Here is a 72,089-nt window from a genome sequence, read left to right on the forward strand (position 1 = left end):
ACCTGTTATTGATTCTTCTGAATAAAGTCGTGACTATTTTAATTACAAGCACTGATATATTTCTACATACACACTCATCGTGAGAACGATACTTTATTCTCATATATTAAAACTTGACAACCGTGCGCTTGCAAGCGAAAGATATGCAACAAGTTTTTGGCGCCGTTGTCGGGGAGTGCCAAATTTAAATTTATATCAATATTGTTACCAATTAGTTTAGATTTTAATTTAGAGTTGTTTTTATTTTATTTTATAATCACTAATTTGTTGATTTTCTCTGTTTGATCGTGGAAGATCGCAAAGTCCTGACTTGCTTATCTTTGATCCTGAGATCGAAAGAACTGTACGGAGATTAAGAAAAGCGAGAAGAGAAGAGATCCAAGCAATGGCCGAAAAAGAAGAATACGCTAGACGTAACCCGCTATACCCATCAGATATCACTTCAGACCAGTGATCAACACAAATTATTCTGGCATTGCTTGGGGGACCATAAATGCAAATAATTTCGAGTTGAAGCCTGCACTGATAAATATGGTTCAGCAGAACTAGTTTGACAAAACCACCACTGCTGATCCTCACGTTCATTAGAGGACTTTCCTGGAGATTACAGATACGGTAAAGATTAATAATGTACATGATTATATATTAGGCTGCGTTTATTTCTGTTTTCTCTCAGGGAAAAAGCAAGAGGATGGCTCCAATTGCTTCCCTGGGGAGTACACGACATGGCAGAGGTTGGCAGTGAAGGTTCTTGCTAAGTATGTAACGTCCTGAAAATCGGAAAGTCCATGTGAACCACATGCATGCAAGTTATTAAATTTCTTTGATATTTTATTAAATTGTTTTAAAGTTTTAAATGCATTTTTATTTCGCTAATTTGTGTTTAAATATTTTTATGCATTTTATGCATAATTCATTCCTGGTAGAATTTAATTCATGAAGTTTTAAAGGTTCCTTCATTAAAGATTTTTAAGTTTCATTTCGCTGTCGAACGAGGAACGGAGACCGGAGAATTTTCAGGAAAAATTATTTTATTACACAATTAATTTTTGTTAATTAATATAAGATGTTTTAAAGGTATTTTTCAAGAATTAGGATTTATTAGGTAATTTTACCCGCGTGATTTTATTTTTTTCGATACGCAAATTTTATCGAATTGGGGCTTTTTTGAGGGTTCGGTTAATATTTTCATAAACTTTCCAACACGAAATATTTTTCGGGAGTATGTTTGGATTTAATGCGTCTACTTTTAAGCTTATTGGACTTAAAATTCTTTTTAAACTCTTAATTAGCAATTTATGACCCATTATCTATTAATTAACTATTTAATTAATATATAAGGACCCATTATACCTACAATCATCAGCTCCCACAACCGACACTCACCCCTCCCGTTCAGAATTCTCTCAGTTTTCCAGCAGCAAACTCCATGGAAGCTTCGGCCAAGCTTGATCTTTCAAAGAAAATTCCTCCGGTGCCTTCCCTTCACGCGGTTCTTCTAGTTTTCAAGTATATTATCATCAAGGCACGTCTCGTACTATTATTTCTGCATCTTATACGTCATATGTATGTTGTTATGTGTGCATTTTTCTAAGGATTTCTCGATCCAAAGCATAGCTTGAAGTTTTTTCGGTTTTGGAGTTCAACATGCATCCTTTTTGTTTCAACACTCAGTACACTTTTGGTGATCTGTGTAAGGGGCCTTCTATTTTGGTTGATAAGGGTCTGTAGGTGTCGAGTGGTATGAGGTAAGGAGGCTGAATGTGCGTCGGGGCTTGTTTAGGCAGAGGAGCCGTTAGTTTGGCATTTGCGTGTTTATGTCGAATGGATCTAGAGATTTTTAGGGCAGCTATGCATGGTTCGATCCTGGCTAAGAAACTGAACCACTTGGGTCCGTGACATGTCTAGGAGGGAGCCATGAGCTGCTGGTCTTGGCTCATTAGCAGATCGAAGGGAGTAATGCAAGGAGAGGCTCGGTTGGTTGTTGAGCGGTTTAGGTGGATCAGCGCGGGGGTTGGTTGGTTGGGCAGTAGGATTAGTTAGGATGGTTCGAGGAGGGTCTCTTGGGTTCGGTCATGACTCTAGCATAGCTGGTAAGATGCTGGACACGTCGGCTTTTGGTTAGGATCGATAATCACGCGGGTAGGTGCAAGAGGGTTTGTAGGGATTTCGTATTACCGAACGTCCAGCAGCTTTCAAGGTCTGTTCGAGAGGTTAGGGGGTCTGATACAAAGGCCGATCCTAGCAATTTTTGGGCACGAGTCTAATATTTTTTAAAAAAAATTCTCATCGTGTGTTCATATTTTTTAGTTCCATAACAACATTTTTCGAATTAAATCAATAAATTAAAATTAATATAAAAAATAAACGAATATAGCAGAAGATTCGTGATTATCTAGAAAGATCGAGAAACTTCATGGTTTAGATTTTCTAGGGAATTCACTATTAATCGAATAACACCAAATGAATCTCGATTCTAGGCGCGGCTGTGCCGCTTGCTGGCGAAAAGAAGCGGTAACGAACGTTTTTTTCAATAGGTTCTCTGTAGTCAAATATTTTATACGAACTAGTAGTGTTTGCGCATGAGGATTGTGCGAGTTAAAAAATAGAGTCAAAAATATTTTGTCAACTAATTAAACATTGAGTAGGCAGAGCAATTTTTTTCTTTTATGCGGGTTAAGACTTAAGAAATACTAGTTACTCTGCATATGCGATGTGTGTGTACAGTCTTTTTTATCACTATCGATGGACTAAAGTGAAATTTGACAAATTATGGAGGGACTAAATTGATATTTGAATTGTTGAAATAAAAAAAATAAAAATAAAAGTGTGTGTTGAAATTTAAAAACAAAAAACAAAAGGGTAATATTATTATCATATAAGAGTAAAGTTGGAAGAAAAAGTTGGTGTCTTCCCTAGGTGGTTACTATCATGTCCTCAACTTTAATAAAATAGAATAGATACATGAAATATTAAATTGAAATTAACAAAAAGAATGATTGTTATTTTTGGTATAAAAATATGGATATACCAACCTACCAAAGGTAGTTATTATAATATTCATATTTTTAATGATATAATTATAAGAAATATTGAATATTGAAATGTGTGGAATAAAATTTGAGGAAGACATGACTTTGTTATGAAAAAACCCAAAATAATATATTTATATTGGAAAAACATATACTAATATATAATAAAAATTTCAAAAAATTATAGGCCCCATAAAATAAATGGGCTTGAGTCAATTGACTCTCATGCCTCTACATAGGCACGGCCCTGGACTCTGATATTAATGGTTTTAGGGCTGATAATATCGTCGCACGAAACGATAATTAAAGAATTAATTGAAACACCTAGATTTAGGCTTAATAAAATTATGAAAAATTATATTTAAGCTCAAATAATTATTAGAAGTCTAAGTTTTTAATTTGAGAATTTTATGCTAAGGTTTGGTTTAATTCGGGATTAAGACGCATTAATATGTTATATTTAAAGATTAACTTAAAAGTCATCGATTTAAGCAAAATAAAAATACGAGAAAATTCTTGTAGGCTTAAATAATTATTTGGGACATGTTAGAGTCAATGGAATTAAGATAAGGTCAAAAACGTGAAATTAAAGGTCCAGAGGTTAAACGATAATTTTTGGGTTCGAGGGGCAAAATGGTCATTTTGCACCCGGGATGAGATTTTGGTCAAGGCAGCGCCCTGAGCACATTTTATCATGTTTTAAATGTTTATGCATCATGTTTACGATTTTTACGCAATTATGATAAATACGGTGCATGCTTTGTTTAAAGAAAAAAATTACGTATATGCATGATTTTATTAAGTGATGAATATGATGACTCGTTTTGAAGTAAGTGATTTAGTTGTGACTAACACGATGATATGATTGGAGATATCGTGAGGGAAAAGGCTCTAGAGGGAGTCCGTTTACGGGAGAAGGCCGCCCAGAGGGAGCCCGACGATCGTATTTCCATTGACATGATATGATGATATGATAGGCCAAGGTCCAGTTGACGGGTGAGAGTGTCGCTGGTGTCCCCGCCTCCCAGTACTGTGGTTACACGTAGATTGATCCATCGACTGACATGATGATACGAAAGTCACAGCTAATGAACTGAATTCAATTAAAAAGAAAATGTATACGTATATGATGACATGAGATGACATGCTTTAAAACGATATGATTTTACACGACACGTTTACGTATATGATAACATGATATGACATGTTTTGACACGTATATGATGATATGAGATGACATGATTTGACACGACATGATTTTATACGACATGTTTATGTTCATGTTTTAAAGTTCATGAAAGGTATGTTGGCATTATGATTTTACACGACACGTTTACGTATATGATGACATGACATGCTTTAATACGATATAATTTTACATAACACATTTACGTTATGCTTTTAAGTTCATGAAAGATATGTTGAGTATGATATTTTTCATTGCTGTGTGCTATGTATATGTACTTGTTATTATTGGTACAGGCGTGTTGAGTCTTTAGACTCACTAGGCGTGTGTGATGCAGGTGACCTAAATGGTGAGGAGACTGGAGGTGCCGAACTCTGAGTAGGCAGACTTGGTGGGGTGACACGACCCGAGGACCACATGTTTTCCGCATTACGAGATTGAGAGGAGATGAATATTTTCATACGTTGATGAATTTAAGATTTTTAATCGTTTATGTTTACGTATGATTTTGGATGAGTTTGGTTAATTTAAACTGCACTATTTTTACGGTAAGATAATTACAATTATTTTAAATGTTATTTCGAAAATGCGAGCTTTTATTTTTTAAAAAAATGTCCAGTAGAATTTTAAAAATGAGTGAGACGTTACAAAGTATTTCCCCTACGAAGTCTCCACAGTTGAAGATCGAGATCAGCACTTTTAGACAGACTGATTTTGAGCAGTTGTATAAGGCATGGGAATGTTATAAAGATTTGCTGAGAAGGTGCCCGAATCATGGTTTTGAAGACTGGGTACAAGGTTTTGAAGACTGGGTACAAATTGAATTATTTTACAATGGTCTGAATGGGCAAACACGAGAAACCGTGGATGCAGCGTTTGGTGGCACGATCTCTGCCAAATCTCTTGATCAAGCTTATGACTTGCTTGAGCAGATGAATATTAATAGCTACCAGTGGTCGTCTGAAAGGTCAGGTGTGAAGAAGGCAGTTGGAGTTTATGCTGTGGATCCTATTACATCATTGACTGCGCAAGTATCTGCACTGACCACACAAATAGAAGCTATGAATAAAGGGAGCACATCAGACAATGAGGTACCGGTTTTGTTGAAGAATCACATCTTCCTGAAGAAGCTCAATACAACAACAACAACAACAACAACAAGAATTTTAGTGGATATGGAGGATATCGAGGTAACCCTCCCCCTAATACTTATCATGCTGGTTTGAGAAATCATGAAAAATTTTCATATGCAAATAATAAAAATGTGTTGAATCCTCCACCTGGGTTCAATACATCAAAGGGGGAAGGGAAGCCATCATTTGAGGATCTGGAAAGTACATTTGTTGCTAAATCTGGTAAGAGGATGGCTAGGAATGAATCTCATCTTGACAGTATGGAGACTCACATAAGAAATATGGGTGCCACGATGAAATCTTTGGAGACACAAATTGGACATTTGGCCAATGCATTAAAAGATCATAATAGAGGTCAATTCCCAAGTAATACTGAAGTTAATCCAAAGGAGCAGTGCAAGGCATTTACTTTGAGGAGTGGAAATGAACTGGAGGTTCAAAGACCCAAAGAAAAAATGGAAAGTGAGAAGATAGTTGAAGGTGAAGAGTGTGAGGATAGAAAGGAGAAAAAAATTGAGGAATCCAAGACTGAAGCTGAAGCTGAAGCTGAACGGACTCCTATACGGAAACCAACCCTTCCATACCCTTAGAGATTTAAGAAGAAGAATATTGGTGATCAGTTTGCAAAATTTCTAAAGATTTTTAAGAAGATTCAGATCAACATACCATTTGTTGATGCTTTGGAGCAAATGCAAAATTATGCAAATTTCATTAAAAATGTGATGTCTAAGAAGATGAAGCTACAGGAGTTTGAAATAATAAAACTGACTGAGGAGTGTAGCGTCATTCTCCAAAAGAAGCTACCACAGAAATTAAAAAATCTAGGGAGTTTTACTATTCCTTACTTTATTGGTGGTGCTCATGTTAAAGCTTTATGTGATTTGGGAGCAAGTATTAATCTTATGGCATTTTCTAGATATAGAGACTTGGAGCTTGGGGAGGTAAAACCAACCACCATAACTCTGCAACTTGCAGATAGGTCACTCACATATCCTCGTGGAATAGTTGAAGATGTCTTGGTAAAGGTGAACAAGTTTATCTTCCCTGTTGATTTTGTGATACTTGATATCGAGGAAGATCAAGATGTTCCACTGATTTTTGGGAGACCTTTCTTAGCAAATGGCAAGGAATTGATAGATGTACACAAAGGAGAACTCACCTTGAGAGTTGGTAGGAGGCTGTTATCTTCAACATATATAATGCCATCAGAGGTGATGACGAGGTGAGTACTTGTAAAAGCATTGATATAATCGACTCGTGTATTGCCGAGGTTGGTGTGGGTAACACAGTAGAAGATCCATTAGAAAGATGTATTTCTAATAATATCTATAGAGTTGATGATGATGATTGGGAAGTTAAAGAGTTGCTTTTAGCTCTTGAGGATTTGCCAAAAGTGAAAGAAGCCTTGAAGGAGAAGCTGAAAGAAGAAGAGTATACAGAGGTAATCCCTTCTTCCCCTGCCTTTAAGGAATTGCCAAGCTATCTTTTCTATGCATTCTTAAGTGATAAGTCTACATGTTCGGTAATTATCTCTTCTTCTCTTACTTTAGATGAAAAGGATAAATTGTTGAGAGTGTTGTCAAAATTTAAAACTACATTAGGATGGTCGATTTCTGATATTAAGGGAATTAGTCCCACTATATGCATGCACAAAATTCTGATGGAGGAGTCATAGACTCCTTATGTGGATCACCAGAGGAGACTGAATCCAGCCTTGAAAGAGGTAGTGAAGACTGAGGTGCTGAAATTGTTAAATGATGGTGTGGTTTATGCTATTTCTGATAGTAGTTGGATGTCTCACGTGCAAGTTGTACCTAAAAAGAGTGGAATAACTGTTGTAAGAAACGAAAATGATGAACTAATATATACTCGTACTATGACTGGCTGGCGAGTGTGTATTAAATATAGGAATTTGAATAATGCCACATGAATTTTTCATTGCCTTTTATTAATCAGATGCTTGATAGACTTGCTGGTTATTGTCATTATTGTTTTTTAGATTGATATTCAGATTACAACCAAATTGCTATAGCAGTAGAATACCAGGAGAAGTCTACTTTCACGTGTCCCTATGGCACGTTCGTTTTTAGGAGGATGATTTTTGGGCTATGCAACGCACCTGCTACTTTCCAGAGGTGCATGATGGCCATATTTGCATACATGGTGGAGGAAATCATGGAAGTCTTCATAGATGATTTCTCGGTATTAGTCTCTTCGTTTGATCAATGTTTACATAACCTATCCTGTTTTGCAGAGATGTCAAGAAAAGAACCTAGATCTTAATTGGGAGAAATTTTATTTTTTGGTCCAAGAGCGTATTTTTATTTGACATAAAGTGTATTCTAGGGGATTAGAGATAGACAGAGCCAAAATGGTTGCAATTGAAAAACTTCCTCCACCAAAGAACATCAAAAGACTAAGGAGCTTTCTAGAAAATGTGAGGTTTTATCGTAAATTTATTAAAGATTTCTCTGAGATCACTAAACCCCGATGTAATTTGCTTGAGAAAGAGTCTACTTTTATCTTTGATGATGACTGTCTGCAGACATTCGAAAAAATCAAGATGTGTGATGCGAGAGATTATGCAGTTGGTTCTACCTTGGGCCAGAGAGGAGAAAAGATGTTTAGGGCAATTTACTACGCAAGTCGCACCATGGATGCCGCACAACAAAATTACACAACTACTGAAAAAGAGATGCTTGCAGTAGTATTTGCCTCTGACAAATTCAGGCCCTATCTGATCGGCACAAAGATGTTGTTTTTACTGACCATGTAGCTATTCGCTTCTTATTCGCCAAGAAGGATGTAAAACCATGCTTGATAAGGTGGATTTTGCTGCTGCAAGAATTGGACTTCGTGGTCAAAGACAAGAAGGGGATTGAGAATCAAGTGGCGGACCACTTGTCGAGACTTGAGTTAGAGGAGAAGAAAGAAGTGGGAGCCATAAAAGAAACATTTCCAGATGAACAGCTCTTCGAGGTAAATTTTGTACTTCCTTGGTTTGCTGATATTGCGAATTTTTGGTCTTGTGGTGTTCTTCCTTCAGGGTTAAACAATTATCAAAAGAAGAAATTCTTCAATGATATTAAATTCTCTTCCTATGGGACGACCCATGTGTGTTCAAGAGGTGTGCTGACTAGTGACCAAGTTATTAGGAGATGTCTGGATGGCGTCGAAGCACATTAAATTCTGGAGCAATGTCATTCTTCACCGTATGGTGGATATTTTGGAGCATCACGAACAACAGCTAAGGTATTGCAATCTGGTTTTTATTGACCTAGTTTGTTTAATGATATCTATACCTTAGTGAAATCATGTGATAGATCCCAGAGGTTAGGAAATATCTCTAGGCATCACGAATTACCACTGAAAAATATATTGGAAGTTGAACTTTTTGACGTTTGGGTCATAGATTTCATGGGACCTTTTTACCCTTTTTTGGTCATTCTTACATTTTATTAGCTGTGAATTATATCTCGAAATGAGTGGAAGAAATTTCCACCAATACTAACGACGCTTGTGTTGTAGCTAAATTCGTGCACAATAATATTTTCACTAGGTTTGGAACACCGATGGCCATCATAAGTGAAGAAGGTACATATTTTTGAAATAAAATTTTCAACTCACTTTTGGCTAAATACAGTTTGAAGCACAAAGTGGCACTAGCATATCATCCTCAATGGAATGGACAAGCTGATATATCCAACTGAGAAATTAAAAAAAATATTGGAGAACACTGTCAACACTAACCGGGAGGATTAAGCCATTAAGTTGGATGATGCGTTGTGGGCTTATTGGACTGCATTGAAGACGCATATTGGGATGTCATATAGACTTATTTTTGTGCCACTTGCCGCTAGAGTTGGAGCATAAAGCATTTTAGATAGTAAAGAAGTTGAACTTTGATTTGAAAGCTTCTGGCGATATCCGAAAACTGCAGCTGAATTAGATGGATGGATTTCGCAATGAAGCATATGAGAATGTCGAGATCTACAAAGAGAAAATCAAGAAGTGACATGATAAAATCATTGTACAAAGAGATTTTGAACTGGGACAACAAGTGTTACTTTTTAATTTTCGTCTCAGACTGTTCCCAGGTAAGTTGAAATTGAGATGGTCAGGACCGTTTACAGTTGAGGCAGTGCACCCATATGGAGCAATCGAGCTTAAATGCAATGATGACAGAACGTTTAAAGTGAGTAGCCAGCGAGTGAAGCATTATTTTGGAAACGAGATGCGGAACATGGACAATGTCCTACTTGCCGAGTCTACTTAGCTGAAGAGCAGAACCAGGCTGACGACTATAAATTAAGCACTGAATGGGAGGCAACCCATCCTTTTTCTTCTTGTTTTTTTTAAAAGGGGGAAGTGTAAAAACAAAGGCTCGTGCGCACTAGCGCCACTACACGTGCAGTCGCGTGCACAGGATCAGCGGACAATAACAGAGGAGCACGCCCCTCAATTATTGCAGGAACACAAGAGGTGCGCGTGCGACCACGCGAGATCACGCACAGTGCCCCACCCCTCTTTAAATCCAAATCTGCAAGTCTCTTTGGCCATTATCTCCTCCACAAACACTCTCCTACCTCTCCAACACTACAAAGCACCACCGTCACCTCAGTTCAGAGCCGCCGCCATCGCCTCAGTTCTGCGCCGCCGCCATCGCCTCAGTTCTGCGCCGCCGCCTTAAGCCCTCTCCAGTCAATTTCTTCCTTCAAGGTTACAAATTCTTACATTCGTCATTGTTTGCAATAATTTCAAGTAATTAAGTGATTTGGGTGGAGTAGTGCTCTATTTTTTATTTGAAAGTGGTGTGGAATATTATTAAACATCATGCCGCCAAGAAAAAAATCGAAGGACTCAGCTTTCTCTTCTAGTCCCTATGATCCTAACAAATTTTGGAATGAGGAAGCTCTCCGCATCTACAAAAATACTCTGTCTCGGTCAATTATAAGGGAAAGAGGGCTAGATTTAATCACTCCTGACTATGTGGTAGTGGAAGAAATCGAGCAAAGATGGTGGTTGGAGCTCGCACAATCTGCTCCAACCACCGCAGACGTTGTCATCTCCATAGTCTAGGAATTTTATGCAAACTTGCGAGTTAGACACGAGGACTATAAGATATTGGCGCTAGGAAAATTGGTGGCTTTTGACTCAATCCATTAATTCAATATATAATCTATCTGGCTTCGATCACGACTAGTACACAGATACATGGCCGTCACAATAAATTATAATGCCATGATCCGGGAAATGTGCAATGATGATGCGTAATGGAGATTGAGTCAAGGCGCTCCGGTCACTAAAGAAATCCGAACTGCTCCGTGACCCAAGAAGTTGGGCCTAGTTCATCCTAGAAAGAATCATGTCATCGTCTCGTCAAACCGAAATCACAAAGGATAAGGTGGCATTGGTCTACGCCATCATGACAGGAAAGACAGTGGACCTAGGAAAGATAATTCATGGGTCCATCATGCATACATGTGCGAGACTCATGACTGTCAATCTTCATTTTCCACATATTATCACTGGGTTATGTCATCGTGCTGGTGAGACATGGGGAGCGGATGAACAGGTTCTCAAAGCCAAGGGACCGATCACAGTTTCTGCTGGAAACCCCGGGCGTGGAGTAAGAGAGATCGAAAGACAGGCCGCCAGGGCGCCTAATAACCAGCAAGCCAGAGACCGACAAGAACCACCACCGACCAATAGAGCTAGTCTGCGAGATAGAGTATTCATAATGGAACAAAACATGCGCACTCAGCACCAAGAGCTGGCATAGCACTGACACATGACAAATGCTTTCATGTATTATATGTTGGACTTCACGTCGGCCCAGAGTTTTCCACCAATTGGGCCTGATGATGCATCCTTCCCACCACCACCAACTTGGCCACCACCAGATATCCCACCATCGCAGCCCATGGACGAGGACATTGAAGATGACGCGGATGATGACTGGGGAAACGAGTTCTAACACTAGTGCATGAAGTATGTGTTGTCACGCTCTTTTGTTTTATACATTGAGGACAATGCATACTGTAAGTTTGGAGGGATGTGAATTTGCTTTGTTTGTTTGAGTTATTAATTCGTTTTGAGGACTGTGTGATTAGTTATTTCCCGTGAAGTAGTTTAATTGTTCTAATTTCATAGGGAGTCTAGTCGAGTCGTGGTTGAAAAAAAAAACAAACAAAATAAAAAAAGAGTCATTTTAATTATTTCATGCCAGAGTCATTAGAAAAGAGTCATGGATAAGTCATTGTGTGGCCGATGATGAAGAAGTTGTGATTCTGAAGAATATACGTGTTCATGATAACTTGGGAGTCACATCTTTTGCACTGTCATGTTCGTTGATGTTATCGATGCTTAGAGATAATTTATATACTTGTGATGCTAAATATACAATGGAGATCTTGATGTTTAGTGATCCTCGCATGACATTGACTGACAATTTTGCAAACACAGAGATGATCTAGACAATTTTTTTTCAATACCTTTGGGCCTGTTTTCATTGTTTATTATCGATTGTTAGCCCATTGAGCCTCGAGTTGATTGAGATGCTTAAATTTTTTGTGTGTGCCTAGCTCAGATATCATTTTGCTTGACCAATACATGTTATTGGTTTGTACGAGATAATTAATGGATTGAGGGTAATCTAGAACTTGTTTAACACTTTTCGATGCGAAATACGTATAATATGTGACATATGAATGATTTAGGCAATATTTGGAATCGTTTGAGCCTTCGAGCCTAACAAATCATAATGAAATATCCCTAGTGTCCCATTTTGAGCCTACTAAAAAGTCAAGTGGAGTGTGTCAATGGCATACAATTAGCCCCCACTTGTATCTGTTCTATATCCCACAACAACTACCAAATGAAACTTATACACTTACTATCCAACCTAACTTTGAGATAAATAAGTTCATTGGTATTGAAATGATTCAACTGCTCCTTGAAAAGGAAAAGAAAAACAAATGTGTTTAAAGGAGTTGAAAAAGAAACAAAAGAAGAAAAAAACTATAAAAAGAATGAATCAAAAGTGATGAAGAAAAATATATGAGAAATTGAGGATGTGAATGATGAGAAAACAATCAGTGGATGGTGAATGAAATGAGAATGAAAATGAGTGAAAATGATGAAATTCAAATATGTCTCTCAAATTTTGATTTTCATACCCTTTATTGTAGCCATGAGCCGTAGCCTAATGTTATGTGCCTACAATACATATTAACATTGTCACATTTATCCAATATACTAGTGGAGAAAAGTTGTTCAAGTCAAGTTTATGGATGCCTGAGAAACATGGTTAGCAAGTAAGGATTTTAATCATTTGCATGTAAGTATCTCATTGTTTGAGATCATTTTTGGCGTACTTGTGTTGAATTTTTGGCGTACTTGTGTTGAATATCTTATAAGTCAAATAATCATCATTAAAGTGCTTTGTAATCCGTGTAACTGAATTTGTATCTTAATGAAGTGTGGATTGAATTGAGCCGAAGATTACTTGAGTTTATAAGGCGAGTGGGTATTGTGAATCAATTTGAGCATTCGATTGGGTAAATGAATATTGACATATCACACACGCACGTGACTCTTGAGTGATTGTGAATCACATAAAAATGGATAAGTCGGAGACCAATGTCACTTTTTGCATATTCATGACTGATAGTTGTTAGCATTAAGTCTCAATTGAATTTTTATTTTTATTTTATTTTGCTCGAGACTAGCAAAAGTTCAAGTTTGGAGGGTTTAATAAGTGCAAGAATTGCACATAATTTATACGAGAATCCATTTAAATTGTGTTAGTTTGAATAGAATTATGCGTTTTTGGGTTGTTTTGAATGTCAATACAGGAATAAAGAAAAAAATGTACATGAATCTACATTGATGAAAGAAAAACAGAAGATTGCACACGGGTGCACCAGAACCTGCACAACCGTGTGCATAGAAAAAACACTACGCGGACAGAGCTGCGCGCTCACCCGAAGCCAGATCACTCTTAGCTACGCGCACAGGGCAGACGCACAACTCCAGTAGCAAGCGCGCAGTAGCGCCGGATCACGTGCACCCCGTGCGCAAGAGGCGTGTAGAAACCAACTTATAGCGGCCACACGAGGATAGAAAAGAAGACCTAGAACAAAAAGAAGGGCCGTTTCTGGAGAATAAACGTGAAAGAAACGCAGAGCACACATACGAGACGAAAAATTGGAGCGCAAGACTTGATTGCAACGATGAAGAACGACGAATTTGGGGACATAGACGCCACTTCTGATTTGTTATCTAATTCTTTCATCTTTAATTTCTTGTGTTTGCGATGTCTAAATCTTTAAACATGCGTTGTTTTTGTTTAGATTTCATTATGCACTAACTTTTCCATTCTAGAGGATGACGTAGCTTTGTTGACACGATAATTCTGATTCAGTTATTTATATGATTGAATTCCCTTTGGTTTAAATGTGTTTTCTAGTTTTTATTTGACTTCCATTTACTGACCATAAATTGTTTGTTATTTGATTAATTCTATAACTCGGGAGAGAGACTAGAATTATGGATCATTAGAGACACGTCATTAAAGGTTTATATTGTTCGGAATGCGTATAACTTTAGCGGGTAAGGACATCGTTTGCATATATCACCTAAACTTATATTCTTATTAGGAATGTTTGAATCAAAGTTTGAATGATACAATTTATTCGTTACTTGGGAAAGAAGGAATAAAATAATTATGTGTTCTTGGCTATTAAACATTTGGAATTCATGAATATAAAGGCAACCGGGAATAATTGTCGTGGAAACTAAGTGAAATCACTCCTCTAGATATTTTTTTCTCATTGACATTTTCTCAATTCGGTGATTAGATTATTAGCTACTTTTAATTAATTCGTTCTAAGTAAATCAAATCTGTTATTGATTTTTCTGAATAAAGTCGTGACTATTTTAATTACAAGCACTGATATACTTCTACATACACACTCTTTTTGGGAAAGATACTTCACTATCATATATTAAAACTTTACAACCGTGCGCTTGTGAGCGGAAAATATGCAACAGTTGACGAGAAAAATATCGACCGACGCTTAAGAAAAAAAAATCCGATCTCCTTCCTCACAACTCGAGGTCTACTCGCAACGGTGACTTGTGTCACGCACTACCCAAAGAGGCCCTTGCGAGAATTTTACTACAATCTCACTGCTGCTGTCGGAGATGTGAACTCTATCCGATTCGGACGAGTGTTTGTTCGAGATGTTATTTACCAATTATCCCCTGATATTATCAATGACTACTACCAGACTCCTTTTGTTGCTAAAAATCTTTCTCCTGTTGATATTGATGCCATCACGACCGTGCTAACTGGTGGTGTCGTCTCCAAATTTCCAGTCCGACCCCACCGACTTGCTGCTGCAAACTTGACGTCTTTTTACTTTGTTCTCCACAAAACACCGATTATAAATTGGACATCGTCGTGCATTGCGACAGTGGTGACATGCCCGTAGGCGTTTATCTTGTATGCCATTGGAACAGGTGGCGGATTTAACTTTGGCAATCTCATGTTCCAGACTGTTTTGCACTTTGCCGAAGGTGGACTGAAGTCCACTCGACTTCCATTCCCATATCTCATCTATGGAATTCTAGAGTCGCAAGGCTTTGTCAAGAAAGAGGACGAACACTTGATATACATAGGGAAGTCGCTGAAAATTGCCCCAACTTATTTCAAAGGAAATTGCAAACTTACTTCCTTGGTCTGCATCTGGTGTTGCCACTGATGTTGGCAACATCATGTCCTCTTCCACCACAACACCGCAGGGTTATCTTCTAGTATCTCCTTCTGTTTTGCATGCTCAAATAGATTTTGGGTTGAAGCAGATCCAGAATACAAAGGAATTGATCGCACACTATGAAGATCAGATTGCCGAGTACAAGTTGCTCCTGGATGTGACAGTCCATTCTGGACACAAAGGGGGAGTAACAAAAACAACAGATGCTGATACAGATAAATCTGCAAATGCTGAAGCTGCAGATGCTGATAAAGATAAATATGATGATACAGAAGCTGCAGCAGAGGATACTGATGACTGATTGGATTTGTTTTGTTTTATTTTTGTTTTTTTTTTGTCATTGGTGATTTTTTCTTTTCTCTCTCTTTCTGGTTGTTTAGAGCGTGAGTGTGTTAATGTGCAGGTTGGGTCCCAAGTGTTGTAAAACTTTCTTTTGATTCTGTGTTTTGCACTATGTTCTGCACTCGTGTTGACAACACCTATCTAAAAAAGTGGGCTAACTTGTTTAATTCAGGAGGAGAACTTAAAATGAATCATTTATTCAGGGGGAGATATTCTTTTGCTCCAGGGGAGCTAGACAAAATGTGAAGAAGACCATTTGTGTCATTTTTGGGATGATGTGTCTAGAAATACAAAAAGATGGAGATTGGAATGAATATTGTATTCTTAATTATATAATATTGAAATATTATATTTATCAGTTTTGAAATTTTGGACTAATTTGACTTGATCTAATAATGAGATTTATTCCCAGATAATTTATTCTTGGTAATTATCTTTAGATAATGTATATTTGGTAATTATCCTTAGATAAGTTATCTTTGATTTAAAATAGAGTTTTGTTCCTAATAAACTCTTGTTTCCATGTTTGTAGGATTGGTTCCATGAGAAGATAATAAGGCCAAGATATGGGTGAATTATATATACAGGATATCCATAAAAGAACGAGGCAGCTGCTGGAGTATTCTCTAAGCATACATAGAGTTCAGAATTGAAGATTTTCGTGTGAAGAGTTTGTGTGATTGATTCACATACTTTTCGTGTTGCTGATTGGTGTTGATGACACTCAAGAACAACACTGCGTGAAGAGTGACTTCGTTTGGTTTTAAGCAATACGATTTTTGGTTTATACATTTAGTATTTGGTTTGAGTTTTGATGCATTTTAGTTCTTTGGAGTGTCAAGAAATTTGATTTTGTTGATCTCACTAGTATTGTTTTGTGTAAACGACTTACATATTTTCTAGTGAATTTTTTAATGAAGCATTGCACAAATATTCGTACTTGTACATAATTTAAATCTGTTGTTTATTTATAAAAAATTTACGTGTGTGTTCAATAATTAATTTCCGGTGCATTTTGTATATTGGTGTTGACAACACCAAAGCACAACACTAACTTCTGATACACACATATAATTTATTTCCTGTCGGTATATGATCAACAACAACCTTTCACAATCAAAGAACAAAACTAGAATTGGCCCTCGGAACTTAGAACCTACTTTACAAAATTCTATCTTTCCGAAGGTTTACCTCATTCATGAGTTAATCTACACCAAACCTGTGTACCAATATATCAATGAATTCTTTTGTAAAACTGTCAATATTTTATGCTCAATGGCGCCTGCTCGCTGTAACGAAACTTGTTGCCTGAACTTTCCTCGACTTCGTCTGAATTGTAGGAAAAGATATCGACAGGGGAAGTGGTGCTGCGGATGGTACCACTTTTGCCGTTGGAATTGGACGGTTTGTGATTATCGAGATAAATAACGATAACCGTTATGTCATCATGGAAATGCCTTCGGATTCCCTTCTCGATTTTCTTGATATCTCTGTACCTCATTTCTCTCTTCATAGCCGCCTCGTGAATAGCAGCAGCCACTAATCTTCTAGCAACCCCCTGCGACAAAGTAAAAGAAAGACTTGTTCGTTTAGTGTTTTTGCACAAGCAGTGGCAAGAAATGAATGAAATAAGAGATTTCATGTTCAAAATGAATTCAACCGAAAAAAGCTAATCAAAGATGTCCATGCGGATGGTTCGAGGAGAGTGAAGCTTACAGTTCTTGGGTATATTGATACTATTTGAACTGCCGCGTCGTCGGTGAGATGTTCCCAGAGACCATCGGAGGCGAATATTAGGAACAAATCTTGTGGCTTTTAAGCTTCCTAGTCGAGATGGAGGGTACGGCAGACAAAAGTGGCCGTTTCATGGGAACAAGATTACCATATCGTTGGAAAATTGGATCTATGTGAAACTCTGGTTTCTTCAAATAAACGTCGCCAATAGATCTTGACACCTGGAGGACAGATGATATTATGAGAATATGTGCTATGATTGTGATCGAATATGAAAGAATATAAAAGTCGTACATCTAACCAGGCAGTGTATTCGATTCTTGGAAGAGTAGCCAAGACAAATCCCTTTAAACACAAGCAATTTTGGGTGGATGCCAATTCTCAAAAACCATTGGAACGATATTGGCTCGGATGAGATTGTTCATACACTTAACCACCGTTTGATATGTGTGATGGGATAAGTAAATGATTAGTAATTAGAGTGATTAAAAAATAAGAGATATAGATTAATAGTATGGTGGAATAAATAATATGGTGTTTGGTATAATTTTAAAATAATGGATTAATTTTGTAAATTTTTATTGTAATGATCAAAATGCCCCAAGTGATAATTAAATATATATTCTTAAAATAATTGGATATATAATTAAATATTTAAAATTATAATTTATATTTATTAAAATAAATTTAAATATATTTATTAAAAATAAATTTATAATTATGCATTTACTTTAATAATTAAAATAACAATAATATTTTTTGAATGTTACTATTAAATAAAATTTAGTGATAAATATAATATTATTATTTTTTAAAATATTTATAAATATTTTTAAATTAATTTGATTGATAATTAAATATTTATAATTATAATTATAATTTATAATTATTAAAATTAATTTGTAAATATGCATTTAATTAATAATTAAAATAGTAATAATATTTTGAATATTAATTTTATTGTTATATTTATTAGAAATATATTTGTAGATTGCGTATTTTTAATAAACGACAAAATAATATTTGACATGGTATAAAATGATGAGTGTTGACATGGAATAAGAAATAAGAGGATAAAAATGTAATTTGATGAGTGTTGATAGCTTATCCCACTTGTTTAGTTAGATTAATAATCAACTAATTATCCATAAAAATAGGTCTTAAACCGGGTCAAAATGATTGTTAAAGTATCTTAAAATTTTAACCAAATAGTAGATAAATGTTTGATTATTTATCTAACTTTGTTTAATATACCCAACCAACCACATTCTTAGTATAACTAAAACTTGTTTTCAGATTTTCCCGAAAGGGATTTGACTCGAGCGAGGTAATGAGAAAGTCCAAAGCTATCATTGAACAGATTAAAGACCTCGCCAAATCTAGATTCTACACTCCGATGCACTTTTAAGGGAGACTTCAATGCCATCGGAATATGCAAGGATTCTCCAAACACCTCGGTAATAGACAACAATAGGTGAATCATCAGGATGCAAAGCTTCGACCTCTCTTCGCACATTCTCACACGACACATTATGATCGGTCGACAATCGTTCTGCAACAACTGAATTATGCTCTCCATCGAATCCCCTCCTACCAAGAACAGCTCTTGAATCTCCCAAGTTTGCCACATATAATTCACCACCTGAAATTGCACCAACGAGGCAACATGATCCCACCGAAGCAATCTGCGGCTTGAGTGGCAATGATCGCTTAACTAAGTGAGTAAAATCTTCCTCTGTCGCATTAAAAGCCTTCTTTATTACATCTGCCGATAAACCCCCATGCTCTGTGGCAAATTCTACAGGAAACAGAGTAAAAATAAACAAACTTTGTTTTTAACTTATCGTCTTGCACTGTGATTCAAAAAAATATTCACAAAAAATAACTCTAAAACCCAACTATCCCATGAACACAAAATTCAAACTTCGTGTATGGAAACACAAAACCAAAAAAAAAATGCCAAAACAAAATTCAGAGAAAGAATTTACTGTGGAGATAAGGGAAGAGGTGACGATTGACGAAGCGGGAAGCCTCCGGCCCACCATGGCCGTCGTAAACTCCGACGTAGGTGGCGGACGGCGACGTAAACACCTGGCTCTGATCCTCCAGGACGGAATTCGCCTGCACCACCGCTATCGAGAAGTCTCCAGAGGCGTGCGGGTCGAGGTCCGTGTGCCACATCAAACTATCTGTGTTTCGCCACCCCAAGCACCTGAAACAGCAGGATTGCAGCATCCCTTTTTGGGCAGCTCGAGAATTTTAAGGTTTCAGGGGAATTCGATGCGTACGAGTTAGAAAATTGAACTTAAATGGTGGGTTTATAATGAGAGGAGGGAACCGCGTAGACAACAAAAACTTCTAGTACGCGCTTTTCTCTTACAGCTCTCTCTTCATAATCATTTGTATTCTTTATTTTATTTTTCCGACTGAAAATCTTATGAAATTGTCTCAATCTCCATATTCATATTTTTATATATTTTTTAATATTGAAATAAAAAAACTAAATTATAGTAAATTTATGGAGATACAAAACTGCATGTCTCGATTTTATTTAAATTTAACTACGAGATTTTTTTAATTAAATATCTAGTCTATAAAATACATAAATTTATAAATAACAAAACTTATCATATGTCATAAATTATTCTAATTAATTATTATTATAAAGTCTTGTAACAACAATCTCCAAAATATTTTAGATTTTTTTACATAAAAATTACTTAACACGAAAATTCTTTAATTTACATGCACAAGTTATGTATAGAGGCGATAATAATCTCGTGCTCGATAATATAGAATAGATGGGTAAGAAAATTTAATTTTGGATTTGGTATAGAATTTAAATTTCTTATAATTTTATATTCTTATTTTAAAACGAGTTAAAAGGGTTGGATATGTGTGAAAAAAATAATAAAAATGATTAATTAATGTGTGAAAAAGTAGTTGGAATACGTTAAAAATACTTAAATGATATCATTATCGTCAATCATAATTTTCCAGCAGATAGAAAAAACTCTATCAAAATATGGGCATCAATCCCGTTTGGAGCAATTAAAATCTTGTACTTAGATCGATGTATATTTTTAAAGATTTGAACTAAATAACTATAAATTTAAAAAATCAGTTTTAATTATGATTTTTAAAAATAATAATAATTATGCTATTTCTTTGGTATGCTATAATATATGTGAGTTATAAATCAATGAATTATATTTTAAAGTATCCTCTTCCATAAATATAAATTCACTATAATTTAATAATATTTAATGTAATAATCTTATATTTACAACATAAAGTAGAAAATCGACACCGTGCTTATACTATATATATATATATATATGGATTTAAATTGAAAGATTTTGAATTTATGATAACCTCCTTCAAATTTATAATAAAGTTGTTATTTATTGATTTCTTGTGGATATTACTCACAACACTATATCCATATCCTTGCTAAAAGTGTGAATCAATGCAATTTTTTTAACTTGCATATCATCGAACACAAATTTTTAAGAAATAAAAAATTGGAATTTCATAATTAGCATATGAATATTTAATGAATATTAAATTATCGGTAAATTTCCCAAAAATACATCTGTCAATGTTTTCATTAAAATTCAGTAACTAGCCATAATTTTTTATAAATCAGTACCTGACAATTCTATACATTTAGTTTTAACTACCCATTAAGCAAACTTTACATTTTTACCCTTTATTATTTAAATAAATATATTATTTTATCCATCAAAATTATATCATTTTTCTCCATTTAAAATATAATTTTATCAAAATATTGTTTCTCAATTATCATGGAATAAAAGTAAATACTTATTTTGACATACAAAGTACCTATTATGGGGTTTCAGATACTTGATTTTGCTATTTGAATACTCCAAATATATAAGAAAATACTATATTTTCGAGCATTCACCGTAAATTCAGTCATTGTTGGTATTTTCATGAAAAATGCATTAGGATGACTTATTCATGTCATTTTATTTTTTTAAAAAAAACATAGGTCATCACTCATCATGAAATAAGATTAAGTATTTATTTTGACCAACAAAATATCTATTTTGGAGTTCCAAATGCTTGATTTTACTCTTTGAATACTCCAAATGTGTAAGAAAATATTGGATCTTCGAGTTATCACAATAAATTCAATAAAGTTGGTATTTTCATGAAAATGTATTAAGATGACTTATTCATGTCATCTAATTTTTGAAAAAACACAGTTTCTCACTCATTGTTGAATTAGAAAAATTACTTATTTTGATCAATAAAATACCTATTTCCGGGTTCCAAATATTTGATTTTGGCTATTTGAATACTTCAAATGTGTAGGAAAATACTTAAGTTTCAAGTAATATTAAGTGACTTTTGATTGTGTCATTTGTGAAGTTAAAATGTGATACTTAAATTGGTACAAAGAGTATCTAATTAGAATATATAAATACATTATTTTACCCCGTAAATACTCATATCCAATTATTTGAGGATGCCAAAATATAATTTGAAGTTAATATTAAGTGACACCGATGATGATATTCGTGAAACAAAAATGTGATACCTAAATTAATACAAATAATACATAATTCGAGTTCACAAACACTTGATTTTACCTTTTAAATACTCAAATTCGATTGAGTATGTCAAAATATATAATTTGAAGATAATATTGAATATTTTTTTATGATGAGATTTGTGAATAAAAAACGTGCTACCCAAAATTGGTACAAATAGTACCTATTTGATTTCACATATACTTGATTTTACCATTTTAAGACTCAATTTTGATTATTTCGGGATATAAAAAAATATAGTTAGTAATATTGAGTGACTTTTGATGTGTCATTTGTGAAGTTAAAATGTGATATCTAAATTAATACAAAAAATATCTAATTCGAGTCTACCATTACTTTATATTACTTTCTAAATGAGAAGTATTTTAATTTGAGTTTGCAAATACTTGATTTCGTAAATGAGATACTCACAATATGTATTAAAATACTGGATATTCGAATAAGCAACGTAAGTTCATCAAGTGTTGGTATTTTTATGGAAGATATATTTGGATGACATATTCATCTCATTTAATAATTAAAAAAAAAAAATTCTCAACTAAGCATGAAAATTTTAAAGTACTTAGTTTTACTTGAGAAGTACCTAATTTGAGTTTGCAAATACTTGATTTCGTAAATGAGATACTCACAATATGTATTAAAATACTATATATTCGATAGGCAACGTAAGTTCACCAAGTATTGATATTTCCATAGAATAAGCATTTGGATGACATATTCATATCATTTAATATTTTTTTTGTAAAAGAAAAAACAAATTCCCAACTAAGCATAAAAATTTTAAAGTATTTGTTTTTATTTGAGAAGTACCTAATTTGAGATTGCAAATATTTAATTTGGTACATGAGATACTCATAATATGTAATAGAATACTGGATATTCGAATATGCAACGTAAGCTCACCAAGTGTTTATCTTTCCTTGGAATATGCATTTGGATGACATATTCATCTCATTTAAAGAAAAAAATACTAATAAATATAATGAATAATTACCAATAAGTATTATGTCAAATAAGTATAATTGTCAAATAAGTCATTCAATGAATATCAAAAAGTATTGTCAATTAATATTTATGAGTATTTTATAAATCATTGATCCAAGAATCGATAGATATGCTTAAAGTGCAAACTTCAAGCTCATTTACGAACTATGTTCATAATGCATCTCTCAATTAGTCCATGATGAATAATGAACTATGTTTATTTATTTAAATGATATGAATAAGTATACTAATGAATTTTCCATGGAAAGATTGCATATTTGAATATCTAGTATTTTAATGCATATTGTGAGTATCTCATTTACGAAATCAAGTATTTACAAACTCAAATTAGGTACTTCTCAAGTAAAACTAAGTATTTTTAAATTTTCATGCTTATTTGAGAATTTTTTTACCAAAAAAATATTAAATAAGATGAATATGTAATCCATGATTAGTGATCGAGCAAAAATTTCATTGTAAAATTCTTAGTAAAAATTAATAATATTCAAGCTCAAAATAATCGCAAGTGCACGATGTCAAGTAATAATATAGTCATTGACTTTCAATAATCGCAAGTGCATGATGTCAAAATGTTCCATGCTTAGTGATTGAGCAAAACTTTCATTGTCTAATGACTGTATTTCTCAATTATTATTCTCAGTTATTCAATTTTTAGCAGCGATACTTTAGATGATTGTTTACTACTACGATTATTAAATAAAAACTCAATGAAATGGTTCAAGGATTAAATGATGAAATAAATAAGTTAGAATGATTGATTAAAGTTCAATGAGAAATGAATTTGTTGTGAATCTCGGTTCACCTACCCCTCGCTAATCTACTTAATTCGTTCGACAATGATCTATGCTTTCGACGAGATTTCATATCCAACTGAACACGCCCTCTCAAGCTATGCCAAACTAATTCAACTCAGTGAAGTAATTAACTCTCTTTAATTATTTATAAATGGTGAATTGCATGTCGTTTTATTAAATCTCATAGCTTTCGACCTACTGAACTATGACTATCAACGTGTATCCGACTTCATATTTCTCTGTAAATTGTAAATCCACGGATTATGCTACTCGTTCCTATCACGGACTACTCTCGAAGAACATTGTCCGGAAATCTTCTAATCTTCGCTCTAAGCCTTTTTTTCTCCTTCAAAGCTTTGTGGCTGCTGAAATGTCCTTGAACATGTCATCCAAATACATCTTACGCGAGCACTTGATGAACTTACGTTACATATTCGAATATCCAGTATTTTAATACTCATTTTGAGTATCTCATTTACCAAATCAAATATTTTAAAACTGAAATTAGATATTTCGCAAATAAAACTAAGTACTTGAAAAAGTTCAATACTTAGTTGCGAATTTGTTTTTTTTTTTACAATTAAAAAAACTATTAAATGAAATGAACATGTCATCCAAATGTATCTTGGATGGAAATGCTAGCACTTGGTGAACTTACATTGCATATTCGAATATCCAACATTTTAAGACTCATTCTGAGTATCTCATTTACCCAATCAAGTATATTAAAATTGAAATTAAGTATTTCGCAAGTAAACTAAGTATTTGAAAAAGTTCAATCCTTAGTTACGAATTTGTTTTTTTAACAATAAAAAAATAATTAAATGAAATGAACATGTCATCCAAATGCATCTTGGATGGAAATGTAAGCACTTGGTGAACTTACGTTGCATATTCGAATATCCAGTATTTTAATACCCATTCTATCTCATTTACCAAATCAAATATTTTAAAATTGAAATTAGGTATTTCGCAAGTAAAACTAAGTACTTGAAAAAGTTCAATGATTAGTTACAAATTTGTTTTTTTAAACAATAAAAAAATAATTAAATGAAATGAACATATCATCCAAATGTATCTTGGATGGAAATGTGAGCATTTGGTGAACTTACGATGCATATTCTAATATCAAGTATTTTAATACTCATTCTGAGTATTTCATTTACCAAATCAAGTATTTTAAAATTGAAATTAGGTATTTCGCAAGTAAAACTAAGTACTTCAAAAAGTTCGATGCTTAGTTGCGAATTTGTTTTTTTTTTTAACAATAAAAAAAAATTAAATGAAATGAACATGTCATCCAAATATATCTTGGATGAAAATGCGTGCACTTGGTGAATTTACGTTGCAAATTCGAATATCCACTATTTTAATACTCATTCTGAGTATCTCATTTACCAAATCAAGTATTTTAAAATTGAAATTAGGTATTTCGCAAGTAAAACTAAGTATTTGAAAAAGTTAAATGCTTAGTTGCAAATTTGTTTTTCTTTTAAAAATAAAAAAATATTTAAATGAAATGTACATGTCATCTAAATGCATCTTGGATAGAAATGCGAGCACTTGGTGAACTTACATTGCCTACTAGAATATCCAGTATTTTATTAATTTTTATGAGTATCTCAATTATCAAATGAAGTATTTAAAATTGAAATTAGGTATTTCGTAAATAAAAGTAAGTACTTCAAAATGTTCAATGCTTAGTTGCGAATTTTTTTTAAAAAATAATTAAATGAAATGAACATGTCATCCAAATGCATATTGGATGGAATGCGAGCATTTGGTGAACTTACGTTGCATATTCAAATATCCAGTATTTTAATACCCATTTTGAGTATCTCATTTACCAAATCAAGTATTTTAAAATTGAAATTAGGTATTTCGCAAGTAAAACTAAATACTTGAAAAAGTTCAATGCTTAGTTGCGAATTTATTTTTTTAACAATAAAAAAATAATTAAATGAAATGAAAATGTCATCCAAATGGATCTTGGATGGAAATGCGAGCATTTGGTGAACTTGCGTTGCATATTCGAATATTCAGTATTTTAATACACATTCTGAGTATTTTATTTACTAAATCAAGTATTTTAAAATTGAAATTAAGTATTTCGCAAGTAAAACTAAGTATTTCAAAAAGTTCAATTAGTTGAGAATTTGTTTTTTTTTTAAATTTAAATTCAATTTACATGTCATCCAAATGCATTGGGAATGGTGAGTAGAAAAAGAAGATGACCAATAAAAATATGTATTTATATCATTTTTTATTAATCAAAAGGGTAAAAAAGTAAAAATGCATAAAACATGTATTAAAAACTAAATTGATCTTTTGTCAGGTATTAAAATACAAAAAAAAACTCCTGGGTACTGAATCTTAAATAAATCATAGACAGATGTATTTTTCTCCAAATTGCCCTTAAATTATTTCTCTATCTTTAATTTAAATTAAATATGAATATTTGGTCAAGGTCACTAAGAAAAAGTAAGAAAGTGAAGTGCATTTTTCACAATAACCCTCAAAACACGTTGTGGAAAAGGACGAATTGATTCATGTTGAGAGTTGCTAAATCTTGACTTGGATTGAACCGATAAAAGGGTATTAATATTTAATAACTATGGAGAGAGAATTTATTACTAGGATTTTGTAGGGAGAAATTTTGGAATTTAATTTTATACTCTATTTTTTGGGATTATTCTATGCTACATCTGGATTATTTATTCTCTTAATATGTGATCAAATGTTAGTCTTTAGATCAACAAAATATATATTAACATTCATAAAAAATATGAGGGACCTACATGATTAACGATATTTGAATAGGTAGAAAAATACTCCTGATGTAACATAGATTAACCTCAATTTTTGTACCATTTTTTTACACAAATATACACGATATAATAATTTTAATTGTATACAATGTTTTCTAGACGAATATAAGAAAATTAAGGATAAAAAATACCATACGTATTTCTCTAGTCGTATATGGTATAAAATGTGGAACATTTGATTTAATCATTCATCTGTTTTGAGTATAGTATAAAGTGTTCATTACCTCAGCTTAAAACTTTTGAGAAATACCATAATCAGTAAGCATTGTTATAGCAGCTTCTTTAAGAGTTATATTCATCTTTTCAGCAACTTCATTTTGTTGAAGTGTTCTAGCTGAATAGAATTCATGCTTGATTTCACGGCTTTCTAAAAAAGTAGACAAAGTTTGGTTGACAAATTCAGTTCTTCTATCAGATTTGATTTTGTCAATTATTTTTTATTTTTCATTTAAAAGTCTTTTGAAAATTTTGACCAGTTGAGCAGCATTTTGTTCTTTTGATTTTTAAAAAATTATCCAAGTAAATATTGAGAAATCATCATCAACAACTAGAGAGTATTTCATTTTCTATAAGCTAATGACTAGGATATGACCAAATAAATCCATATGCAATAGTTATCTACTTAGGGTTGATGAGTTATACCATTTATTCTTAAAAAATGACCTAACTTTGCTTTCCAAACTGAAAAGATGAACAAACTTTGTCCTTGAAAATTTCAATTTTGGGAAAACCAGTGACCGAATCATCATTAGACTTGTCTTTTAGGATTTTATTTTCTGTCTTGAATTCCCTGAATGATTGCAAAAGTACTTTAAACTCATCTACCATGCTATGTAGTGATGCGACGAGACCTTCTCGTGTAAATTCATCTGAGCCAAAATCAATTACTACTTCATCAGCAGTTTCTGGCTCGACTTTGGGATCTCTAGCTCGATGTCTGCCATTAGACATTGAATTTATCTTCCTCACTCTCTTTGGAAGAGGTCTCTAAGCATGAAGGATTTGAATCTGAATCAATATACTTACTTTTCTATCCTCAGCAACAAGCACCTTCTGGTCCTTTTTTTTTTTTAATGGTCTTCGGTCATTTTGAGCCTCCTTTCACAGGGCTTATTTTCATTATTATTTCTATTGTAGTCTTCAATAAAATGACATTAATTTTCACAATTAAAACAAGCCTAATTATCATCAGCTTGATTCCTTTTAAAATAAGAGTTAAATTTAGACTGATTTTTTCTCATAGTTTTTTGGTCAGGAGATTTTATACTGGAAAACTTTTCACTGCTCGTTGGTATGGATGTTTCAGTGGCTAGATTTAATGAACGGAATCCTCATTTGAATGAATTATTAATTAATGCATGATTGAAAAGGAATTGACTAATTAAGGATCAACATATTGGGATCCACCAATAAATTTAGGAAATTGATAATTCCGGATCAACCTATTGGAATCCATCGAATTTAAAATAAACCACTCAATCTACTTCAGATTACATTATTCCGAGAAATCCAACTAGACGAATGAGATTATAACACATGACAGATAAGATTGATTTTGGATCTTCTGAACTAGGGGATGCAGCTTATAAATGAAATCTGATTGCATTTTTTTCCTACACCGCTTTCCCTCACCTACTCTCTCTCAAGTTTTAGCTATATACTTTAGGTTTTCTATCCAGTTTCTAGGACAGTTTAGTGTTGGGAAGCTTCGGAGCTAAGTGTCGACTCAAGGAGTGGCTGGTGAATTGAGACACGCAGATCGAGACATCATTAGCGGGATGACTATAGATGCATGTATAATCCTAAAGTCTTAAATAGAAATATCACTACAAGAAAATACACACTCAACAACACATCAAAGACAACGGTTTTTATTAAAACCGTTGTCTTTTTACTTTTAACAACGATTTCAACAAAAACCGTTGTCGTAGCCTAAAAAAATCCACTCATAGACAACAGTCTCTTCAAAACTGTTGTCTTTTATATATCTACGAAAATGGTTTTTAAAAACCATTGTCTATGAGCGTGTTTTTTGAGCTACGACAATGGTTTATATGTGTTTTGTAAAGGGTCAAAGACAACGGTTTGTTTAAATCGTTGTCTTTCAGCTGAGTTTTTTAGTTCTACGACAACGGTTTTTGTAAAACGTTGTCTTTTCTTATTGTTTTATATTGTAGAAGACAATAGTTTTACAAAAACCGTTGTCTTCGAATTATTTTTTTACAAAACTATTAAATTTTGCAACGGTTTTAAGCAAAACCGTCGCGATTTTTAAATTAGCGACGGTCAGTAGAAAAACCGTCGCTAAATTTAGCAACATTTATGCATAACCGTCGTTATATTGCGACTGTTTGACTCATAACTGTCGCTAATTGCGATGGTGTTTGTTTAACTGTCGCTAATAGCGAAGGTTTATGAAAGTACCGTCGCTGGTTACAAAAAAACCGTCGCATATTGTATCACTGTTTTCGGTCAATTTTCCTCCACACCACTTCACAACACTTAAAATTTTTCTCACTTACACGATTTTAATTTCGGTTTAGAGTAAATTTTTTCGCTTTAATTTTTAGTAAATTTTTAAGTGTTAGTTAAGATCAGGAATATTGTTAGCATAGTAAGATTGTAAGTTTTTTTATATTTATTAAATTATTAAAAGTAATTTTTTTCTTTTACTGAAAAAATTAGCGACGGAAATCATGCAAAACCGCTTTGGCATACTGTGCATGACATATCACGTTGGGCCTAATATCTTTTGAGATATACCCCGCTTGTCGGGACCGCTCAACCCTATTCTGTATTGTGGAAGATTGGGCATTGAGAACTATAGTGTGTGATGGAACTCGCGAGTTCTGATGACATTGGACATTGTAGGTCCACGTCTTGATGATGAGTGTGAGAGTCCAAACATGCCTAGGGCAGATCAGAGACTACACATTCAGACGTCTATAGGACTGAGCATGAGATTATTGACTTGATCCTTGATATCCGAGCATATTGCATTTCACATTCATCGTATCAATTTTTGTAATCGTACATTCTCGTATTGGGCGATTGTGCTCACGTCCTTGTTTTCATATTGGGCATCCCCATTTCATGAGGCAAGTTTTAGGTTGGACGGTTCAGACGACTAAAGCAGTGGCTAGAGCAGTTAGGTTTTTCTATGGTGATCTAGTGGAGGTTTTATTAGTTTATCGTATTCTCGTACATGATTATCTTTTTGATATGGTTTTATTAACATTTAAGGCCGCGATTATTGTTCTGTTTTTGTTTGGATTGTAAAATGATTAAGTTATTTGGTTTCCATTGTTAATTTTTGTTATTAATTTTTAAATTTTGCATGATTATTAGTCTATTTAATAGTGGCTCAAGTAAAGGTGCTACATTTAGTGATATCAGAGCATGCAAAGCTTTTTGGGACATTAGTAATTCTATTTCGAGGATTTGGAGGTAGATTTTGGTTTTCTTTCAGATTTCAGGAGATGGAAGCATTCATGGAAGTGTGGGACATGACCATTATAGTGATGATGAGGCTGGCTGAGAACATCGTCGTAGAAATCGTGACAGAAGGCATCACCGAAACCATGATGAAAGGAGACGTAAGAACCTCGTCAATGTTATGGATTTAATGAAAATTGGACCTCCACCGTTGACAGGAGATGAGGGTGCTGATTTTGCTGAAGCTTGAGTAGATATCATGAAACAGTGTTTTCGAGTGCTACACTATGGCAAGGATGAGAAGATGGAGGTAGTCGATTTCATGATCCAAGGACAAGCTCGAAAATGCTGGAAACCTGTTTATGCCATTTTAGTTCAGCAAGAAGGGCGGATTCGTTGGGAACATTTCCATCAGGACTTCATCAATCATCACTTTCTGCTTGCTCTTCGTCAGGCGAAGAAGATTAAACTGTTGACCATTAAGCAAGGAGATTCGAACATTGCTGATTACCAAAAGCATTTTACAGATCTGTCGTACGCTCCTCACATCAGTGAGAATTCTATAGCAAAATATTATCATTTTTTAAATGGTTTGAACCAGAAGATTTTTATCGGGTTTCTGTCTTTGATGATCTGATTTCATATGAAGGATTAGTGAATCGTTGTCGTCAATCTGGAATCAGTATTTTTAGGAGAAAGGCTATGCAAGTTAGAAAAAGTTCTAGTTCATTAGGACCGAGAGGTCAGTCTTTCAATAAGTTTATATCTTCTTCTTATTCCGGTTCTGAAGGAGTGCATAGTTTTGGTAAGAAAAAGCTGCAATGTAGCCACTGCGAAGGCAATCACCAGATAGAGAAATGTTGAAGAGTGACATGTGCTTGTTTCAATTGTGGTGTTTTTTTCCACAGGAAGAGGAATTGCCATAACTTGGAGGATCGGAGTGGAGGCAGAGGTTCTATGGTAGAGTCTTGCAGTGGAAAAAAATATGAGGCCACTACACAATAGAAAGATTTTCCTACGCAAGTTTCTCGTCATGGAGAAATATCTCAAGGATCTCAGCAACACCTACGAGTCTAGTAGAAAGTGTTTGCCCTAAACTAAGGCAAGTTGAGGAGCAAAATAAGAGAGTCATTGCAGGTAATTTCCTTTTATATGATATCCCTACTTATGTTTTAATTGACACAGGTTCATAGCATCAATGTTTGTTAAGAAACATAAGCTATCATTAGATGTTTTAATGTCGGTGTCTTCACCGATGAGACAAGAGATTTTAACTAAGCGGCTTGTAGTAGATTGTTTGATATAGTTTGAGGGAAAATACTTGTATGCCAATTTGATGATATTGGCCATAGAATATTATCAACGTCTCGTTTAGTTTCGCCCAGAAAGAGACGAGAATTGGTTCTTTTTCAGTGAGGAAGCTCGACCTCCAATGCTAGTAGTGTCTGTTGTAAAGGCACAACATGCTTTAGCGAAAGGAGGATAGGGGCACCTCATTTATGTTGTGGACATATCGAAGGATGTAATCGAAGTGAAGAACATTCCAGATGGGTCTAGAATTAATTAACTGATAAATTAATTAAAGAAATTAAATAATGATTATTTAATTTTAAATATTATGTCTATGCATATAATATATGTGCATGTATAGATTTATTAATAATACACACACAACATACACACATACACACCATATATATATTATGGATGAGAAAATTAATGCCACTCTTTGTGCCCCATTTTATGAATAAGAGATCAAAAGGGCGGCATTTGATATTCACCCATAAAAAGCGCCTGGACTAGATGGATATACTGCACCATTTTATCAGACATTCTGGCATCTTATTAGCAATGATACTACTGTTAGAGTAGGTGCCCAGCGATCCAACTTGTGGCTTGGACATTTTTTTACTCTTATGTAAAAAAATCATTATTTTAATAATATTTTATGGTTTCATCCATTTATAATATTTACTTTATCTTTATACACATTCAAGTTGTATAGATAAAGTCCTTCAGTATACAATAGATATAATGAGTTATGCCTCAAAATATAAGATCATGAAACTCATTAGAAAGTGAAATGTATATTTTAAATAGGTTCATAATCGATTCAGCTGCCAAAAATAAGGATAAAGATCGCTTGAACTTGATACTACCATATGTGATATAAACATCATATTTTATTGGTAAGAGCACGAAGATATCCATTCATATAGATGAGTGATAATTTGATGATAAAGTGAACAACCCTCCCTTAGGCTGTCCAAGTTTTTATCAAATATCAAACGAAATAGTCTGTGGTTGTGGTTGTACATCATTAGTTATAAGGTCCAAAATGCGATAACGTAACCCAACTGCATGCAAATCTAGGAAAAATAGAAAATACCTAATTAATTTGTTTTAATTACATTAATTAAATGTGGTAAGCATGTCTACATGTTTAAATTATGGTTTTTGATTAGAATGCATAAAATTGTGTTTTTAAGGGGTATTCGAGACGCGATCGAGGAGCAGAGATCGGAGACTGTAAAGGAAAAATACTTTTATTAAATGATTATTTTTAATTATTTAATATATGGTACATTTTATATGTTATTTTTGAAAATAGGGTCCTTTGAGGTGTTTTTACTCGCCGAGTCGTATTTAAACGGGTAATCGATTTTTGAAGAAAATAAGAATTTTTTGGGAACTCGACTAATATTTTCGGAAATTTTCATAAACGAAATATTTTACCTGCCTTATAATGGGCCTGTTATACCAAGGTTATTAGGCCTAACTCCTACCTAAGTATTTTATAACCAAAATTAGAGTTCCAAGCCCTAAACTACACATCAAGCTCACGCACACAACAAGAGAACTAGGACTCTTCCATAGTAGCCGAACACCACACACACACGCATGACAAGGAGCTTTTTCGTGTTGACTTTGAATAGGTAAAACGTAACAAGGATCCCCCGTCTCTCCGTCAACGTCCCTCGAGTCTAGAATTGTTTTCGTGCTTGAAACACGCAAAAGCATACCTTACTCCTCTTTTACTCATCGTTCATACCATATTATATTTGTTTATACATGCTTCAATGTAATATATGATACCCTTCTTTTATTTTCATTTTTATGGCATATACATAGAAAATCATGGTTTTTCTTGCATAATTCTTCATGTTATTGATGAAAAAAGGGGATAACCATGGTAGGGCCATTAGAAGGGATGAATTTTAGAGGAATTAGGGACCCTAGGTGCATGGTTGAAGACTGGAATAAGTAAGGACAAGGGCTGCATGTTTTTGAGTTTCAAACAAGCTAGGGTTTCGGTTTTGGTGGCTAGGAAGGTGCAGGCTCGTACTGCATTTGGGTCATGTCCAGGGGTCATAAGAGGGTCTAGTCATGGTCCTAGATGGGTTTAGGGAAGGATGGTGCAAGGGCTAGGGCAGGAGCGTGAGGCTTGGGTCACGCGAGTGTTGTAGGGGCTCAAGTGGATGGTTGCAAGTGTAGGGACTGTAGAGGCTGGTCTAGTAGAGTCCTAAGGGTTTGGTCTAGAGGGTTGGTTAGGGTCCGGTCCACTCGGTTAGGGTCTAGGGTCGAAGGGTTTGAAGATGGCTTAGGGCTAGGTTTTGGTCGACTAATGTGCAGAAATTCAGTAGCCTTCTAGGCTTTTCCAAGGTTTCTAAATGGCTTGATTTGGGATGAAAAGGGGTTAGTTAGGTGTTAATAAGCTATAGTAAAAGTTTGGTTAAGTTTCGAGTTGATTCATGTTAAAATCGAGACGTAGGTTCAAGTTTTAAAAAGAATTGCGAATTGAGTCGATGATCTTAGGTTTACGTCTAAGAAATAATTATGGTTGTATTTTAAGGTTTTATGTTAAGTTTGGATGGATTCTGGGCGTCTTTTTAAGGTCCAAGGGTAAATTGGGAAAGTTAGGGTTTCAGGGCGAAAACAGTCATTTTACACCTAAAAAATGTTGGAAAACATGACAGTGCCCTGAAGGCTGTAATGAATGTTAAAATGTTTATTTTGAAAGGCTATGAGATTTCATGATGAAAAACGATAAAGTTAAAAGATCTGTTACATGCTTGGTTTAAAAAAATGATATATATGCATGGATTTTTATAAGTGATGGATATGATAAAAGGTTTTGAAGGAGGTGATTTGATTGTGACTAATACGAATACGAATACGAAAGGATATGATGACATGTAAGGCCAAGGCTCAGTTGACGGGTGAGAGTGTCGTTGATGTCCCCGCCGCCTGGTACCATGGTTATACGTAAGATTGATCAATCGACCAACAGCTGATATGAAAGTCACAATTAATGATCTGAATTCAATAAATGAAAATGTATATGTATATGATGAAATTGAAAAGGTTATGATGAAAGAAGGGTTTAAAGTTATGTATTTTCATGAAAAGCTATTTTATTAAAAGTATTTTCACTGTTGCATGTGAATGTATATGTAGTACTTGTTATTATGGTTAAGGTTTCCAGAGTCAATAGACTCAGTAGGTGTGAATAATGCAGGTGAGGATGTTTATGATGATATTGGAGGACTTGATGTTTGAACTGGTTGGACTGATGGTGCACAAACCCGAGGAACTTGCTAGTTTTCCGCACTATTATGATGATTTAAGAGTACTTCAGAGATTTTATGAATTTTTTGCTTTTGAGTAGTTTTTATGCTATTTCTGAAAAATGATAGTTTTAGGTTTGGTTTGACGATTTTATATTTTGCACTGCGCTTTTGGATTTTAAAATAATAGGTTGGTTTGTTTATTTTGATTGCAAATATATATATATGTATAGTATAGTTCGGCCAAAAGCATTTGAGAAAAAATTCTCTAGTATGTTTTAAAGAAAAACGAGTAGTAAACGTTTCAGTTGATATCAGAGCAACGTTCTTACAAATGGTTGTGCCACTATGTTGAAACTTTTCAAGTTTGCAATCTTGATTTTGATGTTAACAAAATTTGTTAATTTTTGTTACTAATAATCTACTTTAGTGTGCAGAAGCTAGGATTAGTCACGAGCTGTTTACATCACAAACTAAGGACTCAACTGATCGCACAAACTGAATCAGTCTAACTTTTATGCCAATTGAGTAGTCTAGCTGATTGTCCAGTTGATAGGTGGTTCAGCAGGAGAACATCAGAAGCCTGGCCAGTCAAAGGAGTGTTCAACTGATGAAGAAACCCAGCTGATCAGTTCAACTGAACGAGAGTGAAATCAGTTCAACTGATGGATGAGTCAACTGATTTCACCAGCCCAACTGAAGATCAGTTCAGCTGACTAGTTCGAAGTATCAGTCAGAAACTTTCAGTTGTAGATGAAGACAAACTCTTTATGAGGATTCCAGCTATACAAAAATCTACAAAGTAATTGTCCAGTCAAATGACAATAATGGATGTTGCATCAGAGCATTAAAGACAAAATGTTTCAGAAGGACAGTCGAAAAGTCGAGACACAAAGTCCAAGAAACGAATTCAAGATGCAACATATACAATAATTGAGTCACACTGTAAGATCAATTTTCCCGCCTATATAAAGAGAAGATCAATGAAGACTCAATATACAGAGACAAGAAGCTTCAACGCAAATACGAGAGAAAAGAAAGGGCACGCACATTGCACATCAGCTTTCAGAAGCAATCAACCTTGAGGGAACTCTTCACAATCATATCAGCTTAGATTAGAAGCTTGTTTCCCTCAGTGTGTGAGAACATATTTGTTCAGTTCTCACACACACAAACACTTTCACCACCACTCAAATACCGTCTTGCACAAAGACGTTAAACTTGTGTATGTAGTTTTTCTCACATAGACGTAAAAGAAGTGTTGGCTGGAAGGTGCTGCCTTCAGTCTAGACTAGGAGTTCAGTTAGGCAGTGGGTAAGTCCTAAGTAGAGTGGGTTTGTACAACTAGTTTGTAAATCAAAGTCTTCTAATGGATCCTACTCGATGTAGTAAAAGGGGTGACGTAGGAGCAGTTGAATTCTCCGAACATCCATAAACATATCTTGTGTATTTAACTGATTAATTACCGTTTTCAAACTGTTTGGATCAGTTAGAAGTATCCGTCAATTCAGTTGTCACCATAACTGAACTGATGAATTCAAAAACTAATCTACCCTTTTTTCAGTTATTCAGTTTATATAATATAAAATGTTTTCTAATATAACAGTCTTCTTCACAAAGGATTACTTGGAGTTTTTTCCGCTTGATTTTAAAACCAAACTCGATTTAATTCATCGGTGTTAACATTCTTAGAACACGAGCTATTGCAGCTCATTGGAGAATGTAGTGTTTGAAATGTCTTCGAAGTCACTAGCACACTCGATCCTTTACATCACCAGTTCCAGAAAGCTCAGTTGTCATGCCTCAAGTTTGTAAGTTTAAATGATTTAAATGAATTTTTATGATGGTACCTGCATGTTTACACGGTTTATATGCTTAATTTACATGTTTAAATGCTTTTTGAAGTGAATTGATATTTAAGCTTAAGTTTCTCGATAAATGATTTTTTTATTTGTTGCATGGTTAGAAGCTTAGATTTAAATGTGTGTTGGTTACATTTAGAATTGGGAAAACGTTCAGATGTAATGCCTCCTAGACGCGCACCTAGTACTGATAGACAAGGTGAGACTCATGAGGATCGTAGAGAGAATGCACCCCCACCTCCCAATAGGGATGCTGCTACACGTGTTCTGGAGGGTATGACACACTTCTTTGAGAGGCTCCGAGGGCACATCATGATATGTATGATTATTTCCGGAGGCTGGGTCCGAAGGATATTTCTAGCACCACCGACCCATTTGTTGCTGAGGGTTGGATTAGATCCATTGAGTTGCATTTCCGTTATCTGAATATGGGGGATGCTGACTGAGTTAGGTGTGCTACTTTTATGCCGGGAGATGATGCTTCTCTGTGGTGGGAATGAGCTGAACATGGTGTCAATCTAGCCACCCTCACTTGGGTGCAATTCAAGAACATTTTCTATGAGAATTATTTTACGGCTGACATTTGAGGACGCTTGAAGAGGGAGTTTATGACTCTCCGTCAGGGAGACATGTCGGTTGCTGAGTTCGTTAGGAAATTTTATAGGGTTTGTCACTTTGTGCCCCTTATTGCTAGGGATGCTGCTGAGAAAATGAGGCAGTTCTTGGATGGCCTTTGGCCTACTATACACTGTGATGTGATATTGATGTGACCGATGGATTATGCAGCTGACACTGCTTGTGCATTCCAAGCTGAGCAGGCCCTAAAGGATATTTATTTTCAGATGCAGCGCAAGAGGCAGTAGCACCAGCAGAACTCTCAGCCGGTCAAAAGGCAATTTACGGGACCTCTCAAAGCTTAAGGGCAACAAAAGCCTCAAGGACAGTGGAAGCCACCGGGGCAACAGAAGCCACTACAGTCTGGAGCCCCAAAACCTGAAGAGATGCCAATGTGAAAAGAATGCAATCGCTCACACTTTGGCAAGTGCATGTGAGGAACATAAAAGTGTTTCATTTGCAAGGATGAAGGATATAAAGCCGCTGACTACCCAAAGAATAAAGGATCAACTGTTGGCAGAGCTTATATTATGCATGCTGAGGAGGGCGAGGCAGAGCCAGACATGCTCTGATTACTGGTAACTAGGTTGTTTAACATTTTTATATTGCCTTTGTCGCATGAAATGTTAAATTAGTTATGGGAATTGATTGAGATAATAGGAACTTAGAAAAAAATAGGTTGCATGCTCTACCTTAGCTGGATATAAAAGGATGACATTGAGAATTATAGAAATTGGGAATAAAAAATAAGTTTTAATAATGCAAAGGAGTGAATTGAACCAAATTAATAATTTTAGGGCTTAAAATTGGAGGAAACAAAATTATGGGGCGTACATTGCATAAAAATCAAAAACTTAGGGACCAAAGTGCAAAATCGAGAGTTTGAAGGGTAAATTGCACTAGGCTGAGAATTTCAGGGGTCAAAAAATAATTTTTAAGAAGTATGGGGACTGAAATTTAGATGACCAAAACTTCTAAGGTGAAATCTTGAATTTTCAAAAATTCAGGGACTAAATTGCAAAGTTTTGAAAGTTCAGGGGCTGTTTTGCGAATTCTAGAAACAACAGGGGCTATTTTCGTAATTTCTGGAATTCAGGTATCAAAACAGTTAATTTCGAAAGTTTAGGGCTGGAATTGATTGAATTCGAAATTATTTGGGGCTAAGACGCAATTTTCGAAAACTAAAGGACCAAAATGTAGAATTTCAAAACTTTAAGGGTTGCAATGCAATTTCGAAAATTATTTGGACAAATTGTGTGTTTTTCGAGAATGGTCAAGGGTCAAAGTGATAATTTTCGAAAATTTTGGGTAATTAATTATAGGAATTCTTTAAGTTTTCAACACGATTAGATTTGATGGTATATTTGTCGCATGAAGGATATTCATTTTAGGTGTAGCTACCTATGCATTGCTGGATTCAAGGGCTACACACTCATTCATATATGAGACGTTCATCAAGAGACAAAATATTATACCCGAGGATTTGGAATTGGGCTTTAAATTTTCTATTCCTTCTGGTGATCAAATGGTTACATCAAGTATTGTGAAGAATCTGGAGCTTCGTTTACAAAAGAATGTGGTTCGGGCAGATCTTACCGTACTCCCGATGCCTGAATTCGACATCATTCTTAGCATGTATTGGCTATCTTCGAATGGAGCTTTGATAGATTTTCGGCAGAGGTCAGTAACTATTCGACCACCCAGCGAGAAATCTTGTCTTTGAGACAGCAAGGAACAAGCAAATGCCGCACATTATCTCCTGCACCTATGCGAGAAAACTTATGAAGCGAGACTGCCAAGCTTTTCTAGCATGTATTACTTCAGCGCATGTTCTTGTCAGTCAGAGGCTAGAGGATGTTGAGGTTGTCAGAGACTTTCCTAGCGTCTTTACTGATGATGTTTCTGGCATTCCACCGGACCAAGAGGTGGAATTTTTGATTGAGTTGATGTCGGGTACAGTGCCAATTTCTAAGGCACCCTATCATCTACCACCCGCCGAAATGAAAGAGCTGAAGGACCAAATTCAATAGTTGCTGGACAAGGTTTTTATTCGCCCGAGTTGTTCTTCATGGGGTGCACCGGTATTATTCGTGAAGAAGAAGGATGATAGTATGCGACTCTGCATTGATTATAGATAGCTGAATAGAGTCACCATCAAGAATAAGTATCCCTTGCCTAGAATTGAAGACTTGTTTGATCAGTTACAAGGAGCTTCGATTTTCTCAAAGATAGATCTTCAGTCGGGATATCATCAGGTGAAGGTGAAGGAGTCCGATGTTCATAAGACGGCTTTTAGTACTCAATATAGGCAATACAAGTTTATGGTGATGCCATTCATAAGTTCAGTTATGGTGACAACTGAACAGACGGATACTCTTGCTGATCCAAATAGTTTAAAAACAATAGTTAAACAATTAAATACATAATATATGTTTATGGATGCTCGAAGATTTCAACTACTCCTATATCACTCCTTCTACCACATCGGGTATGATTCACTAGAAGACTTTGATAATTACAGCAAGTGTAATAACCCACCCAGCTTAGGACTTACCCACTGCCTAACTGAACTCCTAGACTAGACTGAAGGCAGCACCTTCCAGTCAACACTTGTTTAACGTCTATGTGTCAAAGACTACATACACAAGTTTATTGTCTTTGTGCAAGACTGTATTTGAGTGGTGGTGGCGTGTATGTGAGAGAGAGAGAGAACTGATCTCTGAAAACTACCCGAAAGTGTTCTCACGCACCGAGGAAAATATGCTTATAAACTAAGCTGATATGATTGAGTATTCCCTCTGGGAAAAATGCTTCTTGTAAGCTGATAAGTAACTAAGCGTGCCCTTTTCTTTTTATCTTCACACACTCTTGTATGTTTTATCTCTCTCTTCACCTTACTTGCTGATGGTCTTGAGCTTGTATATATAGAGGCATTGAGACCGTACTTCAAGACTCATCACATGTGATCGTTGCAGCTTTGAATGTGTTCCTTGGTATATGTGTACTTTTTTGACATGCCTCCGGAATATCTCGGCTTTAATCTTTGCTTCAACGTCCATTATTGTACCTTAAATCGTACAGATGTTTGTATATATGTGTGTATCTGGAATCCACTAATATAAGCTTGTATTGATCTGAAACTTAATGATTCCTAACCGATGTTCCTAACTGGTCATCTGAACTGATCTTCAGTTGGGCTAGTGAAATCAGTTGACTCGTCAGTTGAACTGATTTCAATCTTTCAGTTGAACTGGTCAGCTGAGTTCTTCATCAGTTGAACTCTTCATCAGCTGGCCGGGCTTCTGAAGATCTTCTGCTGAATCATCCATCAGCTAGACAGTCAGTTAAACTGTTCTATGATATGTCAGTTGAACTGATTCAGTTTGGTCGATCAGTTGGTGTTTTCAGTTAACGTCTCGATAGCTTCAGTTTTACCTTGCTTAACTGATCAGTTCGAAGCCTGATCAGTTCCAGCTACCTGCGCACTAAGGTAAATCATTAAAAACAAAATAGCAAGTTTTGTTAACATCAAAATCAAGATTGCGAACATGAAATGTTCCAACAATTTCCCCCTTTTTGATGATCACAAAACTTGGACATTTAAAACAATTTAAAAGAAAAAAGTTAAAAGAAAATTCTTCAGTTTGTGGGATAGCAGAAATACAAGCTCCACCTCAACAACTGAAAGAAATGATTTGAAAACAGTTTTTCAGTTCGAGAGATAATTCTAAACAAAACTCCCCCTAAGAAACTGAATTAAAAACTCCCCTTCAAAAATATAATCATTTATGCGATTAATGAAGTTTTAGTATCAATTAATCACTTTAGGCAATAAACCTTAAAATAGCAGTTCAGTTATGTGAAAGCTAACTGGATGAACAAGATGTTTATTTAATCAAATAAGCGTCCCTTGTATTATACTTCTGCGCACATCAACAAGTATAAGGGAAATTGCTACTCCACTAGCAGACTTTAAATAACATCAAACATCAGTTAGTTTACACGTAATAGAACTGAATATACTAACAACTGATCGCCTTGAATGCTGCAAAGATTTTGAGTTTCTTTTGCCAGAAGATCAGCTAATTTTCCTTGGACTTGATCTCTATGCTGGCTAACTGGTCGAGCTGACTCAAACTGAACTCAACTGATGCTGAACCGCATTGATAATCTATATTTGATCTGATATAACAATGAAGCGGCGGCATTTCTGATGATTAAGATCCACTTAATCTCATTAGTTGCAGCTGGTAGTTGGGTTTCGTCTGTTGATCAGTTGGACTGATAGACTTGCAACTGAAATTTTGTCCGTTGAGCAGTTTAGTTGAACTGTTGTCAGCTGAACTCAAAGCCCTACAAGCTACTTAAAACAACAAAGTTAATGAATCGAGATAAGTGGAGTGTTAGTTGCTGAGCCAAGAAACTTCTCTCTCCTTATGGTAAACACATAAAATATTTAAGATGATTTTGAAATCCATTTTAAATAACATTTTGAAACATATTTTAAAGTATCAGTTTTCAAATGTCTTTCTTAGAACAGCTGGCTCTGATACCACATGAAGGACCGTTTGCAGAGCACCTTGAGGTGCTACAAACAAAATATTCTCAGGAGCTGCAATAGCTCGTGTTCTAAGAATGTATACATCGATGAATTAGATCGAGTTTGGTATTAAAACCAAGCGGAAAACATTCGAAATAATCCTTCGATAAGAGACACTGATATATTTTGTATATCCTGTGTAACTGAATAACTGAAAAAGAGGTAGATCAGTTTTTGCTATCATCAGTTCAGTTATGGTGACGACTGAACCAACGGATACTCTTAGACTAGACTGAAGGCAGCACCTTCCAGTCAACACTTGTTTAACGTCTATGTGTCAAAGACTACATACACAAGTTTATTGACTTTGTGCAAGACTGTATTTGAGTGGTGGTGTGTGTGTGAGAATTGATATTTGAAAACTACCCGAAAGTGTCCTCACACACTGAGGGAAATATGCTTCTAAACTAAGCTGATATGACTAAGTATTCCCTCTGGGCAAAATGCTTCTTGTAAGCTGATAAGTAACTAAGCATGCTCTTTTTTTCATCTTCACACACTCTTGTCTACGAATGATAAAAAAAAAATCGAATTCTGCCTTGGTTCTGCTGAAAAGGTTGATTCACGGACAAAATACACCATGGCATAAAGATTGGTTTTTGGTTTCACATACGGGACTTGAATTTAGCTTTGTGATTGGAAATATTACTTGATTTGAATATTTCTGTAGTTTTATTAGTTCAACCAGATGGGTTGCACAGATGGCAGACTTTACGGGCTCCGTAAAGTCATTTTCATATCCACACAGTAAATGAAAAAAATTGAGATTTTATTTATGATTTTTCTAAAAATAAAAATGACTTACCAGAAATAATTTACAAATTGACCCTGGTTGCAGGAAGGACAAGGCATAGGTCTGGGAAAAAGGAACTTTTAGGTGATTTATTGAGAAAGATGCTAACTTTCTCCATGATTTAGAACCAGGCTTGTGATAATCCAATCTGTTGTCAAGGATTGAGCAGTGATTAATGCTTATATGTTCAATATGTGTGCTGCACACTTGTGCACCTGTGTATCATAAAGAGCTATCCGTTTTGAGGGGAAGATTTTTGATCGTCCCGGCATTTATGGACAGTTTTGGGTATGTTGTTAGCAGCTGAAACACGGCTGGAACCATCTTCTTATATAAATGCAATTGCTGTTCTTGTCATGTTTCGGCTCTACATTGGCTTATATATTCAGTTTCTACGGAGTATAAGTCGTCTTTTAATCTCAGGTGAAAGTGGCTCCGTGATAGTTGCTAGAGTAAAACGTGATGTGGTTCCTACTATGGTTAATGGCTTTGTGTACTGGCCATTAGTGCGATTACATCTTCAAATTCATCTCTGTTCATTTATAAGTAAGAACTCTATACTTGGTCTTTCGATGCAACAGGTCTTATTCATGAACTATTTCTTAAATCTTTACTAGATAATGATTATCATGTTTTACAATTTTGCAGCCAGTTGTGTTAGCAACTCATTTTCATACCCACTGACGATTTATTTGACTTATGTGGCAAGCTTAGCAAAAGTTGATACCAGTTGAGGTTTCTTGGCCATCAACTGTATCTCCCTTGCTCATGGTTTTCAGAAGCAAGATGCTAGTAATCTTCGAAGAAAATGATCTATTTCTCGTAGCAAAACCAGAATCAAGAGGGCGCGATATTCTTTGCTGCTGAAACCTAGTAGTTAATTCAGTTATTTCAGAGTGGTGGAGATTCTGCTGTTGCTCTTTCTAGTCTTGAATGGCAGTGACCGTTGTCTTTTCTATGTAAGTAGTTACTTTCGTGGTACTTTTTACTCATTTTCATTGTATCAATGAACCAGAGTTAGTATAGAAACACTTCACTTTTCAGACTTGCAAGACAAGTTGTCGATTACTTCGACGATGCTAGGACTAAAATGTTGTGCTTTATCATAACAGCAAAGAAAAAAAACAAAGATCAACTGGTTGACATCAGAGACACGTAGTTCCCCTTCTGTAACTTCGTACAACAGAGAGTTCACCAAAAAACCACTGTACATTTAATATATGGCATCATAAAGTTCTATCATTTCCCTTCACCAATTTCGTAGCTTTGCCGGGTAAAATATCAAATTCCTGGTTTATCTTGAAATACTTGAATCGGATAGAAATCTCAGGGAGGCTTCATCAGTATTTACATCATGTTCTTCCAGCAGCGATTGGACTACATTCTTGATCATTACCAGAAGATTTCGGCTTATAATCCATGTTAAATTTGAACCACTTTTGTTGCTTTGAATAAACTAAAGCGGGGTACAAGAAGAATCCAAGCACAACTATGCAACTGCTCACTAAATACGTCTTCAGAGAAGCCAAAGACATTACAAGAACAAGTAACAACACCGGAGGGAAACAGAGCATCGTTGCGCCAAATGTATTTAAGGGAACTTTATATGGCCTGTGTAGATCAGGTCTTTTTATTCTTAGTTTGATGAAAGCTGCAAACTCAAATAGCATTCCTATAGCATATAGGAAGTTGAGGAATTCCAAAATTTCTTGGAAACTCATCCACGACAAGACGATCACGCCAGCTGCAGAACACAGAATGCTGAACGTTGGTGTTCCATATTTTGATCTGCAAAGTTGCAAGTTTTCACAGATAAGCTATAAAATAGAGATCTTAATCTTCGATTAATGTAAGGCAGCCACGAGATTACCAGGTAAACTTGGAAAAGACCGAAGAGAACAAAAAACTGAAGGATTTCTTCTTAATTAAAGAAATGACAAGTTTGGTAATAATTCTTACCTATTAAGATCAAGAATGCATATAATTCGAAAGAATCCAGGTGAAGAAAAAAACTCTGATCCATGCCCTTAAGGAGTGATCAACAGCAAGTCCTCAAAACCATAGAATCATTTCATAGCTGATTGATTTGTTTATAGATAGGAAAGGGTAGACAACAAAACAACCTTTTACTATAAACATTGTCCTAATAATCCGGATGTAGATAACAATATCCAAGTCAATTGAATGAATCTGGAAGGAGCAAGAAGAAATGGTAGACAACCAAATAACCTTCTTTTACAAACATTGTCCCAAGTATCTGAATCTATATCTAACAAAATCCCAGTCAAGTGAATGAATATACGATGAGAAAGAAACGAAGTACACATGCACCTGAACTAAATTCAAAAAATTAGTATAGGAGCATCTCAAGCTAATGTGTTACTATAGAATTTGTCAAGAAGTCTGCGCGGGACTATTCTTTTTCATCCACCGTGGCACACACAAAAAAAACTCTAAACTTCTTTTAAAGTCTGTCCCGACATGAGTTAGTTTGAGCGGAATGAGATAGTGCAATAGTGGTCTCTCTTTGAGAAGCCAACATTAGACTTGATTAGGCGGCACCGACACTCGAATGCCAAAAAAGCAACCAAATAGAACCGAAAGGACCTTGGAAGCAAGTGATTTCATAGTTATCCATTCCAAGAAAAACGACTAACCTTGAAGAAAATATAGAAGGGAGCATCCCGATCTCGCTCATCCCCAAAAGTTGATACGCATCACTGCTCATTTCCGCTTCAAACAACCCCATGTTTGACAATGCTGAAGCCGCTTGGATCCACCACTTCAACCAAGATCCACCAATCAACATTCCAATTTGAGCAAAATAACCATCACTCCACTCACTCGAATCAGTTTCCACCGCACCCGTACCCGTGAGAAGAGGAACTAAATAAGAACACACCACCAAAACCACCGCACCCATTAGAGCTCTCGGAAAAGTCCTACTCGGATTCTCAATCTCGCCAGCCAATGTACTCGCGTTGTCCCAATAGTTCAGATTCCAAAACAAGCTATTAAAATACCCTCTCCAATCTATCTTCCTAGAATCGACTTGGAGCCATCGACCAGGCCTAATTCGAGGAATCGAGAGAATGCCCATAACAACAAAAGGAAAAAGGGAAAAACCGGCTAGCAAAACAGCAGAGAATCCCACAATATGCAAACCTCTATAATTCAAATATGTCAAAGCAACAGTAATTAACAATAAAGCTGGAATCCTAGCTAGAATGTTATCAAAAATGGGAATTGAATGCTTCAAGTAATCAAGAAACAATACCGGGTAAAGGGCATTGTCCATAACCCCACTAAACCATTTCCAGAACCCTTCTTGAAAACCCCAAAAAGGGCCAAAAGCAGATGAAATCCAGATCACGTACCCGCCATTTTCGGGGAAAGTTGTAGCAAGTTCAGCTGTGACAAGAGCTTCAGGCACGCTCCAGAACAGAGGGAAAATCAAGAAACCTAGCAAAGGCAAAAGAGGGCCACCTCCTGCCTTGACTGAATCTTCCACACCAAATGGACCTCCAGAAACCTCGTAGAAAATCAAAGCAATCAGCGGTAAAATTGTGAGCTTTGGATTACCCTTTGCAGTTACTGTGTTCTGGAAATCATTCACCACTCGCTCGTCAGCCATTGACACAAGTGAGGAAAGCAGATCGAGATAAGTAGTTTGGATCACAGTATTCAGCGTTTAATCCATGAAAAAAATTCAACAAAAGAGGCCCCTTTCCCAGGATCCCAGCCGGGATTTTGCGTTAATCAGTTGCTATACACGTTGAAAATTCTATGCTAATTTGATATTAATTTACTAATTAAACCTCAATTAGTCCAAAAAAATATCTTCCAAAAGCATGGTCCTCACGTTGTTGTCCAAATGAAGCATCATCCATAATGGTTTTCTCCAATCAAATCATTTCCCCTGAATGAAAATTGATGTGTGAGTTAAACCAAAAGATTTGGTAATAATTTTGAATATAGAAAAATAATATTTTTAATATGAAAATTTATATATTTTTAATTTATTTATTGGTTGAGTCATATCATAGATATTTTTTTACAAAATTAACTAGTAAAACAATTTTATTAAAAAAAATTATTTTAAATTTAAATATGATTTCGAGTTATATAAATTTTAGGAACGAATCCTGCGGTATAAATCACTTAGCAGAGGGTGACATTTTACTCCCACGACACAATCAAGTTTTTTCTAAAAAAACAATTTTTTATATTCTAATTCTTTCTTTCTTTAAAAAAACTATTTTAATTTTTTATTTTGTCAATTTTTCTTGTATTATTTTTTTCTTGTTCGACAAGTTCAACCATTTCTTAAATTTTTTTACTTTTTTTTTTCAAAATTAACTTATTTCTTATATTCCAAAAAAAAATTCTTGTATTATTTTTGGATACCAATATTCGATTAATTGGATTTTTTTGTAACCAAAAAAAAAATTTTAATTTTTAAATACAAGAAAAGTTCAAAATCAAATTAATCACATATTTGTGTCCAAAAATAAAATTTTAACTTTTAAATATAAGAAATATTTTTTTTATTTTTTTTAGAATATAAAAATTAATCCAATTTTTTTTTTTTAAAAAGTTGAACCAATCGAACAACAAAAATTGACAAGTTAATTTTAAATGTTTATATATATATATATATATATATATATCAAAGTTTAAAATTAAACATAAATATAATCAAAATATCAAATAATATATATATATATGTTTTTTTAAAAAAAAATCAAAATAAACTCATATATTGTTAAAATAATATTTTTAAACAAGTTCAAAATCTAATTAATCAGAATATGAAATATATATTATACGTACTACTTGAGATGTCGATAACATAAATGAATAATGTTTAATACAATTAAAAATTATTTAGATAAAGAAAAATAAGAATAGATAATATAGTATGATCATATGAGTAGGGTCGGACCTTTATGAGGTTAAAGAGGTCACCATCTTAGGGTTCGGTCTTTGAGAGGGTCCAATATATATATTTGGAGTCGATGACCAACTGAATAAATTGTTTTTGACCCAATATTAAATAAAAAGAAGAGTAATTTGAATATTTTTTGTTTATAATTGATCAACTTCAAGTTCGGTTTGAATAATTTAAACAATATCAAGAGACTTTGAGGCATTTATTGAGTTTGGAGAAGTTGACGAGTTAGTCTATAACTAGCTCGATAAAGTATTGTATAGAACTTCAACAATTTTTTAAGATGCTACAGTGTTTGGTAAAACTGAATGATTTATTTTCAAATATTTATATTGTCTATAAGATTTTGTTAACTATCTTAGTGACAGTTACACAAGCAGAAAGAATCTTATCGAAGATGAAGTTAATAAACTCTTATCTTCTATCAATAATATCACAAAATAGACAAAACAAGCTAGTTATGTGTTGATTGACAAAGAAATGATCTGAAAACTAGATTATACAAATTTGATATATATTATTTCCTATAAAATAGCTAGACGATTATTATTTATGTAATTATATCAAATATTTATTGACTTTTTTTATGTAATATATCGTTTCTTGTGTATTTATGTATTATTTATTGTATTTATTATTTGCTAACTGAATTTTAACATTATTTATAGCAACAATAGAACTCATTTTTAAATTTTCGCTTTAAACCCCATCGAACACAGGTCCGTTTTTTTAAAAATTTCGCTTCAGGCATCATCTAACACAAGTACGGCTCTGTATATGAGTAATATATTGGGTACCATTTGGTTGGTTGTATGAGACAAATAATATGAAGATAAATAATATTTTTTAATAATAAAATACATAAAAATGATAGTTAATATAATGTTTGATTTTATTGATTAATTTGATTAAATTTAAGATAATGTGATATTACCGTTTTGTTTTTTTTAAAATACGAATAAAATATTTATAATATTATTTATTAAGGATAATATTGTAATTTCAATTCAATGATTTGATTGATGTGAGATAAATGATTGATGATTTGATTGATGTCAGATAAATGATTGGTAGATGGATATATAATACGGTGCAGTAAACATGATATTAGATTGGATAAAAATATGAATAAATAATATAGCGAACCAAACGGTACATTGGTGTCTATAATAGCACGTATATTGCAGTGTATAATAATGTTCGATGTAGATAATAAGTGATCAATTAAATCTATTAAATTAGTGAACTCTATGAGCTAAAACTAAATCACATTGAAAACACTAACATAAAATGCCGAGGAAACCCAACTCTCGGTCCACATTAATTGTGTGCAATGAGACTTGTTCATTGTTTTCAACTTTCCAAACTAATATACATCTAAAGAAAAAGATGATAGCAACAATTTGATGACAAAAAACGACGTTTTAGAATCGGTGAGGTGTTTAGAGGAGGTGAATAAAACCTCACAAAATATTCTTTTTGAATTTGAGTAGCAGTTATCTCAACTAGTGTTAGTAGCTGAAATCGTATCTCAATCTTCAAAGTTCAGTAGAAAAATTAAATATCAAGGCGGAATGAGTCCGGCCAAACTTCATGAACCAAAGTGAGAATCGGTAAACCTTGAATAGTAAAGAGTTACAGTAAAGTGTACATAAAGTAAATCACACAAGAATTTGTTGGCAGGAGTATTAAATGCATGTTGGCAAAGAATAGTCAATGGGGCTAAATAATTGAAAACGTGGGATGCTTTTTGTTGAAGGAAATTTCGTGGAAAGATGGAAGACGCGTTTTATACGCGTTTTATACGCGTCTTACACGGTCAAGGGGCTCTATAAATAGAGCTCCCCCCTTCATTCTGAAATCATCTCTTTTTCGAGTTTTCTCTCATCTTATAAGCATTTGAGTGCTTAGTTCTATAATATTTGTGAGATGTTTTGTTCTCCTGCATTAAGAGAGTGTGTTCTATTTGGAAACACAGTGAGTGAGTTGTACACCACAAAATATTATAGTGGAATTCTTTTCATCTTACCCGTGGTTTTTACCCTAATAATTTTTAGGGGTTTTCCACGTAAATCTCGATGTCCATTTTATTGTTTATTTTCGGATTTTATTATCTCAAATTCCTGCATGTGAGACCAACAAGTGGTATCAGAGCCTTGGTTTAAAATTTCTTAAAATTCTAAGTATGCTCTGTGGTTGCAGCCTAGACTGATCTTCCACATCAGAAAATATTTTTTGAGATTTTTTATTTAAGGCGGGATTATTTTGTCCGGTCTACTAAAATTGTTGTAGACATAATGGCGGGAAGGTACGAGATAGCAAAGTTCAATGGAAGCAATTTTATGCTGTGAAAAATAAAGATACAAGCAGTTTTAAGAAAGGATAATTGCTTAGCGGCTATTGGAGATAGACCGATGGAGATTACGGATGATGGAAAGTGGAATGAGATGAATGATAATGTTGTTGCCAATTTACACTTGGCTATAGCAGACGAAGTTTTGTCAAGTATCTCTGAGATAAAAACAGCAAAAGTTATCTGGGATACTCTGACAAAGATGTACGAGGTCAAGTCGCTACACAACATGATTTTCCTAAAGAGGAGGCTTTATACTCTTCGGATGGCGGAATCCTCGTCGATGACCGACCATATCAACACACTAAATACTGTATTTGCCCAACTCACTTCCATGTGGCATAAAATAGGGGAAATGAACGTACGGAGCTTCTACTTCAAAGTCTCCCAGATTCATATGATCAACTTATCATCAACATTACCAACAATATTCTTATGGGCTTTCTAAGATTCGACGATGTCTTAACTGCAGTTCTTGGAGAAGAAAGCCGGCGCAAGAATAAGGAAGACGTGTTGGTAACTTCAAAGCAGGCAGAGGCTTTGTCGATGATAAGAGGAAGATTTATGGACCGTGACTCCAGTGGGAGCAAAAGACGAGGTAGATCAAAGTCAAGAAGTAAGAAGAAAAATATTTACTTCTTTAAATGTGGCGGTAAAAGGGCACTTCAAGAAAGAGTGTACGAGTATCGATAAAAGTTCTCAAGGAAATGTGGCTAGTACTTTAGGCAGTGGTGAAATATTATTCAGCGAAGCGGCAACAGTTGCAGAAGGCAGACACAAATTTTGTGACACATGGATTATGGATTCAGGAGCGACGTGGCACATGATGTCTCGGAGAGAATGGTTTGATCATTATTAACCAGTCTCAGGAGGATCTGTATTCATGGGAAATGATCATGCCTTGGAAATCGCTGGGGTCGGTATTATCAAAATTAAAATGTTTGATGGCACCATTCGCACCATACAGGAGGTACGACATGTGAAGGGACTGACGAAAAATCTTTTGTCCTTGGGGCAATTGGATGATATCGGGTGCAAAACTCGGATCGAGAACGGGATCATGAAAATTGTGAAAGGCGCGCTTGTGGTTATGAAGGCGGAAAAATTTGCTGCAAATCTGTATGTACTTTTGGGAGAAACACACAAAGAGGCAGAATTAGCTGTTGCATCAAATGGTTCAGGAGAAGAATTAACAGTGTTATGGCATAGAAAGCTCGGGCATATGTCAGAAAGAGAGTTGAAAATTCTCTCAGAACGGAAGCTGCTGTCGGGACTTACAAAAGTGTCACTACCCTTTTGTGAGCATTGTGTTACCAGTAAACAACACAGATTAAAGTTTGGCACTTCTACTGCCAGGAGCAAAAGCATATTGGAGCTGATTCATTCGGATGTTTGGCAAGCACCGGTTGTATCCATAGGAGGAGCGAGATACTTTGTCTCGTTCATTGATGATGTCTCTAGGAGATGTTGGGTGTATCCAATCAAGAAAAAATCAGATGTTTTCCAGATCTTCAAAGATTTCAAAGCGCGGGTTGAACTTGATTCAGAAAAGAAAATCAAGTGTCTGAGGACTGACAATGGAGAAGAATATACCAGTGACGAGTTTGATGCATATTGTCAACATGAGGGCATCAAAAGACAGTTCACGACGGCTTACACACCTCAACAGAATGGAGTGGCGGAGCGGATGAACAGAACCTTGTTGGATAGAACAAGAGCTATGTTGAGGACTGCAGGTCTAGAAAAATCATTTTGGGCGGAAGCAGTCAAAACAACTTGTTATATTATCAATCGTTCTCCTTCAGTGGCGATTGATCTGAAGACTCCGATGGAGATGTGGACGGGAAGCCGACAGATTATTCTCATTTGCATACATTTGGAAGTCCTGTGTACGTTTTGTACAATGAGCAACAAAGATCGAAGTTGGATTCGAAATCCAGAAAATGTATATTCTTGGGTTATGCTGATGGAGTAAAGGGGTTTCGCTTGTGGGATCTTACTGTTCACAAGCTTGTCATCAGCAGGGATGTTATCTTCGAGGAAGATAAAGTAAAGGGAGACAAAGGCACACCGAATTCAGAAACTACTATATTTCAGGTGGAGAATAAGACAGACGAAGGTCAAGTTTCTTGTGAAGCAGTACCAGAGCACGAAGAACAAGAACATGTTGAATCTGAGGTTTCCAACGTGAGGCAGTCAACTAGAGACAGAAGACCACCAGGTTGGCTTTTAGATTATGTCACTGAAAGCAACATTTCATATTGTCTATTATCAGAGGATGGTGAGCCATCGAGTTTCCACGAGGCTACTCAAAGCTCGGATGTATCACTGTGGATGATAGCAATGCAAGAAGAGTTGGAGGCATTAGACAGGAATAAAACATGGGATCTTGTTACACTACCACGAGGAACGAAAGCCATTGGAAACAGATAGGTCAATAAGATCAAGCGTGATGGCAATAACCAAGTGGAGCGGCATCGTGCTAGATTGGTGGAAAAAGGGTATGCTCAAAAAGAAGGCATTGACTTCAATGAGATATTTTCTCCTGTGGTTCGACTTACAACAGTCAGAGTAGTGTTGACATTATGTGCGGTGTTTGACCTACATCTAGAACAGGTAGATGTGAAATTAGCATTTCTTCATGGAGATCTTGAAGAAGAAATCTATATGCTCCAGCCAGAAGGTTTTGCAGAAAAAGGCAAAGAGAACTTGGTTTTCAGGTTGAACAAATATCTGTACGGTCTCAAACAGGAGCCGAGGTGTTGGTACAAGAGATTTGATTCCTATATCACGAGCCTTGGATACAACAGTCTTAGTGCAGACCCTTGTACGTATTTCAAGAGGTTTGGTGATGATTATATCATTTTGCTGTTGTATGTAGACGACATGTTGGTAGCAGGCCCCAACAAAGATCAGGTCCAAGGATTGAAGGCACAGTTGGCTAGGGAATTTGATATGAAGGACTTGGGACCAGAAACAAGATTCTAGGGATGCAAGTTCACCGAGATAGAAGTAACAGAAAGATTTGGCTTTCACAGAGAAATTATTTGAAGAAAGTCTTGCAACGCTTCAACATGCAAGATAGTAAGTCCAATCTCGACCCCTCTTCCTGTTAACTTCAAGTTATCCTCCGAGATGTGTCCTGGCAGTGAAGCAGAGAGGATGGAGATGTCTTGAGTACCGTATGCATCAGCAGTGGGAAGTTTGATGTTCGCTATGATCTGTACAAGGCCGGACATTGCTCAAGCAGTGGGAGCAGTAAGTCGGTATATGGCGAATCCTGGACGAAAGCATTGGAGCACTGTTAAGAGGATCCTTCGATACATTAAGGGTACCTCGAATGCTGCATTATGTTATGGAGGATTAGATTTTACACTCAGGGGCTATGTCGATTCAGATTATGCAGGAGATCCTGATAAGAGGAAATCTACTACTGGTTATGTGTTTACACTTGCAGGGGGAGTAGTAAGATGGGTTTCAAAACTGCAGACAGTTGTGGCGTTATCTACAACAGAAGCAGAATACATGGCAACTACTCAAGGTTGTAAGGAGGCAATATGGATTAAAATGTTATTGGAGGAGATCGGGCACAAACAAGAGAATGTTCCTTTATTTTGTGACAGTCAGAGTGCCTTGCACATCGCAAGGAATCCAGCCTTTCATTCCAGGACGAAACACATTGGAGTACAATTTCACTTTGTGCGGGAAGTAGTAGAAGAAGGAAGCGTGGATATGCAGAAGATCCATACGAAGGATAACATTGCTGATTTTCTGACCAAGCCAGTGAACACTGATAAGTTTGAGTGGTGTAGATCCTCAAGTGGTCTAGTGGAAACGTAAGCAGCAGGGAATGACTAGATTGAAAGGATGTATGAAGATGTGTTTGATTATCAATCAAATCTCCAAGTGGGAGAAATGTTGGCAGGAGTATTAAATGCATGTTGGCAAAGAATAGTTAATAAAAAGGGGCTAAATAATTGAAAACGTGGGCTGCTCTTTGTTGAAGGAAATTTCATGGCTAGATGGAAGACGCGTTTTATACGCGTCTTCACACGGTCAATGGGCTCTATAAATAGAGCTCCCCCCTTCATTTTAAAACCATCCCTTCTTCGAGTTTTTCTCATCTTATAAGCATTTGAGTGCTTAGTTCTATAATATTTGTGAGGTGTTTTGTTCTCCTGTACTAAGAGAGTGTGTGTTCTCTTTGGAAACACAGTGAGTGAGTTGTACACCACAAAATATTATAGTGGAATTCTTTTCATCTTGCCCGTGGTTTTTACCCTAATAATTTTTAGGGGTTTTCCACGTAAATCTCGGTGTCCATTTTATTCTTTATTTTCGGATTTTATTATCTCAAATTCCGCATGTGGGACCAACATAATTGTTTATGGAAGTTCGAAAGCTAAATCTTTTTATATCTCCACTTCTTTTGTTTCCATAAGATATCCACTAAAAAACTTTGATTTTACAACTTCTGTAAACACCAACTTCATTAGGTTTTATAAGCTACCTACTAAAACTCTTAGTAACAATTTCTAACAAACTTTACAAGATTTCTGAATAGAAAAACTCTTTTTGTCAGTTACAAAACTCACACCAATATATGATGTTAAATTTGAAACAATTTCGAGTGCAATTTCAGCCCAAATGATATCTGAAAAGATATTATACATCTCTTAAGTGTATGCTATAATATTTTCAGGAAAACTTTTGATCCCTGAAATAATAATATATTGCATGTTGATAAAATTCTAGTATGCTTGCTGAATCTTGAGATGACCTTTTATAGATGATTTTCAACGTTCATATTTGAATTACTATAGTTCAATTCTACAGGGGCCATAATAAAATAGTACTAAATACCACATGTCATTCGTCGCTTTCCAAAATAGCAAGAAACAATAACTATCTGCAAGAGTGACATATGCAATGGAAATAATGATTTTGTTTATATTCTCTTAACATTCTCTGAAGAATGTCTTCATTTTTTAAGGAAACAAATCTGATATTTTTAAATGGTTGATAATAAAATTCAGTAGACGGTAGAAGAGTTTTGAATATTTTGTCAATGTTGTCTTTTCATACTACGGTAGACCCTAATAAGTTCTTTTGAAAACATACCCGAGGTCTGCTGATCACGTACTACTAAAATTGTTTGTTTAGTGAATTTATTGCTTCCGAGATTTTAGTTGGCTTAGGGTACATCCCCAAAACTTAAAATACCTTAACAATTTATCCCTTTTTGTTGATACCGAAATTCAGCACAATAATTAGATCAAAGGCTTCACATTTATAAATCACCAGCACATACATAAATACAATTAATTCAAAATTAGTTCAATGGATCTAGGTTAAGATGAATGCTCTGGTATCTCATGAATTTGAACTTTCCGGTGATCTTCTTTCTTCCCTTTTTTTGGTATCATTCTCCTTTAGGAAGAAGAGTTAAAACGTTTGTTGCATTCAACATCTTCGTCTTGCTCAGATCTTGAGCATCAGAGACATGCACTTCCAAAAGGGTAAACAATTTGCTAAGCTGAACAGCAAATTCAGTGGAACGCTTTCCGATCATACCTATAGAAACATTAAAGATAATATAGAACCTGTTTATCATTATTATGGCAGTGATACGTACAATCCATCACCAAAAACTTTTCCTTGGTGTTGGCATCAAATGAACCAGCCTTCAACAGTAGAGCTTTGGAAATAAGATCCATCAGTACTTGAAATTTCATCTCCATCTTATTCTTCCTGCAGAAAACAAGGATGGAATTATTAGTGGCCAATGTTGTAAATGGCGGGAGGGCGGTTGAATTTTTTAATTAATTTTTTTTTTTTATAGATGAGCATATATGATCATGCAATATAAGTACAAATAGTCATCGTTTTTTTATCCAAGATGTGTAATTAAATAATATTTAAACATAAAGAAGCTTAATACGATATAATATCATCTAGATAATATGAAAATAAATATTATAAACTCCTCATCGGATGCTTAGGACATGCTTCAACTTGTTTTACAATACCCACAACATGATGTTCCATCCTATAAACTCCACCTTTAATAAGCCTCTTACACAATTTACATGTGATCTAATCATTTTTCTTTTTATCATACAACACCCCATATTTCCAAACAGAATCATCAGACTTTGGCTTAAATTCCAACTCCGGTTGTTTATCTTTTTTTGCCATCAATATTCGACAAATAAATCAATAATAATAGGGGAAAAAAACAAATTTGATTTTTGAAATCACAAAATCTGAAATATTATTAAAAAATATGTTAAATAATAAATATACAATGGCCAACCTAAAGCTTCTTGCTGCTAAATATTATAGCATACGCTTAAGAGAGATGTATCTTAAGATTAATATGTTAATTGAGCATTCATTATGATGTACTTGTTTAGCCAAACTTAGATTTATAAATGAAATATAAAGTTTATGCGAATATACACGAGTCCTTCATTTTAAACTTATTTGAGTAAAATGTTGATTTTTCCTTATCTTAGAATTATATAAGATAACACACTCTCTTTACCCTTTGTAAAATCTTACGCCCCACCACAAAACACATCGACAACACCAACTTTCATCTGTGTTTACTTACAAATAATGAACAAAGACAAGTTTACACTACTACTCAATATCTTTCTCAGACGATTTTTTTTTTTGGCTCTCCAGAACAAATGTTGTCTTTTTTTTTTTTTAATTTATTTATTAATATATTTTTCAGATTTAATATTTTAACATAGAGTCGAAGGAAGCACCAGAATGCCACTGCGACGGAAGGAAAAGACACGGGCCAGGATCTTACTACTAAATATGTCCTGCAGATCTCCATCATCCAAATCGTTTTATTTGGTACATTATTACAATGGGAAAACAATAGAAACAACTTCAGAATGTAGGAGTACTACTGGTATTAACACAAACAAAATCTCGAGCAATCATCATAATTTTCAGCTGCGGCTCCGGCACTCGACCTACTCCAGATATACAACATGAGCAGTCACATGATCTAAAAAAGAAATTGGACAACCTATTATTTGTGTGTTGTTTTCTGGCTGTGGCGTGTTTCCTTCTTGTGACTCTTTTGTTGGTATTGATGGCCTGTTGATACATTGAAGTGTAATAAGTCATGAAGAATTTTGTAACTTTTATTTATGATTTAATTCATGTACTGGATCTGATGAAGTTAGGAATTAAAAAAGTTATGTTTCAATGTGATTTCTAATGGAATATTTTATAAATTCGTTGGTATAACGAATAAATCCTTTAGAATTTTTTACCCATGTTTCAATATTGTACATGATTTGTTATGTATGGATAATTGTTTACGTGGAAAAAATTGGACATATGTCATTAGCACTATGAGTTACTCCTCACATGTTGTATCTTGTGTTGTTTCAATATTGTAACAAAGATAATACACTCATTATCATTATTTTCTAGAAAAAAATTGACATGAATTGTTGACACTACTACAAATGTCACATGTTTCAATATTGTACCAGATTTAACACACAAACTGTTGTTATCTGTATGATCTACTACACAATTTCTTATATTTGATACTTATTTCCCGGAAAAAAGTTACATGACTTCCTGGCACAAGTAAACCACCAAATCACATCATAAAAAAAATAACCAATATCGAAATACACATCAAAATCTCCTACATCGATTAAACACGAGACCAAAAAAAGTCTCATAAATCGATGAACCAATATCACAACACAAACCAAAATCAGTCCTTCTACGCCCTGGTTGACTACGTGTAGGAGCAAAAATTGTATTTTCTTCATCAGTATAAATTTCATACATGCCAAATGTTGGAATAGGATTTATGACACCTCCGTGAGCTTGCTAGTACTTTTCCATCTTAAAAAAAATTCTAACAAAACTGATACACCGATAAGGACTTGATGAGGCATAAGCAGTTTTCTTCATGACTGAAGACTAGTGTAGTGTTTCTTATTATGGAGTGGATATCTTCGCAACACCTACACACTACAATAAAAAATTAAAATCATTAAAGAAAATAATACTAAACAAATTATAAGAGAGAATCGTGTTTGAAAAAAAAATACAAAACTAACCATCCTGACAAAATTATCTACAAAATGTATGAGGCAATAAGCATGATGACAACCAAGAAACACAGATTGAATGACCTTAATCAAACCTGGATGTCTAGCAGAAAAAAGTAAAGCAATGGAAGAACGAGATGCCCTGTGAAGCCAGAACAACTTTTAAACAATCACAAAACCAATCGCAATTACAATTATTGTCTATATATACAACTCCATATGCCAATGTGAAACATATCATCATTGGCATCTTTGGCGACGACAACTAAAAGATTTCATTTATACTTATTCTTAATGTGACACCCATCCAAAAAAAGTAAAAGTCGACAACCGCTAGCAAAACCAACTAGACAAGCATGAAAACAAATAAAAATTCGTTTTAATTTATTATTCATTTAATCGATATCACATTCAGCAAAACTTCTAGGATTTGTTTCTTTAACAGCATGACAATACCACCGCAACTTATCATATGACCCATTCTCAGTCTCATTAATATCATGCATTGAGATTTCTTTGCCAATCCAAGCTTTGTGATAGTAAAGTTTAACTCCATAATATCTTTGTATGACTTTCACCATTGTACATGGATGATATATGTGTGAGAACCCGAATTTTCAGCATTTTAGCAGCTATGCAAAACTCCAGCAGAAGTTAATATTTACAGCAGCTAGCAATATTCAGTAGCAAGGGAAAATTCCAGCAGAAGCTAACAAGTCCAGCATCAGCTGATATTCAGAAGTTGATATTTTCCAGCAGATAGAATTCCAGCATATATAATCCAGCAGCAGAAGAACGAGATTCCAGCAGACAGTTACTAATCCAACTCATGACTTGTAACTGAAGCATTTAAAATGGAATCAAGGCTGTTAAATGCAGATTATGGCCATTAATAGGGAGCCTAACAGTTAGAGTTCGGCCTATAAATAACAGCCTCAAGTCCCTGAATTGGTGTTACACAAATCTTGAGATTATTACTGAAATTTTCGAGATAAGAGGGTGCTGATTTTCGAGCAGCAGAAACCAGTAGAAAAAACAAGCAGATTTCAGACTTCAACCGAAACACTTTTAACAAATTATTGTAAGTGGGCTTATGTATAAATATCTTGAAAATCGTTTGATGATTTCTGTTTTAAAGCAAAGTATATTCTTGAATCCTGACATCTGATTTCGAAGCACTGAAACTGTAACGCCCCAGATTCGACGACTGTCCTCACTGTATCAAGACGAGTCTTTCCAGCGTGCTTATGTTCTCACTCACACGCACCCTGGGAAACTTCCCAGGAGGTCACCCATCCCAAAATTGCCCCAAGTCAAGCACGCTTAACTTTGGAGTTCTTATGTGATGAGCTACCGAAAAGAAGATGCACCTTCATGATATGAGTAGTACAAATCAAATCTTTTAAGCCCTCTTCAACTGTACAGTCCATTACATTGAACAGTCTCGGAATCCCTCTCATTCCCGTGTGGGTTCGGTTCATTCATGTTCCCTTCACCTAGAAGCCTGCCAGGAGCCGCTCATTGTCCGTGCAACTGATGGCACCGGCGATCACCCCCCGCCCTCTTCGGCCCCGGGCCTCACATGCCCACCAGCTTCCGCTTGGTTCGTCCCCGAACCACACCGTACTAAGAGAGGTCGGCTCTGATACCACTTGTAACGCCCCAGATTCGACGACTGTCCTCACTCTATCAAGACGAGTCTTTCCAGCGTGCTTATTTTCTCACTCACACGCACCCTGGGAAACTTCCCAGGAGATCACCCATCCCAAAATTGCCCCAAGTCAAGCACGCTTAACTTTGGAGTTCTTATGTGATGAGCTAGCGAAAAGAAGATGCACCTTCGTGATATGAGTAGTACAAATCAAATCTTTTAAGCCCTCTTCAACTGTACAGTCCATTACATTGAACAGTCTCGGAATCCCTCTCATTCCCGTGTGGGTTCGGTTCATTCATGTTCCCTTCACCTAGAAGCCTGCCAGGAGCCGCTCATTGTCCGTGCAACTGATGGCACCGGCGATCACCCCCCGCCCTCTTCGGCCCCGGGCCTCACATGCCCACCAGCTTCCGCTTGGTTCGTCCCCGAACCACACCGTACTAAGAGAGGTCGGCTCTGATACCACTTGTAACGCCCCAGATTCGACGACTGTCCTCACTGTATCAAGACGAGTCTTTTCAGCGTGCGCTTATGTCCTCACTCACACGCACCCTGGGAAACTTCCCAGGAGATCACCCATCCCAAAATTGCCCCAAGTCAAGCACGCTAAACTTTGGAGTTCTTATGTGATGAGCTACCGAAAAGAAGATGCACCTTCGTGATATGAGTAGTACAAATCAAATCTTTTAAGCTCTCTTCAACTGTACAGTCCATTACATTGAACAGTCTCGGAATCCCTCTCATTCCCGTGTGGGTTCGGTTCATTCATGTTCCCTTCACCTAGAAGCCTGCCAGGAGCCGCTCATTAACCGTGCAACTGATGGCACCGGCGATCACCCCCCGCCCTCTTCGGCCCCGGGCCTCACATGCCCACCAGCTTCCGCTTGGTTCGTCCCCGAACCACACCGTACTAAGAGAGGTCGGCTCTGATACCACTTGTAACGCCCCAGATTCGACGACTGTCCTCACTGTATCAAGACGAGTCTTTCCAGCGTGCGCTTATGTCCTCACTCACACGCACCCTGGGAAACTTCCCAGGAGGTCACCCATCCCAAAATTGCCCCAAGTCAAGCACGCTTAACTTTGGAGTTCTTATGTGATGAGCTACCGAAAAGAAGATGCACCTTCGTGATATGAGTAGAGTACAAATCAAATCTTTTAAGCCCTCTTCAACTGTACAGTCCATTACATTGAACAATCTCGGAATCCCTCTCATTCCCGTGTGGGTTCGGTTCATTCATATTCCCTTCACCTAGAAGCCTGCCAGGAGCCGCTCATTGTCCGTGCAACTGATGGCACCGGCGATCACCCCCCGCCCTCTTCGGCCCCGGGCCTCACATGCCCACCAGCTTCCGCTTGGTTCGTCCCCGAACCACACCGTACTAAGAGAGGTCGGCTCTGATACCACTTGTAACGCCCCAGATTCGACGACTGTCCTCACTGTATCAAGACGAGTCTTTCCAGCGTGCGCTTATGTCCTCACTCACACGCACCCTGGGAAACTTCCCAGGAGGTCACCCATCCCAAAATTGCCCCAAGTCAAGCACGCTTAACTTTGGAGTTCTTATGTGATGAGCTACCGAAAAGAAGATGCACCTTCGTGATATGAGTAGTACAAATCAAATCTTTTAAGCCCTCTTCAACTGTACAGTCCATTACATTGAACAGTGTCGGAATCCCTTTCATTCCCGTGTGGGTTCGGTTCATTCATGTTCCCTTCACCTAGAAGCCTGCCAGGAGCCGCTCATTGTCCGTGCAACTGAAGGCACCGGAGATCACCCCCCGCCTTCTTCGGCCCCGGGCCTCACAGAAACTTAGTGAACTAATAGTAGGAATATACATTCTGAACATTACTGATTACTGGCCTCACCCCTTAGAGGAGAGAACATATAGGGGACTGATATCAGTTTAGCCCTGAAATTCACGAATGTGCTTAGTGCTTACTTGTTAAATTATGATTTCTGAATACCGAATACTGATTCCCGATTACTGATTTCTGAATACTGATTTCTGTTCTGAAATAAAGAGTTTCTGTATATTATTGTATTACTGTTTCTGTTGAAAACGATTTCGAAATTGGGAGTTATTCCTACCCCTGCTTACTGAGTGACAATCATATCACTCACCCACCAAAACATCTCAGATAAGAACGACGAAGAAAGATTAGAAGCAGAGGAGCAGAACCAGTTTTGGGGATGGAGAAGAAGAAGACTGTCACTTTCAGTTTTAGATTATATTTTCCGCTGTATCTGTAGAAGCAATGTTATGTCTGTTTTACATTTCCGCTGTAAAACATTAGTGATTCGAGTTTGTATCAGACAATGAATTACTTCGTATTATGAATAAAAAGACTGGTTTCTGAATTTCGTACTTCTGAGGCTTGTTGTTTTCGAATGTAAATTTGAGAGCAACGCCGGTGTCAACTAACCCCCTTCCCAGGGCGTGAAAATATGACGTTTGCCCCTTCAAATTCTCCTCCACCAAGTTAGCTACCCAAGTTGAATCGGCTTTCGGATGCCTTCTAGACTGCAAGTCATCCTCAACACAACTATGGGTTATGTTGCATTTTCTAATACCAAATAAATTATATGATTTATGTTTAGAAGCATATATCCTCCGGTAACAACTTCCTTCACTACAAACAACAATGTTATTCTTACTGTCATTTTTCGTGTAACAAAATAATAGTCTAGTAGCGATAGAAAACACGAATTCTGAATTTTGTGGCATCTTTAAATGTTTGAACTTCAATGCATTTGCGGTGACTCTAAGATTCAATAGAATTGTTTACACTGCCAGTTTCGAGCTCGTTGTCACTAGTTGAATTCATGTCATCTTCGATTTCAACCCTTTTAATCTAAACACAATCAAATGTGCATCAATAATCAGACAACTACAATTCAATTAAATAAAAAAATAATCTCACTAAATTATCAATATATAAGTATGACGCACATGTTAGAGTAGATGCCCTAAGCCAACTGTTGGCTGAAAAATTTATTGACTCAAGTGTAATAAAAAATCTTTATTTTAATATAATTTACTTTTTAATGGTTTCGTTTTACTTTATCTGTATACACATGCAATCAACATAGATAAAGTCCTTGATTATGCTTTAATACAAATGAATCGTAATTCGATGTTGAAACTCATTTGTAAACATTGCATATTCTAAATTCGTTCCTAGTCGATTCAGCTGCCTAAAATAAGGATAAAGGTTGCTTGAGCTCAAGACTAGCTTCTGTGATGTTGTGTACTGCGTTTCTTGGTAAGGGCATGGAGATGTCCAAACATGCAGATGTGTAGTCATATGATGATTATATCGAACAACGATCACTCGGACTTTCCAAGTGGTTATCATTCATCGAGAGTATAAGTCTGTGGTTATGATTGTACACCATTAGTCCTTACGACCCGGGACAACACTGAGGCTCTATATGCTAGGGCTGTGCTTTGACTTGTTTACCGGCTCCAGGAGAGTCAACAGGTGGCGAGGTTGGGTACAGTTGCGACACATATAAGAGCCAGTACATTGTAGTCAGGGATTCACCGCTCACCTACGGGTGTAGATATCCTATGTGATCTGATGAAATAATAGTGCGTGAAATATCTGGCCAGAGTATGAGATGTACATTGGAGAAGGAGTTCTCCAATGGTATATGCGATGCCACTATTTATGTTTATCACATAGTCATCGAATTAATATGCAACCCTCGATGAACCAATGGTTGAAGATTCGATCGGGATATATGAGATGAAGGGACCGTACTGTACGCTAATCATAATCGACTGGTTCTTGCAGGCACTATCAGTGATACCTAGGGGATCATGGGGCGATGCTACTAGACGCCGTTACCATGATCCGATGGGTGCAATCAGAAATGAGTTCTGACATTCTTGATCAAGGTGTTGATGAAAAGAATGGGGCTAACTAGGGTAAGCCCGAATAAGAATAAATGTTATTCTGAATCACAAAGAGTTATAAACCCACGGCTAGCTGTATCCCTGAACCATTGAGGATTACACAAGTACTGGATCATTTGTTCCCGTTGAGAGAGAATAAATTCAAGATGTTGAATTTATATTATGATATAGTAAATTCAAGGAGTTGAATTTATGATAATTAAATTTTGGGAGAATAAATTCAAGTAGTTGAATTTATAATTTAAATATTAAATTCAAATGTTGAATTTATAATCGATTTTAATTTATTAAACTCAAAAGTTGAGTTTATCAAATATTAAATTAATATTGGTGGGGAGTATGTTTAATGGGCTTGTAGGAGTACAAGTCCAACATACTAAATAATTAAAGTTTTTAATGGACTTTGATTAATTAAATAAACTAGTTGGACTAGCCCATTTAATTAATCAAGTCCATTAGTGTTAATTATGATTATTAAGTGATGACTTAATTATAAATAGGTGTTAGCAAGGCATAACTCTAGCCACCATCACAAGAGAATTTCGAAATTTCCTTTCCCAAAGAATAAAAATTCGGCCACTTCCTTTTGAAGGAAAATGTTGAGCCGTCTCTCAAGCTTTGATCTCCAGCGCAAAATATCTTCTAGTTTTCTAGTGCAAATTAGAAGAGGATCAAACCATCTAGGCGTGGACCTGATTAGAAGAAAAGAGTCCTTGAAGAAAGTTCGTAGGGATTTCATCAAAAGCTATCTCCGCTAAACCCGGAATAGTTAGAGCCATGTGATTAATTCACTAAAGGTATGAAATTTCTGACGCCCTATGAATGTTTATGATAAAACCATACAAGTGCCCAACCATAAACATATTTTGATTGTCAAAATAAAATTAAAAATTTTAACTTCCGCTGCGTTTGGGGATGAGAAACCGAGATCCAACGATGGTATCATAGCCAAGGTTTTTCTAGATCATATGGTTTTGATATTGAATAATTTATTTCTAACCACACAAGAAAATTTTTCAGAAAATTATAGCACCACAAAAAATTATTTTTCGGAAATCAAAAAAATTTTTTTTTTTTGGGGTCTGCTTGGAACAGGCAGCGCGCGCATGGCAGCACGCAGAGCCCAGGGCGCAGCGCGGCGCGGCATGCGGAGCGTCCGCACGCCGTGCGCGGCCCTGCGTGGCGCTGCGCGGTGCAGCCCCTCACTGCCCGAAACGTTCGGGTAGCGGGCGGGAAGCGGGGGCGGCTTCCCGGGAGTGTGTCGGGAAGCGTGCTGTATGATGGGCTTGAAATGTTTGGGCCTAAGATGCAATTTTCTGATTTTTCAAAATTTTGGGTAAAATTGATATTTTTGAAAATTGGTTCAATTTTTATTTTTTAAAAATTACTTTTTGGAAAATTAATAATTTTCTTGTAAAATAAATAATTAGAATATGATTTTAATTATTTATGGTAAAAATGAGTTTTACAATAAATCAATTATTATTGAATTAATTAGAAATTAAATGAAGTTGTTTATTTAATTTATTAAATTCTTTAATAATTGTGGTGGTTAGTGATAAATTATTAGATATATGATTTATCAGTAAATTAAATTTGTTTAATTAATTGGTGTTAATATTTGATATTAAATGCATGAAGGATGGTTGAGAGCCTTGACCAATGTGTTAGGTGTATGTTAGGATATTTTACTGTTTTATTCATTTTGTTAATATTTGATATTTTTAAAGTGAGCCTGGTTATGGCCCGTTCCCACCCCATGAGATGTATCCCTTATGTGCAATGGCTATTTAAATGTAATTATTAAAAATAGTGGGAAATCAAGACTGGAAGATGGTGGGCCCGATCCAAAAGATGAAGACATATAAAATATTGGAAGCTTTTGTAATAAGTTGTATTTGCATCCCTGCATTCACCTAGGTTTTGGATCCGGCAAACATGCAAAATCATGGCATGCGATTTTAAAAATTAAAATGATGAGACAATTTTAAAATTAAAATTCCTCATTTTGAATATGATTCAAAATTCATATCAAACCGTAAAATTAAAATTTAAAAGAGTTTAATTTTTCCTTGCCTTCCATCAACCGTGGTTGCATGTTGATCGCTACCCACGGACAGTGTCTGGCTCATATTATTGGGGAGGCCTGGACGCCGGAAAGCTTTGACTTCCACCGGACATATAATGTGAATTAAGTGGAACTCCCATGACTTCGGATCATATTATTGGAGGAACTCATGGCGACCCTCTACTACAATTCAACATTGATGGGTCGGTTTGACACGCGAAAATAAGCGACGTCATATTATTGGGTCCTTATTAAACTTGAGGCAAAACACGCGGAGGTTGCATAGGGATGCAATTGGATTCTACCTTTTAGAAATTATAATTGGCTGATTTTATTCGGGATTATAATTGGCTAATTGGACTCTACGTGCCCAATAAAAAATATGATATCCCTTTTTTCATCAGAGGGTGATGAAAATGTCAAAATAATGAGAGAAAATTTATAAAATAAAAATCCATATTTTATATCTTAAAATTATTTTAAAATAATCAGCAACTATTATTTTGTTTCCATATCAATATATTTTCGATTTCTTCACATAATCTAATTGTGTTATTAACTAGCTAACTGAATCTAATTTTCAAGACTAGTTGGGAAAATTGTTCTGAATTCGGAGAAAATGGCATACACACTAATGTCAGTCCTGCTGAACTGACAAAGCATGCAAGATGGTAGGACCATAGTATACACGCTAAAGTGTAACATGCTCGCTTCTATGTCAAATGAACTGTAGGGACAGTTTGAGAAAATTTTGAATACTGCTGACATTCGAATGCACGTGCAAGAATTGCATGGTTCATGAAACTATGCACACCACTTTCAAGGAGCTCATGACTACACGCATGCAAGACAGGGCTTTGGCCCATGAGCGTGGTGTACATATGATTGAGCTTATTGAGAATGTGGTGGGCCTGAAATATGTGATTCCTAACGAGTTAATTGATGACCTCAATTTATTATTTTTCTCTTCCTCATTTGACGGGGCTATGGTGAACTTCAATTTGAATAAGATAGATGATAGTCTTGAAGAGCTAGTCAATACTCTTATAACTTATGAGATCACCATAAAACAGGAAATTATTGTTTTTCTTATGGGCCTCTCGTCAGACGAAAATGGCCCACAAGGTAAGGGAAAGAAATGTTCTGCTCCTCACAAGAAAAACAATCCTAATAAGAGGCAAACTCTGAGGGTTCTCTTGGTTTTTAGGATGTGATAATTGAATGATTGATAATTTGATTGATAAATGTTTGATAAATAATATATGTAATTTGAGATATATATAATATCATGTGTGGTGTGAAATTAAGAAGAGTGATAAAATCATGACAAACTTGTTTATGACCAAAATACCCTTTAATCATTTATTTTAAATTATTTCCCATAACTCTTTACTTTTTCCCCAACCTAGTCCCTGTTTGCAAAAAAAATCAAACGCTCTCCATGTGCGATTTGGAAACCCTCTCCATTTTGTTCGTCCTTGAAGATCGAAAGACGAGGTGAGATCCGTGTTCTTCTGATAAATTTTTTTTACAGGTGATCTCAGAAACCAACCTACTGCCTGTTTGCAAAAGAATCAAACGCGATTGTGAAACCCTCTCCGCTTTTTTCATCGGTGAAGATCGAAAGACGAGGTGAGATTCGTGTTCTTCTGATAAAAAAAACAGTACAAGAACAAACCAACAAACGACAAAAAAGCAATAATCTGTTCGTAAAACACATTTCTACGAAAAATCAAAACAAAATAATACAAATTTATCATTACTGGTTAGTTTTGCTCACATTTATCATCTCTGAAAGATTTATGCATGAGATGCAACATAAAAAATCACAAATACCTTAAAAGCTGAAATTTTTAAAATTTCACCTTCGAACAAGCTTCGGATTTATTCGGATCTGTCTTAGAAATGAGGATCTTGGGTTGTCGACTTTCAATCTGGAAGCCACTGTGCAGCGATTTATTCTTCAGAAGAAATAGGGACAATGGCGTGGACAAGACCCACTTGCAATGTTTTAATTCACATTAAGGGCTATTTTGGTCATTATTCTTTTTGAGTCTAGGTGGATAAATATTATCCATCTTGAATGCATGGATTCAGTGTCCAAGGCAAACAGTACAAGTTGTCCTACACATAGTCAATGCCAAGTTTATAAATGAAAGCAAACATAAGATTACTAAACAATCCACCCTTAATAATACTTACCAAACTGGGCCTGAAGGACACTTAAAGGGCCTACAAAGCCCGATAAGTCAAAACATAATTATTTCACTGCAAGAAGTCCGGACATAAGAAATTATATGCACCCGAAATGTTCTGGAAATGATAAGTGAATGTCCAAATAAACACGATTTCAACAACAAACAAAAGAAAGTTAGATGATCCAAATCCCGCACAAATATGACACGCTAGACTATGCCACATTTCCCAAAGAATGATAAACAAACTAGTGGGAGAAAGCATGTTTGACTTGTCAAACATAAATTCTCTACTTACTTGTGAGTTCTGTCTAAAAGGAAAAAATGAGCAAGACTCTATTCGATGGAAACGTGGAACGTGCGCATGGTCTACTGGATTTGATCCACACAGACGTTTGTGGCCCGCTAAGTGTTATCACAAAATATGGACAATCCTACTTCATTACCTTTACTGATGACCATTCGAGGTATGGGTATTTTTTATGATGAAACACAAATCTGAAGTATTTGAAAGGTTCAAAGAATTCAGATCTGAAGTAGAAAAACAGCTAGAAATAAGTATTAAGACACTTCGATCTGATCGAGGTGGATAATACTTGAGTGCTGAATTTTTGGGTTATCTAAAAGAGAATGAGATTCTCTCACAGTGGACTCCACCAGCAAGACCATAATTGAATGGTGTTTCTGCACGTCGTAATCGAATCTTCATGGACATGGTTCGATCCATGATGGGATTCCTTGAATTGCCTACATCATTTTGGGGCTTTGCGCTTGAAACTGCGGCAATGTTGTTGAATAATGTCCAAATTAAAGCAGTGGATAAAACACCATATGAGATATGGATGGGAAAAACTCTCAAATATTCTTACATGAGAATAAGGGGATGTCCTGCTTATGTGAAGCAGACAGTGGGAGACAAATTGGATAGTAGATCCACTTTGTGCTACTTTGTAGGATATCCAAAGAATTCTGTTGGATATTATTTCTATCACCCCAATGAAGCAAAAGTGTTTGTTTCAAGAAATGCCACCTTTATGGAAAGGGAATTTCTATTAGATAGAAAAGGCAAGATGATAGAACTTGAAGAAATTCAAGATACTCCCTCAACTATAGTAGTTGAACCTAATCCCCAACAACGAGTAGTTGAAGTACAGGCTCCTAGGAGGTCTGATAGGGTTATCAGACCACCTGCTAGATATACGCTTCTTTATGAACAAGACCATGATGAGTCTTGTGTTGGATGTGATCCAATGAACTTTAAGGAAGTAATATCTGATACTGATTCAACCAAATGGCTTGAAGTCATGCAGTCAGAGATGGACTCTATGTATTCAAACCAAGTCTGGACATTAGTAGATCCACCTGAGGGAATCATTCCCATAGGGTGCAAATGGATCTACAAAAAAAAGCTTGGGGAGGATATGAAGGTAGTGACCTTCAAAGCAAGGTTGGTTGCAAAAGGTTATACTCAAAGGCAAGGAGTTGACTATGAAGAAACTTTTTTACTAGTTGCTATGTTTAAGTCCATTAGAATACTATTAGCTATAGCAGCATGGTATGACTATGAGATATGCAAAATGGATGTAAAGACTGCATTACTCAATGGAGACATCAAAGAAGAAATTTATATGTCTCAACCTGAGGGATACACATCAATAGGAAGTGAACATAAGGTATGCAAACTTCAGAGATCAATATATGGTCTCAAGCAAGAGTCAAGGAGTTGAAACCTCAGATTTGATAACACTATCAAAGAGTTTGGTTTTGCTAAGAATCCTGAGGAACCATGCGTGTACAAGAAAGTTAGTGGGAGTACAGTGACATTCCTAGTAATTTATGTTGATGATATCCTACTAGTTGGGAATGATGTAGGATTAATACAATCAACTAAAGTATGGTTAACAAGTAAATTCTCCATGAAAGACATGGGTGAAGCACCTATGTATTGGGAATACGAATCTATATAGATAGATCAAAGAGGATGTTGGTACTCACCCAAGCCACTTATATCGATACCATTTTGAAACGATTCTCTGTGGAAGAGTCCAAGAGATGATACTTACCAATGTGTCATGGTTTTACTCTATCTAACGGAATGTGCCCCAAAACTGATGAAGCAATAGAGATGATTACACGTATTCCATATGCGTCAGCCATTGGTAGTATCATGTATGGTATGATATCGACACGTCTTGATGTTGCTTACGCTCTGAGTGTTACATGGAGATATCAGGCGAACCCTGGTCCAATGCATTGGAAGGCCGTGAAAGATATTCTTAAGTACTTAAGAAGGACTAAGAACTTGTTCATGGTTTATGGAGGTGGAGAATTGAAATTGGAAGGCTACACTGATTCTAGCTTCCAATGTGACGTAGATGATTCGAAATCAACATCTGGTTTTGTATTCTTGCTTAATGGTGCTGCTGTCTCTTGGAAGAGTTCCAAACAAGATACCGTTGCAGATTCCACCACTGAAGCTGAATACATTTCTGCATCTGCTGCAGCCAAAGAGGCAGTTTGGATGAGGAATTTTGTCCAAGAGTTGCGCGTTATTCCTAATAGAGTTGATCCAGTCCCGGTGTACTGTGACAACACTGGTGCCGTTGCGCAAGCAAAGGAATCAAGGTCTCATCAACGATCCAAACATATACTGAGGAAGTTCCACATCATCCGGGAGATTGTGGGAAGAGGAGATATATCAGTCGAAAGAGTCCCCTCTACAGATAATGTAGCTGATCCACTTACAAAGCCCTTGCCAAGATCATTGTTTAAAAAGCATCGCGAAGCAATGAGATTAAAGTTTATGGGTAGTTGGCTCTAGGGTAAGTGGGAGATTGTTAGAGTAGATGCCTTGTAAGCCAATTGTTGGCCGGAGAAATTTATTGACTCAAGTGTAATAAAAAATCTTTATTTTAATATAATTTTCTTTTTAATGGTTTCGTTTTACTTTATCTGTATACCCATGCAATCAGCATAGATAAAGTCCTCGATTATGCTTTAATACAAATGAATCGTAATTCGATGTTGAAACTCATTTGTAAACATTGCACATTCTAAATTCGTTCCTAGTCGATTCAGCCGCCTAAAATAAGGATAAATGCTGCTTGAGCTCGAGACTAGCATTGTGATGTTGTGTACTGCGTTTCTTGGTAAAGGCATGAAGATGTCCATACATGCAGATGAGTAGTCATATGATGATTATACCGAACAACCCTCCCTCGGACTTTCCAAGTGGTTATCATTCATCGAGAGGATAAGTCCGTGGTTATGATTGTACACCATTAATCCTTACGACCCGGAACAACACTGAGGCTCTATATGCTAGGGCTGTTCTTTGACTCGTTTACCGGCTCCAGGAGAGTCATCAGGTGGCGAGGTTGGGTACAGTTGCGACACATATAGGAGCCAGTGCATTGTAGTCGGGGATTCACCGCTCACATACGGGTGTGGATATCCTATGTGATCTGATGAAATAATAGTGTGTGGAATATCAGGCCAGAGTATGAGATGTACATTGGAGAAGGAGTTCTTCAATGGAACATGCGATGCCACTATTTATGTTCATCACATAGTCATCGAATTAATATGCAAACCTCGATGAACCCCAATGGTAGCAGATTCGATCGGGATATATGAGATGAAGAGACCGTACTGTACGCTAATCATAATCGACTGGTTCTTGCAGGCACTATCAGTGATACATAGGGGATCATGGGGCGATGCTACTAGACGCTCTTACCATGATATGATGGGTGCAATCAGAAATGAGTTCTGACATTCTTGATCAAGGTGTTGATGAAAAGAATGGGGCTAACTAGGGTAAGCCCGAATAAGAATAAATGTTATTCTGAATCACAAAGAGTTGTGAACCCACGGTTAGCTGTATCTTTGAACCATTGAGAGTCACACAAGTACTGGATCTTTTGTTCCCGTTGAGAGAGAATAAATTCAGCTGTATCTTTGAACCATTGAGAGTCACACAAGTACTGGATCATTTGTTCCTGTTGAGAGAGAATAAATTCAAGATGTTGAATTTATATTATGATATAGTAAATTCAAGGAGTTGAATTTATGATAATTAAATTTTGGGAGAATAAATTCAAGGAGTTGAATTTATAATTTAAATATTAAATTCAAATGTTGAATTTATAATCGATTTTAGTTTATTAAACTCAAAAGTTAAGTTTATCAAATATTAAATTAATATTGGTGAGGAGTATGTTTAATGGGCTTGTAGGAGTACAAGTCCAACATACTAAATAATTAAAGTTCTTAATGGACTTTGATTAATAAATTAAACTAGTTGGACTAGCCCATTTAATTAATCAAGCCCATTAGTGCTAATTATGATTATTAAGTGATGACTTAATTATAAATAGGTGTTAGCAAGACATAACCCTAGCCACCACTACATGAGAATTTCGAAATTCCCTTTCCCAAAGACTAAAAATTCGGCCACTTCCTTTTGAAGGAAAATGTTGATCCGTCTCTCAAGCTTTGATCTCCAACGCAAAATATCTTCTAGTTTTCTAGTGCAAATTAGAAGAGGATCAAAC

At 35.6% G+C, this 72,089-nt stretch overlaps 2 protein-coding genes and 1 long non-coding RNA gene across 3 annotated transcripts; 1 reads left to right on the top strand and 2 right to left on the bottom strand.

Annotated features, from left to right (window-relative positions):
• Nucleotides 1–16,678: 16,678 nt before the first annotated feature.
• Nucleotides 16,679–19,522, bottom strand: LOC142542245 (putative protein phosphatase 2C 63). The gene is given in 5 exon segments (XM_075648769.1): nucleotides 16,679–17,030; nucleotides 17,189–17,287; nucleotides 17,290–17,446; nucleotides 18,650–19,004; nucleotides 19,195–19,522. Coding segments are annotated over 5 exon segments (1,158 nt in total). The 5' UTR covers nucleotides 19,442–19,522; the 3' UTR covers nucleotides 16,679–16,730.
• A 22,728-nt stretch (nucleotides 19,523–42,250) lies between these two features.
• Nucleotides 42,251–43,750, top strand: LOC142542256 (uncharacterized). The gene is made up of 2 exons (XR_012819495.1): nucleotides 42,251–42,835; nucleotides 42,938–43,750. It is a non-coding gene; the product is annotated as an uncharacterized LOC142542256 (long non-coding RNA).
• Nucleotides 43,410–46,162, bottom strand: LOC142542250 (putative polyamine transporter At3g19553). Its single transcript, XM_075648781.1, has 2 exons — nucleotides 44,947–46,162; nucleotides 43,410–44,077 (listed from the first exon to the last, which is right to left on the bottom strand). The coding sequence occupies exons 1-2, from the start codon at nucleotides 45,921–45,923 to the stop codon at nucleotides 43,642–43,644; spliced, it is 1,413 nt and encodes a 470-aa protein (XP_075504896.1). The 5' UTR covers nucleotides 45,924–46,162; the 3' UTR covers nucleotides 43,410–43,641.
• Nucleotides 46,163–72,089: the final 25,927 nt, after the last annotated feature.

The sequence above is a fragment of the Primulina tabacum genome, chromosome 1 (genome assembly GCF_025594145.1).
Source record: "Primulina tabacum isolate GXHZ01 chromosome 1, ASM2559414v2, whole genome shotgun sequence".
Classification (NCBI taxonomy): domain Eukaryota; kingdom Viridiplantae; phylum Streptophyta; class Magnoliopsida; order Lamiales; family Gesneriaceae; genus Primulina; species Primulina tabacum.

Bases quoted from the DNA above. Each gene is read 5' to 3' on its own strand.
- LOC142542250 (XM_075648781.1), bottom strand. From the start codon at position 45,923: ATGGCTGACGAGCGAGTGGTGAATGATTTCCAGAACACAGTAACTGCA. The intron at 44,078-44,946 runs GTTAGTCGTTTT...GCAACTTTGCAG, and splicing joins CCTTCTATATTTTCTTCAAG to ATCAAAATATGGAACACCAA.